Source organism: Pipistrellus kuhlii, unplaced genomic scaffold (genome assembly GCF_014108245.1).
Source record: "Pipistrellus kuhlii isolate mPipKuh1 unplaced genomic scaffold, mPipKuh1.p scaffold_m20_p_1, whole genome shotgun sequence".
Classification (NCBI taxonomy): Eukaryota; Metazoa; Chordata; class Mammalia; order Chiroptera; family Vespertilionidae; genus Pipistrellus; species Pipistrellus kuhlii.
In genome coordinates this window covers 194,390,953-194,463,041 of record NW_023425404.1, presented here as the reverse complement: position 1 = coordinate 194,463,041, position 72,089 = coordinate 194,390,953, and the positions used below count along the sequence as shown (strand labels likewise).

The 72,089-nt window shown below is 39.6% G+C and overlaps 1 long non-coding RNA gene across 1 annotated transcript; it reads left to right on the top strand.

Annotated features, from left to right (window-relative positions):
* Nucleotides 1-27,397: 27,397 nt before the first annotated feature.
* On the top strand, nucleotides 27,398-49,599 carry LOC118712491. Its single transcript, XR_004986059.2, has 3 exons — nucleotides 27,398-27,532; nucleotides 32,514-32,519; nucleotides 49,588-49,599. It is a non-coding gene; the product is annotated as an uncharacterized LOC118712491 (long non-coding RNA).
* Nucleotides 49,600-72,089: the final 22,490 nt, after the last annotated feature.

Here is a 72,089-nt window from a genome sequence, read left to right as displayed (position 1 = left end):
CAATTACTACTTTCCTCTCTGTCAGAGTCAATTATTCTCAGATCTGACACGGCCGGTGCCTGCCGAGGTGATGGGGGGACCTGCCTCCCTATTTTTCTCAGGCTGTTTTCTTTGCTGGTTGCTTTGGGTTGTGGGTCCTTCTGTATAGTGTTGTTGATGTTCCCACTGCCGCCAGTGCCGCAGAGTAGCTTTTACATGGCCATAAAATAAAATGAATGTACACAGGAAAGGGGGCCCTGCTCCCAGTCCAATGCTGGACAGCTTCACTTAATATGCACTCAGCTCCGCAAGCAGAGACCTGTGGACATGCATTGCTTTAAAGATACAGTCACCATTGGCTTTGTGGAACCCCCCTTTGCCAGCACTGGGCCCCAGCCAGACAAGGACTGACAGGTCACTTTTGCCTTGTAACTCTAGGAGAAACAATAGTCCCAGACTTCGATAGGCTAATTGCATCAGGATGCTGAGTTAAAGACACCATAGTCTGGAGCCTCTCGACACTTTCATGATGGTATCAGCTGTCTGGGGCTGTTGAGTCTTCATGATGTAGAAGTGAAGAGAAAGAGGTTATATATATACACACACACACACACACCTATTTCCTAATATGTGGCTGATAGATTGAATCTGACCTGTGTTCACGCAGGCACGTTGGATCCCTTTTTGTTCTGTCACTTTGGGTTGCCTTGTGTTATTCCTTGCCCCACCTTCTGAATTTCAAAATGATGGCCAGTAGGCACGCTTTCCGTGATCAGATTTTTTAAAAATTTAATCAGCTGCAGTTTAAAAACATTTCCTAAATCACACACTTTCCCGTTTATACCCTGATGAACTCCAAGAAATTTTATTGAAAGCTCTGTGGGGTGGTCTCCAGAAAGATGTCGGAAGAGTGGAAGTATGGGGTAAGGGCAGCCATCCTTTGTTATCATACTACAGCCAAACTGAATTTTGATTCCTGTTCTCTTCTTTTTTCCTATTATTGATCACATTCAAGCTTTTGCTCACAGATTTCTTGCACTTATCTGAGTCATGTCTAGATGCTATAGCATATCATACACTGAGAGGCTTAAATAACAAAAATTATCTCTCACAGTTCTGGAGGCTGGGAAATCCAAGATTGAGGTGCCAACAGATCCAGTGTCTAGGGAGAGCCCATTTCCTGGTTTGCAGACAGGAAGCCTCTTCCTTGTGTCCTTAAGAAGTAGACAACAGAGACTCTGGTCTCTTCATCCCCTTCTAAAGGCACTCATGGCATCTTTGAAGGCTCAGCCTCATGACCTAATTATTTCCAAAGGGCCCCAACTCCAAATACCATACATTGGGAATTAGGGCTTTAACATATAAATTCAGGAGAGCATAAATAGTTAATAGGATTCTGCTCAGTCACCCTGCTCAGTATGTTCTTTTCATATGCAGAGTACATTCATGTCATTTCAACAATCTCTGCTGGAGAGGAATTTTGTCCAGCTGTGAATCTCCTATATCTGTCCTAAAGCAATTCAGGACAGATATAGGAGACAGGTTCCATTCTACAATAAAAGGGAGAAGCTGGAAGTGAAAAGAGAGTCATGATGGGTCTCAAGCAATTCACATACCTGACAAAGCAAACTTCATGAAATGTTAAGATTTGAGAGTACTTCTCATTGGCTCAATGCTTTGTATTCTAGACCCACTGGGTGGGAGGGCCTGCAGCCACAGCTCTGTCAGGAGAAGGTCCCACTCCAATGCCCCAGGCAGCCCTCTGGCCAGTTGAAATCAAGGTGATGCCTTCCCCTTTTGAAACAGTGGAGGCTGCCCTGACAATCTCTGAACTGCCTTTTGGATCATTCTTCTCTTAGCTTGAAGAATAGTGTAGGTTCATAGTCAAGTAACTCAGTGGTGATGTCCCGTGAAATCCAAGAAGGGCACCAGCCTTTGATCCCCTTCCATGGAAACTGGTAGTATTAGGTCCCTAGTTCACACCAGCAACTAATGTGATAGATCCATCACATCTTTACTGTTCTCTTCCAAACATGCTTTCTCATATTTTGTAATATGGGAGGATTTTCCAAATCTTTGAATTCTGTTGTTTTTTGGATACCAGTTCTATCTTCAATTCATGTTTCCCTTTTTGAATTTTACCATAGCAGCCAGGAGGAACTGAGCCACTTCTTCAAAGCTTTCGTCAGAAATTGCCTCAGATTCTAATTTTATCACTCTCAAGTTCTACCTTCCATAAAACAGTAGGACAGAAACACAATTCAGCAAAAATATTTGCCACTTTACAACAAGGGACATCTTTTCACCATTACCCAATAACAGGTTCCTTATTCACATCTCAGACCTCATCTGAATGGCTTTTTCCATCCACATTTCTATCATCATTTTGTACATGATAATTTATTTTTAAAGAATAAATCAATAGTAAATACATAAATGTTTTAGGAAGACAAATTCTTTCTCTATAGCAGTGGTGGGGAACATTTTCTCTGCCAAGGGCCATTTGGATATTTACATCAATCGCTTAATATCATTCACTTAATATAAATTTATGTTGCTATGAATAAAAGCTCTACTAAGAGCAGTTTTCAAGGCCCAGAAAACCTCTGTGTAAGCATGACTATTAGTTCCTTCTGAGACACCCACTGAGACACCCAGAAGCTAAAGGTAGTCTGATCCCAGGAAGCAAACCTTCTCCCTCACATGTGTTTATTTTTCTTTTAATCAATTAGTGAAGCAACACAGGCATACAGACATGATGAGGTTCCTCTCTCAATGCACCAAAAAAGCACAGTTATACAAGTTGGGAGGGTCCCCTGGTGAGTCTTTACAAAGTTTGAGACAGTCCTGGGTTTTCTCAACTCTGAGCTCAACACTCAACAGCTTACCATAAGGCCTTTCCAGTGAACTCTGTCTTGTTGATATTGGACATTACAGGAAAACATAATAACCAGTATAACTGGCCCCTGTGGCCTGGGAAGAATGAATAAGGGTGTGAGCTGCTGTCTACCCAAGTTACAAGGACAATGAGCCCTGCACTAGATGGTCTCAGAATAGATTCACAGAATCAGAGATTGAATGGAATGAACCATCTCCATGTTTCCTTTCACTGGTAGTTCTGTACTCACTGGTGAATGAGTCCTATAACGGGACCTTGCCACTTTCCAAGGCTGCCACTCACTTCTTCAGTAATTTTAATTGCTAGACATATGACCTTGCATTGTTCATTGTTTTGTACTGTGAAGGCAAAATGGATGGATTTATCTCTAGTTGCCCTAAGATATCTCCAAATATTTGAAGATATGGAGTCCTAAAGCCATAATTATTATTTTCTGTGTGCTAACTAACTCCATTCCTCACCCTATTCCAGCCTGGTTTCCACCTCACTGAACCTACTCAATGTGGCCACTGCTGAACTTCCAGACAATGGATCAGCTTTTAGTTCCAATACCCCTGAACTCCTCAGAGACATCTGAGAGGCATCACTTCACCCTTATTGGAATATCATTTTTTTATGTTATATTATTGATTTTTTACAGAGAGGAAGAGAAAGGAATAGAGAGTTAGGAACATTGATGAGAGAGAATCATCGATCAGCTGCCTCTTGCACACACTTTACTGGGGATGTGCCTGCAACCAGAATCGAACCTGGGACCCTTCAGTCCACAGACTGATGCTCTATCTACTGAGCCAAACCGGTTTTAGCTGGAATATCTCTCTTGACACAAATCTGTCCCAGGGCTCTACCCATCATGCTGTATAGAGTCACCTTCCTGTACTGTTCTTTCCAGCTTTAATAACCTGTTAAGTGTTGACATTTCTCTGGGTTCTAGCCTCAACCTTCTTTTCTTCTCATGTTATGAACTGGCCTTCAGTGAATGCATTCATGCCTGTGTGTCCACTCTCACCTACATATGGATGCTACCCAAACTTCGTTTCTGGTTTGAGTATCACATGACCACATAAAATATCACAAAAAATAACATCTCATGGTGATCTCAAACTCAGTAAAATGCAAAAGTGAAATAATTGCCTTCCTCACAAAAAATTAGTTTCTCCATTTGTGTCCCCATCTTGATAAATGTCCCTATCATCTTTGTGCTCCATGACAATGTGAACACACCTAGAAATTATCCTTGACCTAAGTCATTTACTAGTAGCCACATTTTTCCAGCAAATCAGAAGGAGAAGGTGGATTTTAAATCCAAGCCTCCTGATTCCCAACAAAGTGGCTGTATATTTATTTACGTATATTAATGTTTGTGTGCTCAGGTAAATATATGCAAAAAGAACTTTTCAAGGACTTTGAGAAAATATTTACTAATATGTATTGAGATTAACTGCAATGACAGATACAATATGTCTTTTTATTTTGTTCCATCTACTATCATCTTTACATAAGAATAGAGATTTGAAGCAGACTACAATTGGTCTTGAAGTCTATTTCTGTCAAGGAGAGGTGAGGCAACAAGGCAAAGTTCACAGCCGAGGCCAGGCACTCATTGCCAACAGTTAGCTTAAACAAGGAGAACTCTGACACTTGCCATAAGGGGAAACCTTTCCATGAATCACTGCTTTATTGAAACCTTGCCCAGCAGATGCAGTTTAAGTGGAAAGGGAATTTCTGCTGCTGTTTATAGGACTGCGGAGGTCAGATGTCAACCAGGGCCACCTTAAAAGGGAGTGGAAGAGTTTGCCTCTTCGATGGCAGCCTCCACATTTTCACTTATGACACCGATTGAGGGATTAAGTAATTCTGTGAAGGAAGGCATGGTGTCTTTTCCAGCCATGAGGGGTTGCCATGGATGTGAACATCAGAGTTTCCACCGCATTTCTAAATATTTGCAGATAACCGTTTCCTGCTGCAAGAATGACAAAAGTCTAACTCGGAGATTGGACATTTTAGTGCTGGTCAATTATTTCAGAAGAGTTGTACTTTGTTGAAAACCACAGGCAAATATGCTACAACAACATTCTGGGCTTGGCAAGCTTGCCCAATCTAGGGAGTTCAAAATAAAGGTTAAATACTTCATCTTTCGAGCTCTTGGCGAGGGTCGGGCAGCACAGTGGGCTGGTCACATAAGAGGCTATTCTCTGGAAGCAAGTGGTGGAAATCGGGCATGAAATCCTCTATTCAGGAGAATACAACCCGGTATTATCCTACAGTGAGCATGATTAGGTGAACGCGTTCAGATAGAATAACATTTCCTCCCCCACTCAGCCTCTTAACCTTCAGCCGCCTCTCAAATGATTTCATTATTCAGATTTATAAAATTTAATTTATTTGCCTCCTCTTGCTGCCAAAAGTTTGCAAACCGTTGCTAGGATCTGCTAGATGTTCTGAGAATGAATCCTCCAGTGTCTCACTTTTACATGGGATATCAAATGCACTCACTCTGCAGAAAGGTAATAGTAGCCACCATTTATTAAATGTCTTCCATGTGTCATACTCAATATGACGCATTTTGCAGACCTTATCTCTTTTGGCTTTCATAAGAACTCCATGAGGCAGAATTTACTTTAAATATTAGGCTACTCTGTTCTATAGGCCAAAAAAAAGATTCAAAACACAGATGAAGATGCAATTCAACTTGTTCTCTGAATGAGTTAAAACTCAGAGTAGTTAAATCACTTTCTCTAGTAGGGGTGTCGAACTCAATCAGAGAAGGGGCCAAAATCTAAAATCCAGCCTAAATCGCGGGCCGAATGGTTTACTGAACAGTCATAAACTGTCATTGTGATGGAAACGCAGCAGAGTGCAGTGATGACAGCGCAGTGCGGGCCACATTGCAAGGCCTGGCGGGACGGATTTGGCCCGCGGGCCTTGTGTTTGACACATGTGCTAGGGCATTCAACTAAGGAGCAGCAAGCTTGAGGGTTTTACTCCAGTAGACCCAACTCCAAAGGCCATTCCATTGCCACCAAACCGTAATCCTCAGCAAAGTGACCAGTCACCCACAGAAGATCTGAGCACAGTGGTGGGTAGAGGCAGAGACACAGGGAAGTAACTACCAGATAGAAAATGCTGACTCGGGAATGAGAAAAACCTCCTTTGCCTTTATATCACATGTTTTGACCCATAATGGGAATACTATTGGCTCTTTGGTATGGGATACTTCTTCATTGGGCAGGACAGTCCCCACACTGCAGGATGTTGCTTAATATTATCTATGGACACTTACTGCAAGTAGCATCCCCTGCCATTGATACAAACCAAAACACCTTATACATTTATAAATGGGATGGTACCAGCTGCAGTTGAGAATCACTGCTTAGAGGAAAAGGAAATATAATCCTAATAATTCATTCTTCTCCTTATGGATAATCAAATAATTTGCCTAACTTGATTTTCTAAGTAATTAATTAAAGACAAGATCCTAATAAAAGCAAACCAACCTTTTGCCCATTTCTATTTGGGAGTCTGAAAAGGAAAGGTTTCATGAAATAGGTGAGCTGGTGAATATAAATTTTATATTGAATATTGATTTTAATATTTGAGATCTAATTTAAGAGGGGAGGGTGACAGATTGGAAAAGGCATTGTAATGGGGAGCAAAGCAAAGTCTTTGACATTAAAGAGCCTCATCAAGCGATCACACTTAGCTCATGCTTAGCTGGACCAAAGGGTTTGGGTCATTTTCAAGGAAGAGAGTCTCTAATAGTCTCTGCAGAGCCCACGGGTCCCACTGATCTATTGCAGACATGTGTCTCCAGCCAGTGTGGTCCCATCTTTATTCATTTTTGCCCTTGCACAGACCCACGTCACTTCTCCAAAGCTTCCACTGTGGCACATTTCTGGTGAGCAGCCAAGAAACCATGCACTCCCAGTGAACATATCACAAAGACAATCAAAATGTAGATTTCAAAATAAGATTTAGATTTATTTAAGGCAAGAAGGAGAATGCTCATACCCTCTCTAGGACATTTAATACCAACTACAAAGCAACTTAACTGTCTTCCAACTTCAATTCAGTCCTTCATTATCACCCAGACCGTAACTCCCAGACCTCTGTGCATCTCCTCTCTCACAAAGTCCAACTCCTTTTTCTTCTCAATGGCCAGTCTATATTTGCCCACCACCACTACCCTGAACATGATTTTCCCTTCTCTGGCCCACTTTTTCCCTAGAATGAAGTTTCTATGTATGGCAACCTCCAGGCTCCCCTGCCCATTGACTTCCTGTTGGGTCAGCAATTGGGAGGGCCAACCAGAAAATCAAGACAAGTGAAGAGTGGAGAGAGCATTTTTTCTTTATTGCAGTGGCTTGATTCCTTCTAGCCTACAATTCTCATAGATATTTTTTTCCCTTCATGATCAGGCTTTCACTGGGCTCATTAGTACTACTTTCTCCTCTTGTTCCTTCAACCAAGTAGTGCTAATGACTGCCCTCTATTCCTAGTCTATTGTGCCTTAACTTCCCTTATTGGGTCCTTCAATCTTACCTATACCTTAATAAGTGGTTTCTTTTCATTTAAGCCTCCAGAATTGAACCATCTGAGTGGAATTTGTTTTTCTCTAAGGACTCAAACCAGCATATTCTCCCTTCATGACTATCCACCATGCCTTGGCACTCCTTATCTGTATTCAGAACTATCCTTTTGTTCCCCAGCATCTTCACAGGTGTCCACTCTATCACCTTGTCTAGCAACCTAGCTGACTCTTTCCTAGTTCACTTTCCTTGTAGCCTTCTCAAGTGGAGGATTTTTTATCTCACACTTCATGTGGCTTAATAGCAGGACCATCTGACATTACAGCCTACACACACACACACACACACACACACACACACACACACACAAAGAACTCCTATAGCTTATAAAGGTCATGCCATCCTGTTTAATCTCCATCTTTACCAATTTGTTGCTATCGTCTACTAACCTCCTATTTGTCATTTATTTATGCCTTTAGTTGTTAACTCAATCTTTCTCCATAACTATACTCTTGTCCTCATTTTCAATGATATCAGCATTCATCATTCATCCAACAAATAATCATTGAGAGCTTTTCACCACCCTACTGCTTTTCTAGTTGCTAGGAATAGTGTGTTAGACAGGAGAAAGCTCCTACTATTTATATTAATTTGAGTGAGGGAGAGGGAATCTATGTGGATTAATCACTCAAACCTTAGCTTAACCACTGTCACAGATAACTATGTAAATGGGGTCCCTAAAAATGTAATAGAGTGACCCACTTAGCCTTTATATTCTTCACTTTCCTAGCCTCCAATGACTTTTCTTTCCACTTAACTGTACCTACTACATTATCATCACCATAACCTGTATTGCCTTCAATATCTCAAATTTAAATAAAAATTATCTGAGTCCCATCTTCAATTCTAGGACTCACTTGCTCGAGTGACCGTCCTATTAGTTGTTTAGCCCCATAGATCTCCAATCTATTGATCTCACTATTTTCTCACTATCCCTTAGTTTTTCCTATCTTCAGGACAAACAGGAGAACTGTACCTGAGATGCCACATTAAGCCAGTGATTGTCCAGGGGACTAAAGTGGTCCCAGGTCATTGAGAATGTAAGACTTCTTCCCTTTGTCTACCAGCCCAGGGGATAGTGCTTTGTGATGTCGGCCTGTTCAGTGCTTGGCAACACAGTGACCTGTGTAAACAAAGCCCTGCAATAAGCTTCTTTTGTTTAAACTTGAAGTTGTTGTTTTTGTGTCTTCTTTAGACCCTGACTAACATACAAAAGGCCATTAAGATTTAAAAAGATATCCTGCATCAATAGTAGGAGCAAGAAATGAAATTAACACAATATACCAACCAAACTGACAATAAATAAAAAGCAGTCAACATGGCTGTAGAATTTTTAAAAGAAAGCCCTTATACACTCCCAGTGGGAATGCAAATTGAAGTTGAAAACAATGTAGCATTATCTTACATTTGTGAACATTTGGGTACCCAGCACCTCTAATTCCTAATAATTATAAAAACCCTTACACTTCAGCAATAAATTCTTGACCAAGAATTGTCTTATTAGTAAAAAAGAATGTTAGCAATATCAAGGAGAACGTAAGAAAGAAAAAAAGAAGGAAGAAGAAAGAAAAGAAGGGAGAGGGGGGAGGAGGAAGGGGAAAGGAAAAGGAATATTCCTAAGTGACCATTAACAGTAGTATGGATGATAAATTATTATTTATTTTTCCCTAAGTGGAATATTATATGGCAGAGAAAATGACTAAAATGCTCTATCAAAAAACATGGATTAATATTGAAAATATAATTCTTTAAATAGTCACAAAGGAATATGTAAACTATATATCATTTATATAGAGCTCAACAGACAAAAGTAAACAACATATTATATATAACACATAAATAAAATTATTTATTTATTTATTTATTTTTAAATATATTTTTGTATTGATTTCAGAGAGGAAGGAAGAGGGAGAGAGAAATGGAAACATCAATATAAGAGAGAATCATTGATTGACTTTCTCCTGCATGTCCCCTACTGGGGATCAAGCCTGCAACCCGGGCATGTGCCCTTGACCAGAATCGAACCTGGGACCTTTCAGTCTACAGGCCTACACTCAATCCACTGAGCCAAACCAAACAGGGCTAATTAATTATTTTTTTAAAAAAGAAAAGGAAGAATAAACATAGTAATTGCCTGGAAGAAAATTTTTAATGCATGAGGTCTTAAATTAGATGATACATTAATGGGTATTTATTTATGTATATTAATACATATGTATATTACATATATGTATATATTATGTATATTATATATACATGTATACATATTCTTTGTTTTATTTATAGGTGTCCCCCAAAAATGTTTATAAAACTTACAGCTGATAGCTCAATTAATGTTTCTTCAATTGATGTTTCTTTCTTTTCAGATTTAATCCTTTATAATGAATACTTATTCAAAGTGTGTACAGATTTTTTGGGACACCCTGTATATACCAATGATAGATGATAGATAGATGATAGATAGATAGATAGATAGATAGATATCACATTGTTTTGATACTGTAAGTTCTTCATTTTGGGAAATATTGGCTCTATCAATAGGTCTTTTCCATCCCAGATATCTCAGCATTCTTACTGATCATCCTTATCATTAGTTCATTTCTCAAATCCAACACCACTGAATGTGAGAAACTGTTATCTCTTAATGGTTAATATTTAATTGCTCCATGCTTCAGTTTCTTTATCTAGAAAATGAGACACTGCATAACTCATGGGGCTTTTGTGAGGGTAAAATGAGGTAATTTAAGGAAAGCATTTAGCAGTGTCCAGCATAAAGAAAGATGTAAAACATGGTAGCTCTTCCTATATTATCAATATAAGTAGTGATATTCTCATACATAGTGTGGAGCTAGTCATGTGCCATGTGAAAATGACAGAGTTCTCCCAAGAAAGCCTGATTACATGAGAAGGAACATCCTGAGTGGTCATGGAGCTGACATCTAGGTAAGTTACCTAAAAAGGCATTAGCTAAACTTTTTGTTCCATAATCATGATCTTTGATAAAGAATGTCCCAAAGGCAAGCAAAGGAGCCAGAAGGAAATAGATCTTGGTCAGAACTGAAGTTTAACCAGAAATAAATTGTATGCCATTAGCGATGTTCCAACAAGCTGGACATTAGCTTAGCCTCACTGTATCTTAACTGCCAAGTCTACATACTAGTAGTAGCTTAAAAGATGGAGCTCTGCAATCAAATTGTCAGAGATTGTCTCCTGGATCCACTGCCAAACAACCTCAGTACTTGACTTAGTAAACTTTGTAAGCCTCAGCTTTTCTATATGGTTAGGATGACAACACATACAGTGGTTAAAAAGTTTGCATGAGATCATATTTATGGAAGGCTTTACCCAATAGCAGACACATTCAAAGTGCTCAAAAAATATTTTGGCTGTCTCCATTATCCATCTCCACCATGACAACTCTTTGAAACCTGGAGGCCACTTCTCATTTATCTTTATAAGTCTAGATCCCAAAACATTTAATGTATAATGAAGGTCCAGGGCATCCTTGCTGATCACAGAGAACCCAATAAAGTCTTTAGTGTCCATGTAAAGTTCAGAAAAAAAAACTTTGGCGTTAATGGGGGCTGTACTCTTGGTAAAACATGGCTTCCTTGGTAGCAAGAGGGGAAAAGTCCATATTTTTAAAGGTTTCATAGACTGCCAAGAACTGTTATAAAACAATATTTTGATGAGTTATACAGCAAATGAATCAGAAACATATGAGCTTAATTTCCCTGAAAATACATGCGGGTTTAAAAATGAAAGGAAAGGAACCTTGGCACACTTTGCTATGCCAAACCCCAAATGTTAGAAAAACATTTTAAGATGGTAGGATGCACAAATCCTAAATGTACCTCAATTTGATCATCCTTTGGTGGCCTGCTCCCAATGTACCTGTTAAGTCTGGTCTGCCATAGTCCTAATGAGGAAAACCAAAAAAATGAAAAAGCATGTTGGCATAGGTCAAGGAGCCAGAAGTTCTAAATCTAGGCCTGGCTCTGCCACTGATTAACTGTGGAACTCTATATTAATCACTTAGCTTTCCTGAACTTCAACTCGGGAAGACAGTCCATGACTGGCAGGCCTCATGGGGTTGTTGAGAGCTGTTAAAATGGGAGGTTAGAAAACTGATAAGTCTAGGAGAATAGGGACCAGAGTGATAAGTCTAGGAGAATAAGGACTAGACCAAAAAGTGAGATGGATAACGTCAGGGTAGGGACAAGTGTCCAGTTGAGCCAACATGCACTATCACAGTGAAACAGGTATGCACAAGATAAGCACATGGCCAGCTGCAGAGAAATCTTTAGCAAGGCATCCATGGTGAATTATCTGAACTATCCTTGCTCACAGGTATCATCAATTCTTTAATATCTCTTGCCTTCTACCATGCTGGCAGAGCAAAACCCCACCACCCAGGTAACTGAACACATCAGATAGACGGTCTCCAACCTTAAACAGACCCCCAAGGTTTGTTTGCTTGTGTGAATGGGGTTTTAGTTGTTGTTTATTGTTGTTGTTTCACTGGTCTTTTCCATTGCACTAACTCAAAAGTCATCAATGAACTGAAACCCTTCTTCTAAAACCTGTTCCTTGCAGTAAATTTGGGACAGTATTAGCTAATCAATATGATTTCCATCTCTATATTTATTTTTGTCTGTACCCACCTGTATTAGTTAACTATTAGTATGCAACAATATACCCCACAACTTAGCAGCTTAAAAGAACATGCATTAGCCACAGTTTTAAAGGACTGGGCACTCACGAACTTCGGCACTGGGTGATACTGACCCAGGATCAGGCACAATATTGCAGTCACGTTGTCAACTCTGACTTTATTCAGGTGAAATCTGGGGGGAATCTATTTCCAAGCTCTTTTACACAGTCACTGGGAAGTCTCAGTTCTTTGTCAGGCCAGAGGCCGCTGTTTCCATACCATAGGCCTCTCTATAGGCCTCCTAGCTGTTCTCAGGACATGGCAGCTGACTTTCTCCAAATAAGTAATCACACAGAGAGAAAGGGAGCACACCTGGGCAAGGAGTCTTTTTTTTTTTTTATAAAGTAATCGTTGAAATGACATGCCAGCATTTCTTCCATATGCTACTGGCCACTATATCAACATTGTTGTCATATATGTAGAAGGGGACAACATTAGGGTACAAATATCAGGTGGTAGGATCACAGGGGCATCCTTGGAGTGGCTTCCACACTATCTGCACCTTCATCCAGATGTGTGCTCCCACCACTCTACTCATCTGAAGACCTTGGCCTCATCACTTTCTGCCCCTTCCTCCTCTTGTTCATCGCCCAACTTTCTAAAGTATTCTCTCCATCTTTATTGACTGTCCATTTTTAGAGTATTCCTATACTTGACCAGTCACAGGACAATCCTATGGGGCTCAAGAGATTCCCACACCCTTGGCTCCCATTTTTTAAGAGACTAGACTTAACTAATTCACACGTTTTAAGGCTTGTGTCATTTGTTGAGGAAAACAGCTGGGCCACCATGTCCACAAGTGACGGAAGCATGGCTTTTTGTCAATGATCATGTATCTACAGTGGTTCATTCATTTTAACAAATATATCATATTAATGTCATATACTCATAACAGGGAAAATGTTCTATGAGAACTCTCTAATATCTTCACAATTTTTCTGTAAATCTAAAATTGTTCAAAATTAAAAACAAAACATGAAGATTTTTTTTACTTCTCCATTATAATTTCTCATTTTTTAAAAATTAACTTTTTATTGATTAAGGGATCACGTATTTGTCCTCAACCCCCCATTCCAATCTCCTACTTATGCCCCCACCCCCTATTGTCCTTGACCACTAGTTAGGCTCATATGTGTGCAAATAAGTCCTTTGGTTGATATCTCCCTTTTATAAAGTGGATTATATATATATATATATATATATATATATATATATATATATATTACTGGAAAATGTCTTTTAAAAGTAAAGAAATTCAATGTTGCTTTAAAAATTGATGTTCATATTCTGGAAGTGTAAACTCAGACAACTTTCCTAGAGAGCAGTGTACATTATTTAATAGTTAAAAGAGGAACACTCTTGACTTGGCAATCTCATTTCTAGATTTTATTCCTATTATGCTTATCACATAAGTGAGATGACCACCCAACATTGCTCTGGAAACAGAAATTGCGCAGTTCAGTACTCTGCTGTGTACTACCTATGTGGGTATCCAGTGACTTAAGAATCCTTTCAGATCTTCACTTTTATCATCTGTAAAACTGAGGTGACTACACCCAGTTTGCAAAATTGTGTGACATAAAGATGCAACTGCCAAAGAGCATGAGTCAACTGTCAGAGTAGATATTTAGTAAACATTTCTTCAATATGAACGCAGGAACAATATATGTTAGCTAAACAGAGTATGATGACCAGTTCTGTCAACATATCAGTGGCACAAGAGATTCCTAATTATGAAATATCCTTTACAGGACTTTTTCATCATAAGACACAGGACAGAACTGTGTATATTTTACTCACCACTAAGTGGTCTTTTCTTTATCAGTTTTATCACCCTCAAAAATCTTCATTCTTTCTCAAATGCATATTGTAAACTATTTTTAAAGCTGTTTATTTTTTCTTGGGAAAAAAGTATTACTTCTATACTTGCTAACACAATGAATATAATATATAGGTAGTTAAAACTAATTTTAAGTATTTTACTGATCTTATAACCAAAATATAATACATTAGCAATAAGAAAGTTTTATTATTAGGAGTCTGTCAATATAAGATCTAGAAAAATGTCTAAGCCTAAGCTAAAATACCTGGGAAATAAATTTAAAAATCTAAAAAATTTTGAAAGCAAAACAACAGCCCAGCACTGATGCCTCTCATCAGATTATTGAAATTGATATAATTTAAGAAAATACCTAAAATAAAAATTATTCTGTCATTTTATGCCCTTGATTGTTGATTACATAGATACAGCATAGAATAAAGGTGAATCCTCATGAACTTTAAAAAGCATGAGAAAATGTAGCTTTTAATTTAATAATTGCCTCTAGAGATTAACTTCTCACAAGTGAATATAATCCTCTTTTGAGAAGAAACACAGAGCTGAGATACAAAATTTAAAAAAGTGAATTAAAATTCCTCAGCATGTACACTCTCCTGTGTGAAAACTTTCCACAGGCTGGGTAGGATGAGCTGGAGTTTAGTGGTGGGAACCGGTGCTGTGGCTTTATCTGCAATGGTGATGGTTAAAATCCAGGACCTTTATGACCTGTTCGGTGGTAGGTTTACATTGAAACTGTTATAAATTATTACAGAGGTGAAGCCAAGCCAAACAGTCCAACATAAATATATCTTTAGACACACTGGCTACTATATATTCTAAACACTGTCGGTAAATGAATAAACAGAGCTTACTAAATCATTTAAGAAAAATATATTTATTCATAAAATCAATTTTTATTTTTCAGTGTGAGCCCTTCTATTCTAAAAGGCCTACTTATTATAGTTAATTTTCTGGATTCTGTAAATTTCATGGATTCCCCCCTCCTGAGATAATGGGCAGAAGGTCATCCTTCTCTGAGTGAGATGTGAATGTCTTTTAATTTGGATACTGGATGACCTCTATCTGTTGAACTTGTTCCACTGCATTACACAAATTAAATATCGGCACCCCAAAATTTCAGCAGAGTGACTCTGCATCTGTATAAAGGGACAAAGAAGTATAATTTAACAGTCTGATTTTCCTAGGGTTTGGGGGAAAAAGCGAGACTGCTGGCTTGCCCATATGGGTGAATCATAGCCAACCAGAGTAGACCAAATTTTGTGGTCTGGTTTTATTTGCCTAGTCATATAACTCAGGGCTTTAAGTCTGCACATTGTTGACCAAAACATTAATTGTGGCAAAACAGTTTGTGTCTGTACTGAAAGAGTAAAACCAGAGTAACCCACATGCAATGACCATGAATTAGTTCAACAAGGAAGGGAGCTCAATTCTCTGAAGGTGAAATCATTGGAGGTCTGGTGCTAAAACCGGAGCTGCTTTGGGTAAAATGAGACCGGACACTAGGAGGGATGCCTGTTATAGCAGCAGGGGTTGGAAGACAAAGCTATTCTTGCTCCTATTTCTTTCTCTTTGTGCTCCTGTATTAGTCAACATAATTGTCTGTCTTTGTCATCTGAATTTTCTTATCTACTAAGCAAAGCCAACTCCTGTTTATTTGCAGCCTACCTTGTCTAAGACTAATCTGCTTTCACCTTTCCCAGGAATGATAGGTGTCTCTATGAAAGTTTGATATAATCAACAAATGTTGGACATTGGAGAAAACCAAAATCAAAAATGTAAAACTGGATGTCATGGGGAAGCTTTTAAGGAGAATATGAACTGAGACCTCCTAAGAACCTAAGACAAACACATCTGAATCAAAATGAAGGTCTCAGTGCAAGGATGAAGTTTAATGTTATTATTATTTTTTTTCTTTTCTACACTATGCATGATTCAGGAAGTCCACTTTCAAACAAAATATGTCCTGGTCCCAATGCCATATTATCCAGAGAAGCATCAGAACATCAATGCACTCTTTAAGCAAGAGAAGTTTTTTGTCTTTTTATAAACATCCCCAGTAGCCAAAACCAGTTTGGCTCAGTGGATAGAGTGTCGGCCTGCGAACTGAAAGGTCCCAGGTTTGATTCTGGTTAAGGGCATGTACCTTGGTTGTGGGCACATCCCCCGTGGGGTGTGTGTGTGTGTGTGTGTGTGTGTGTGTGTGTGTGCAGGAGGCAGCTGGTCAATGTTTCTCTCTTATTGATGTTTCTAACTCTCTATTCGTCTCTCTTCCTCTCTGTAAAAAATCAATAAAATATATATATTTTTTAAAAGCCCCAGTATTCTCAAGGGTGAACCAACAAACAGGGCCCTTGGTATTGTAACATCTGATAGTCAGAATATGAAGAAGAGCTCCTAATTGGTGGGAATAAATATCTAGACCTCAAAACGGAACCATCCAGAGATTGGGTTTTAGTTTTTGTTTTAGCCAAAAGTTTTCTTTTATTGTAGGAGAACTACCTTTCCTGGATTTAAAATAGAAATGAACATCTCTCTCACTTATGACTCTTTAGAACAAGCTGTTTAGCTGTCTGAACCATGTATCCTCTGTTTATATTTTGTTCATCAATTAAATTTGCTCATTACATTCCACATATATGTGAGATCATGTGGTATTTATCTTTCTCTGACTGGATTATTTTGCTTAGCATAATACTTTCCAGATCCCTCCATGCTATCAGCAAAAGATACGAGTCCCTTTTATGGCTGCATAATATTCCATTGTGTAAATGTCACACAGCTTTTTTATTCACTTATCTACTGATAGGCACTTGGACTGCTTCCAGATCTTGGCTATTGTAAATTGTGCTGCTATCCACATAGGGGTGCATATATTCTTTTGAATTTGTGGTTTGAGATTCTTAGGATATAGTCCCAGAAGTAGGATTGTTGGGTCAAAAGGCAGTTTGATTTTTAATTTTTTTGAGGCAACTACACAGTTTTCTACAGTGGTTGTACCAATCTGCATTCTTATCAGCAATGCACTAAGGTTCCTTTTTCTCCACTAATCTATTCACATAATCTGTTTCTTCCAGTCTATAAAAACTTTTCAGCCTTAAATGCTCCTAACCAGCAATTCTGAAAGTGTGATTCCACAATCAGCAAGACCGTTTCAAGGACTTATAAAGTAAAAGCTATTTCCATAAGAATATTGACCTTTTTGCCCCCTTTGCTTATTTTTTTCATGACTGTACAGTGGATTTTCCAGATTTTTATATGTAACTAGAGGCTCAGTGCATGACATTCGTGTAGTGGAAGGGGTCCCTCAGCCTGGCCTGCACCCTTTTGAAGTCTGGACCCTCAGCAGACATCCCCCAATGAATCCTTAGCGCTGCTGCAGAGACAGGAGAGGCTCCCACCACTGTTGCTGTGCTTGCCAGCCATGAAATCAGCTTCTGGCTGAGCAGGGAGTGGGCCTAAGCTAGTAGGCAAACATCCTCCGAGGGGCCCCAGATGGAGATGGGGCAGGTCAGGCTCAGAGCCCCCCCAGGTTCTCCAGTGCATGAATGTCAGGCACCAGGCCTCTAGTATATAATAAATAAATATATGTAAACATAAATAAATAACATCTCTTTGGGGTCCTCAATATTTTTAATACTAAAAGATCCTGAGGTCAAAAAATTTGAGAATTGCTGATCTAAACAATAATGAACAATCTTTCTTTATTATTTTCCTTGCTCTTTGAATCTAAGCTTCTGCTAATTCAGTTTCACATTCTTTATTTCAAAATCATAACTCTAAGCCTTGCTTGTATAGTCCATCTGTGGAAGAGTCACTCTCACTGTTTGGAATGCTGAATTAGAAGGAATGGGGAGGTGAGGAAAGGGCAGAGAAGAAAGAAGATGAGATGGGAAGAGAGAGGGAGGGAGTGATATGACTGTTCTTCCCTTTAAACTTCCCCATAATCCGAAAACTAAAGGGTTAATATTTGGGTAAGCAAGAAGCTTTCAGAACCTCGAACCAGCATTAAAGCAATATCTGTTCTCGCCTAACTTGCTGTTAAATATTTTTCACCATTCTTTCTCATAATATTGCTGGAAAGATTACATAATTCAACATATGTAAAGGGCTAGCACAGTGCCTGGTGCATCGGTATGCTCAGTGAGTGTTATATCATTATAATTATGATTTCCCCATCCTGCTCCTAACAGTCACTGTATTCCTTCTCTTAAGCAATGATTACATTCTTCCCTATCATTTCTCAAGAAGGTATCATCGATCTTAAACTATGCTATGAGGACTGATGACAACTCCAGAACATTCCAAATCAAGGAGCCTGAGCCAAGTGGTCAGGGTCTATGCATTTCTTCTAAGCAATGGCTTCTATTGCCCTCTGCCAGTGGGAAAAGGAAAAGGAGCAACTTGCGAAACTATCCCAGAGAGACTTCTCAGTATTTGAGCCTAGTGAAAGGCAGAAAATATAAAAAGGCCTGTGTGAAACCCGTCTCTGGTCAGAGATCCCTGGCCAGCAAAGACTGACCCCAGTACTCTTCATAAAGCAAACAAGCCTCAGAAAACCTGGCCACTCGCCCCCCAGGCAACTCAAATTCCAACACTAGGAATGTGACGTATTACTAAAGACAATTTCCTTCATGAAGATGCTGGACACAGAGACTATCCCAACCAGGGGAATTCAGATCCCCAAACCTTCTTATTTTACTTAAGCTGTAGGTGTATTTACACAAAAGTTTGGGCAGCACTGAACCACAGCTAGTCAGAGAGGTCCTGCACACTCCGGGCTAGCTCACCCTTCCCCACTTGAAAAGCATCTTTTGGCCCAAGAATTAGCCAAAAGAGTTTCCGATTCATTTGGAATCCAGGTCCCTAACACAACATGGCTTTTTGCTTTTTTCCATTCCCTACCTGTTCAACCAACAAGCAGGCTAAGACATTAAGTATTTTTCCATGGCTCTCAATAAATGCAAAATGATGCTTCTGCTCACATATAAATAAGGCCTTAACAGTTTACAGAATGTTCTCTTACCAGTTTCCTCATTTCATCTTCACAGGAGCCCTGAAATGAAGTAGATGGAGGTTCCAGTTATAAAATAAAAACTACTGAATTTGTAGTTAAAAGAACTGAGCTTAAAACCTCAGCTGTGCTAGTAACACTTTTATATAAGTCAGATTCATGTCAACTCTGAGAGACAATATCTAGTTATTTTTTAAGTAAGCTGTCCAAGACTGGTAAGGTGACACCTTCTATTTTATTGCTCCAACATCCTTAATATGTAGCTTTCACCTCATGCTTCAAGATGGTTGCTTGGACTTAATCCATATTGTCCACATTCCAACCACTAGAAAGAAAGAGAGAATGAAGAAGAAAGGGAGCAGTGGGTACAAAACATCTCTCTTTCATGCTGCCATGTCTGCCTTCCACTTATATCTTATTGGTTAGGAAATATAGTCTTTCTTCAGGCCATGTTTCCAACTAAAAATTACATTATATTGAAAAAATTATATTTTTTGCAATATGTTTTTTTATTGATTTTAGAGAGAAAGGAAGGGGATGGAGGGGGAGAAATAAAAAGATCAATGTGAGAAAAATCAATCAGCTGCCTTCTGCAGATCCCCCACTGGGGATTAAGCCTACAACCGGGGCATGCGCTTTGACTGGGAATCGACTGGAAACCTTTTTGTGCATGGGCTAATGCTCAACCATCTGAGTCATACCAACCAGGGCAATAAAAAATATTTTTTTAAAAAATGGATTTTGAGGGACAACCAGAAGTCTCTGCTACAACCTTAGCAAGTTTCATGGATTCTCTAAGCCTGCTTCTTCATCTGAGAAATACATAAACTCAGGCTGATTCTTGAGTAAGGCTGAAGCCCCTGACTGCTCACTGATCACCAACTTTGAGACAGATAATGCTAGACCAGGGACTTTATTCTTATAATATGTGAGCTTCCAAGACACAAAGTATGAATTAATCAAGAACAATGCCAAGCACAGAGATTTAAAAAAAAAGGCATTTTTGGATGGGATGGAAATGAAGATAAAAGTAGTTACTAAGAAGGTGAAATAAAACCAAAGATGATATGATAAAGTGTGAAGGAGGAGGATAGACCTACTTGATTGCCTGGAACTCTAGCTGTTTAGTAGCATTAGATGGTTGTTTATGGGAGTATGTTTCTTTTTTTTTCTCTATTGATTAAGGTATTACATATATGTTCTCATCTTCTCATTGCCCTCAAACAATGTCCTTATGCCCCTGATTGTGTGTCCATTGGTTATGCTTATATGCATGCATACAAGTTTTTTGGTTGATCTCTCCCCCTTACTCCCATCCTCCCCTGTCTTCCCTATTCATCAGTTTATGTTGTTTCTGAGAGAATCTACCCAGTTTCAAAGTCTAGGTTCAGTGCAGGCCATGATAAAAATTATAAGCTGTGGTGCATTTACAACATGGAATACTATGCAGCTGTAAAAAAGAAGGATCTCTTAACTTTTGAGTCAACATGAGGGACCTGGAGAGTAATTATGCTAAGTGAAATAAGCTTGTCATACATAGAAGGACAAGTATCATATGATCTCACTCATATGTGGACTCTAAGAAATAAAATAAACTGATGAATAAGATAAATCCAGAGACATAGAAACATGGAACAGACTGTTGAATTTCAGAGGAAGACAAGGGTGGATGGGTAGGTGGATAGAGATCAACCAAAGAACTTGTACACATTACATATAACCCATGGACACAAACAATAGAGTGGTTAAGGCATGGGGTTGGGGGAAGGAGGTGGCCTAGAAAGGGTGAATGGGGGAAAAATAGAGGACACATGTAATACTTTCAATAAAAATTTAAAACAAAAAAAAGAAGAAGAATCTAGCCTTAGCTGGTTTGGCTCAGTGGACAGAGCGTTGGCTCAAAAGATGAAAAATCCTGGATTTGATTCTGGTCAAGAGCATGTACTTTGGTTGCAGGTTTCCTGGCTGTGGTTGGGTGCATGCAAGAGGCAACCAAAAAAATGTGTCACTCTCACTTTGATGTTTCTCTCTGTCTCTCCCACTCCGTTTCACTCTCTCTAAAAATCAATGAAAAATATCCTCGGGTAAGGATTAACAAAAAATAAAAAAGAATTACATGAGCATGTTTGTTAAAAGGTTTTGTGAACTATACAGTGCCACTCCAATGTAATAAATAGTAGTAGCAGTAGTAGTAGTAGTATGAAAAATTAATGCTACATTATCACTTTTTTGAGATTATAAGTGGAGATGATCTGAAAAAAGATACCTGAAAAATCTCAAGTATTTAAAATGAATGTTTCTGCTGAGGCTGGTTTGGTTCAGTGGATAGAGTGTCGGCTTGTGGACTGAAAGGTCCCTGGTTCAATTCTGGTCAAGGGCATGTACCTTGGTTGCGGGTACATCCCCAGTAGGAGGTGTGCAAGAGGCAGCTGGTCAATGTTTCTCTCTCATCGACGTTTCTAACTTTCTATCCCTCTCAATTCCTCTCTGTATAAAATCAATAAAATATATAATAAATAAATAAATAATAAAATAAAATGAATGTTTCTGATGATGAGAATTAGAAATCAATATAGGTCTGAAACCAAAGAAGTGTACCCCTTTAAGAGCATGGTAACTCAGCTGCCCTCCAATCCTAGGCAAGAGAATTGGAGTTCTAAATCAAACTTGCAAAGACCTGGTTTCCTGGCCTGGCTCCACTACTTACTAGCTTGGTGGCCTTTGGATTTCATTTAGCCAAACTTGGTGTCAGTGTGCCCAACCATAAAATGAAGTAATGTGTGCTTATCCAAGAGATAAATTCAATTGAGATCCTACATCCTTATAGCAAATAAATATTAACAGTATAATTTCTACATGTCACATGCTTTACTAGAAGCTGAATAACTACAATGCTCTATAGGAAGCAGAATAGGGCTACAATGAGGAGTGTAAGTATAGAGGAAGATTGCCTAGAATCCTGGAGCTGCCACTTGTTTGGTGTGTGATTCTGGCCAAGTCCCTGAACCACTCTCTCTGCTGCATTTTTCTCATTTCCTAGAGAAGGATGATAGTAATCATCCCTGCGACTATTGATGCATGCAAAGTACCTCTAAAATAGTTTTTGCATATACCAAGAATTCATTACATATTTACAAGTATTATTATTGATGTTATTGTTGTTCTTTTCCCATGAAAGCAACTGCCTAGTCTGCTCACCTGTAGTTCTTTTCCTTAGCATCACCATCTAGATCCTTTGATAAATGCCATTTTACCCAACTACAATATTCCAAGACATAGACAAGAACTTGGGAGTCCACTGCCTGTTTCTCACAAATAGCCTTGGAAGTATCATCATGTTATCAAAAGAAACTGATATTTTATCCAAGCTCACACTGTCGAAAAGTAGTAGACCTGAGATCTGAATGAAGCTTCTCTGGCTTTAACAACCATGTTCTTTCAACCTTAATCTATTTCTTTTGTACATCTTACCTGATCTTTGCTAATTATTTTTTTTTCCACTTCTCTGCTTAGAAGAAAAATTCCATGCAAAGGAACTCTGCCTAGTTCACCACTAGATAATACCTACAAGGGTAAGACCCTTGTTCTTTGGCATAACATTCAAGGCCTCCATGTTCTGATCCTCGTCTACCTCTCCAACTTGGTCCCTTCCCACTTGCCTTCAATGTTCTCTCATTGATCTACTTCTTTCCATATTAAATTCTTCACAGCTATTTAAAGGAGGCATCTTCTCCTATAATCATGTCTCTGAACTTGCCACCTATATTTCTCCTCATGCTCACCATGCCTCTGTTCATGCTATGCAATAACTCAGGCATCTCCTTTAAGACTCAAGAAAGTGCACATCATGATTTAGAGAAGGGAAGTACAGTAAGGAAGGCTTCATTGAGACCCATTCCAATTGGGTCTTTATTTATAGCATCTTTTTACTTCTGTGGAATGGGGATAAGGTATGAAATCCCACCCTTTCCTACAATGTGGAAACCACCCAGATTTCTAACTGAAGTCTCATTCTTCAAAAATTTATTAAACTCAGACTCTGTGCTAAACTTAATAAGAGAGACTGACCCTCCGAAGGTTCAGTGTACACTGACCACATCTATAAATGTGTGTGATTATCCCTGTTCCCCAAATGTAGCTTGGTATAATTTGTATTTGGAACCAGAACTGTGGATATGATTGAATATAGCCATTTGAGGCATACTAAATAGCAGCCAAAGACCTATGTGTATTCTGATTCCTAGCTTGGTTCAGTTTTCTCCAACAACCCTTTAAAAAAAATTATATATATATATATATATATATATATATATATATATATATATATATATATATATATATTGCTTTTTTACAGAGAGGAAGGGAGAGGGATAGAGAGTTGGAAACATTGATGAGAGAGAAAAATCAATCAGTTGCCTCCTGCATACCCCCTACTGGGAATGTGCCACAACCAAGGTTCATGCTTTTGACTGGAATTGAACCTGGTACCATTCAGTCTGCCGGTAGACACTATATCCACTGAGCAAAACTGGTCAGGGCTCCAGAAGCTCCTGAAAACATAGGTTCAGCTTCAGTGACTCTCCTGGGGCCGAGCTGTATACGTGTGCACATAACTATTATGTTCTAGTTTATGACATGTTCACTCCAAATAGCCACAAGTACCTGACCTCATGCCCCTTTGGGGAATGTGGGATGACTGGGCTGTGTGTTTGCATTATGTGTCCTGGAAGTGAAATAGATGAGAACAGGCAATTTTGCTAGTCCTTCAAAAGGATGACTCTTTAAACACCAGAAGAACAACAATTTTAAAGATCCCACATTAAAGTAATATCTTATCAGAGCTGTGGGAAGGATTCTGTGAAAGAAGATTTGTGTTTAGTTTAAAGAATATTTGCACCAGCTAGTCACATAAATGGATGCTTGGTCAAATGTAAGCTTTGTCCGTGTTGCAGAAAGAGCAGGAACATGAAGTTCGGCCAAAAAAATCGATTCCAGCTCTGTTTTATGCTGTGAAACTTTGAACAAATACCTTAAACACCACTAAACCTCAGTTATTTTAGCTGTAAAATGAGAATAGTAATAATTTTTAATGTGTGGAGGAGTCATAATCATTAAAAGACAGTATCTATACACTTGCCCTGGAAACCAGAGCCTCAGCGATGGCAGAAGATATAAATATACAGAACTGTAACAGAGAAGAATGCCTGCACTGTGACTGGCAGACAGTCCAGCTAAAGCTGAGCAGCACCTCAGCTCTTGGGTCTGGATCCTGGCTCCAAAAGCCCAATGACCTAGTCATGACAGTCCCAGAGGCAATCAGTTTCAGACAAACTAACCAAAATGCAAAGAAAGTAGAGGTTGGTAACAGAATGCTACTGTAGCTGGAAATCTGAACTTGAACTCTATCTCAAAACTGAGTTTGGAAAGAACAGAGCAACTTATCTAAAAATGTAAGTAGGTACTCTCTGGCAGTTATTTTAAAACCTCAATTGAATTTTGTATAGGAAAGACGGGGGGAAAGTGTGTGTATGTGTGTGTGTGTGTGTGTGTGTGTGTGTCCAGGTAGGTAATAGTTCTGAGAGGATGAAAGATGGGGTAGTGAGGTAGCATAAAATGTAATGCCTAGGATGGCACAAAAAGACAAGAATGTGTTGTATGCAATTTACACTTATTTGCACTGACCTAAGTGTCATTGTCTCAAAACTCCAGGAAATGTTTCCATGCCTACTCTATCCTTGTGTGTTTTTTACATTTTTGTTGTTATAAACAAAAATGGTTGATTTTCTTGGATTAAGCCTAAAAAGATAAAGAAACAGTGACAAAATATAGCAAATTAGAGCCCAAGGTGAACCTGAGACTATAAGCATGACTCCTTCAACCCACAATGAAGAACTGTCAGAAATATTAGAGAGCATTGAATTTTTCCACAAGGTATGAAATAGGGAATTGAGATAATAGTATGCACAATTAAAGTGTAGATGTAACATTTTTAATAAGGGGAAGAAATGTTTCTCAGGGATGAGATTATTTGAAATCCTCATAAGGAGTGGATTCCCTCTCTGCTGCCATTCCCCTTCAGAATCCAAATCTTCATTAGAAGATGACTTAGATGAGTTGACAGTCAAAGTATAGGAATTTAACAATCTTGAAGACAGGTCTCCTTTAAGATAACTTATGGATGTTTACAATATAAGGATAAACCTGACAGGTTAAGAATGTCCTACCCAACTTCTGTTGACCAAGATGTCCTCCCCTCCAGGCCATGCTGGAATATGTTGACCTTGTCTTGATTGGCTTCCTTCTCTTGGATGTACTATTTTCATTAATATGGAACCTTCTCCATTTCTTCATTTTGTTAGGACTGCTGTCTGTCACTCAACCTTACTGTGCATGTGTAACCTGGACTTTGCTAGCTACCTCCAGATTGAAATCATTACCTGAGTCATTTCCACTCTTACATTTTAGGCTGCTTCTTTTAGCCTTGGTTAGTTTCTTCCACCATGTGCAGGCTCTATAGTTTAGCCTTCAGAGGATAATCTTATTTTTTTGTTCCCAAGTCCTTAAGAAGACAACTTGCTGTAGCTCTGAGTATGGAACACTAGTATAATGAACATGGCACCTCATTGATTTTTAATAAATAATAATCTCCCCTTTTTCTTTGGGGGCTAGAAATCCATTGTAATCTATCAATGAAGAAGTATTTAATAAGTGCTGGAAGGGAGCAGTGAGTTAATATCCATGTAAAATAAGTTGACAAAGTAAGTTAAGAATTCATATGTTTTTTGTAAAAGATTAGTAAGGTGTATTAGAACCTGGTTCCAATGGTATTGTTGATATTGAATGAAAATATTGTTAACTATGATTGCAATGCATGGGTCACAAGTCTTTGATTCTAAAATTGTTTGGAAGATAAACCCATGGAAATAAAGACTTGTTAAAACTGTTTATGCCACTAATATATGTTTCTATTATATGTGTCTCCTCTACTAGTTTGTGATATCTTCAAAGGCAGGATCTATGTCTAATAATCTCGTATTGCTAACATTTAGAAATTGATACATTCACAGTTACATGACTAGTCAAGTGGCTAAGATGCTTACTTAGGTCTCTCTGGCTCAAAATTTCTATATCTTTCTACTAACCCTGTATTTTTTTATGTATTACTGAGTCCAAGAATCACAGGGAAGAGTTAATAGAAATATTCAATTCCATGCCTCTGCCTGGAAATGTTGACTGGTTAAGTTTGGGGTAGAGGTTAAGCATGTGAAAGTTTAACAATCATATCATGTGGATTTTATAAACCAAGCACGGTTTGAATCCTCTACTTGCAAGGAATATCTAAAGTGTTAAAATATCCCAGGATATCAGCATAGGCCAAGACAGTCAAGGTGTTCATTTAATGAATATATAATCCTATATATGAAGAGCCAGGGGCCATTACAACCAAAACAACTGGATAGATGACTAGACACCATGAGGTGGCATTGACTGGTGAGCAGGCTGACCTGCTGACCTCTCAGTCCCTCCCCCTTAGTTCCCACAGGCAGCAAAGGTGGCTCACTCCTGCCTCTTGCTCCCACTTCCTGTAGGCGCCAGAGGCTCCCACCAGCCTCCTGTGAACCACTGCCACCACCCAATGTACCCAGCAAGCCAGCCTGATCAGGGGATGGGGCTGGCCAACCTCACCAGCCTGCCAATCTAGAGTGGGCTGCACAGAGCCTGGACCATTCCAGCAGCCCTGAGTCCCTGGGGTTGAAAATTCTAATGACCCTGTCCAGAGAGTAGAGGTGCCTGATGGGCAGGGACAAGGACCACAGGCTTCCAGGGAACAACGCAAAGTTGGCAAGGAGAGGAGAGGGCCTGTGAAGGAGGAGGAGGTGAAGCCAGTGGTCCCTCAACCCAGAACCCCAGCCCAAATTGAAAGAGCCCAAGGGAGGCTTCAGGAAGCTCCATGTAGAGGTGCACATTGAGAACAAGAGACTTTGTGAGGCCCTGACTGAGTCCACACTGCTGGCTGGAGCAGCTCAAGGTGGAGGTGGAGCATGCCATGCAGAGGAAGAAGCATTTTGCAGAGAGGTCGGCCATTTTGGAACTGAAGAGATTTGAGTGCAAGGACCTGCAACACAAAGCCACTGAGCTGGAAGAGGAGCTGAAGGGCCTGTCTAACCTCCGGGCTGACAACCAGTGCCTCAAGGATGAGAATGTGGCCCTCATCATCAGCAAACTGTCCAAGTGACCCCTGAGGACTTGCCCCTGCTCCCACATTAATACAACTGCTTCTGCCACACACACCCGTTTCCCTGTGTGAACACAAGTGACAGGTCTGCTGGGGAGTCTCTGAGAAGCCATAACCTCTTCTCAGTATCTCCAGGCTAGGAGGGGAGGACAGAGCTCCCAGGAGCCAAAGGGGCCATCTGAGGCCAGGATGGAATGGGGAGGCTGAGCCAGATAGGGGGACCAGGGCTGCAGGCAGGACTAGGAAGAAACTGAGGACCAGGAAGTGCCAGGACCAGTAGCCAGGACCAGAGTGGCCACCCCGAGGTCCTCTCTCATGTGTGTTGCCACTAGTCATCCTTCCTGCCCCTAAGCAGGGATCTGAGAATGTTCCAAGAATCCCACTGATCTGGGCTGGATAGGCCTGTATATAGGATCCATGTGCAATAGGAAGAAATGTCTTCTATTTTTTTCTGCCCCCTCCCTGACGCTGGGGGAGAAGGTATTTTTGAGCAGTTGAGGGCAATCAAGCAGGCAGGGGAGGGCAGTTGGGGATAATCAGGCTGGCAGGGGAGCTGTTTAGGCATCAACCAGGCTGGCAGGGGAGCAGTTAGGGGCAATCAGGCAGGCAGGCAGGCAAGCGGTTAGGAGCCAGTGGTCCTGAGTTATGAGAGGGATGTCTGACTTCAGTGGGACATCCACAGAGGGGTCACAGATTAGAGAGAGTGCAGGCCGGGCTGTGGGAACTCACCCCCCCCCCCCACCTGCCGTGCACGAATTTCATGCACTGGGCCTCAAGTAAAAGTATATTCATGTTATATCAACTCAGCTTAAAGCACCCCTTTTAATAGACTAACCCTGTAAGATGCCCCTATTCAAAACTTCTGATGTCCACTCTAGAGAGTACTTGGGTTGTCAATCTCGATTGTCTAGAAGTCTAAGCAAAAAAGAGGGAGTCAAATGATTGTCCACATTAGAGTAATGTAAAGGGACCCAAAAGTTCTCTTTCCTGACTCTTCCTCCTCATGTCTGTCCTTTTTGTCTCTCTGTTTCTCTGTGATGTGTGTGGATAATCCATGAATACCTATATCTTGCCACTGAGCTTTGAAGTGCTTCTAAGTTCTTCTTATTAAGGTGAGGCTTCCAGAACCCTCTCTATAAATAGATTACTTTGAAGCCACTGTTTGTGAAACATTTCCCTTGATGATCCCTACTGACAGAGGCAAGTTATTTATGCCCCGGGAGTTGTGGAAATTAAACCTTAGGATCCCACAAAAAAGTATGAAATTCACTTAAAGTTTCCTATTTGTCTTAAAAGTTCATCTGGCCAGGCTGGTGTTGCTCAGTGATTGAATGTCCACCTATGAACCAAGAGGTCATGGTTCAATTCCTGGACAGGGCACATGCCCTAGTTGCAGGACCCACTGGGGGTCCTGTAGGAGGCAGCCAATCAATGATTCACTCTCATCATTGATGTTCTCTCTCTCTTTCTCTCTTTCTCTCTCTCTCTCTCTCTCTCTCTCTCTCTCTCTCTCTCTCTCTCTCTCTCTCTCTCTCTCTCTCCCTCCCTCTCTCCCTCCCTCTCCTTTCTGAAATCAATAAAATTATATATATATATATTTTTAAGTTCATTTGGACTTGGCTTTCTAATTTAAAATCTATCCACATTTGCTTTAATATAAAAATTTAATGTTTCTCAGTATCTTTGAATAATATTAAATCTCCACATATATTATATAGTATATTAAATATATCTGTCTATTTATTATACTTATTATATAAAAATAATATGTTTGGGATTTTTTTATCCAAAGACTTTGCCATCCCCATATGCAGATAAGAATGTGTGGCATTCATCCATCACTATGCATTAACACCTCAGCCTAAATAAACTTACTAGATTAGTTAATTTCCCCAAGACAATGTGACCTAAGGTGGGAATTCCTTAAGTAGAACATGAGAAAGAAAAGTCCCAAGCAATGGTATGAACAAGCACATCCCCAGAGGCTGAGTATTAAATGAAAGGTAGCCAATCTGTTGACCAGTCAATTGAAGTAGAGGCAACACTTGGGGTCAGACTCTGCCTCCCATATCTCTTTCTTTCAACTTTAGTCATTTCAAATGATCTTCCAGATTAAATGTTGTTTCTACATACCCAGTCACATCAGATCGTCACATTAAGAACTCAAAAAGCAGAAATTGTTGCTCCCATTTACCCGAAAAAAAAAGGAACAGCCAAATTACAAGACTTTCCCAGTACCACACAGATCACTCTAATATCTTTCTACTCTCCCAGATTTCTTCTACATCTAGCAGTATCTTAGAGACATTTGCATAAGCATAAAACATAATTTGTAAATGACAGCTGAACTGAATTTGTTACTCCAGTTTGACAAGATTGTGAGTGCAAAGCTTAGATTTGCAGCTCAAGTCTTTCTCCCACCCTGCTTAGTCTGGTGTTACTATAAAAGCATATGCTGTATTACAAAAATGCTAATGATAACTCGACTAATAATATTTGCACACCTCCCCACAAGCCAGCTTTTGGAGCATAAATATTGAACTGCGCACTGTCCAACCGAAACAGTCCTCCTGACTTATCGCTGAAAAATCAAGAGACTAATTTTTCAAGTTCCAGAGGGCTAGACTGAAGTCAATATTTGTAAATATTAACTACTGTATTTTTATTCTGAGTAGTCCAATCTGATAACAAAGAATCCAAATGGGATAGGGATCTATGTTACATAAAACATTCATTTACATGAAGTGGGCTTTTTAGCAAGAGCCGGTGGGGGGTAATCCAAGAGGTGCACTTTAGGGAGCGGCCTTGACTCTTTATCGTCCATCAGTCAAGGCAAAAAGCTCACCAAAATGCCAGTGAGATTGGATTTAACATAAACTTCCTGAGCTGAATTCTATTATTGCTAAAATAACTGCAAAGAAATCATTTAAATATTTTCCAGAATTGGGGCTTATTCAGCTTTGACTAATAGAATTTTTTAGAAAAGTTCAATCCTCCCTCAAAGTGTCAAGAATTGCTGAAGTTTTATTTCTAGAAAGAATACTCAAGGGGCATTATTTTAACCTTTCCGCTAGTAAAAGACACACTGATAGAATTTAACCAAATCCTGCTTCGAATGTCAGGAATGGATATCATTACTTCCCAAGGTACATCCTCCCATTGTTAGACATAAAATTATGGAGGGAGATACAAACCAATGTGAGGCAAGACAACCATGAGGACCCACTAAAGCACCTTCTCCAGAGAAAACAAATGGTGATACATATCTTAATCATGTTTGACATAGTCATATGAGAGACAATTAATGGTTCAACTATATGTTAGAAATCTCGTTCAGGTAAGAGACACATGCATTAAGTTCTTAATTTGTTAAGGTGGAGATTATCATTTCAGGATACAGAATAAAAGAGATATATGGTATGGACAGCATTTGTAAGGAGTAATTGCAGGCTATGTGAACAAGATTATAACTCGGAGAAAGGATTAGTGTATTATATTAAACTAGAGGCCCAGTGCATGAAATTCGTGCTTGGGGGGGAGTCCCTCAGCCCAGCCTGCACCCTCTCCTGGGACCCCTCGAGGGATGTCCAACTGGCCATTAGGCCCGATCCCAGTAGGGTCGGGCCTAAACGGGGAGTCAGACATCCCTCTCACAATCCAAGACTGCTGGCTCCCAACTGCTCACCTGCCTGCCTTCCTGATTGCCCCTAACTGCTTCTGCCTGCCAGCCTGATCACTAACAACTCCCCTGCCATTCTGATTGATGCCTAACTGCTCTCCTTCCAGCCCGATTGCCCCCAACTGTCCTCCCCTGCTGGCCCAGTCACCTCTAACTGCCAGCCTGATTCCCCCCAAATGCCATCTCCTGCAGGATTGATCACCACCAACTGCCCTCCCTTACAGGCCTGGTCCCTTCTAACTGCCCTCCCCTGCTGACCATCTTGTGGCAGCCATATATGTCCATATGGGGCATCCATCTTTGACCACATAGGGGCAGCCATCTTGTTTGTTGAGGTGACAGTCAATTTGCATATCACTCTCTTATTAGATAGGATTTCACATAATTGAGAAAATCAACATGGTACAGAATTAGACATGAGGCAACTGTCAAAAAGCCAAAAGTGAAAATGTGTGTAATATCATGATACTCATTCACTTGTTTGCCTTTTCACTATTTGATATTTATTAAGCACCTACTGTGTGCCAGACTCTGCGAGGCACCAGAGAACAAAGATCAATAATGTAGTTTTTTGACCACAGGTGTTTGCATTCTAGCAGATTAGATTAAAAATGAGGGTTTCAGGTCTTTGATGATAATTTTAATAGAAAATATTGTGCATGTATTCCATTTTCCTGTATGTATTATAGGATTTGGGCAAGGACTTTATTTTTTTTAGTCCCCTTATAGTTCTAAACCAATAATTCCTAAAGATTTGTGGGCAACTATATCATTAATGTGAGGGTTTGTTCATTTCAACTCAACACAAACAGCTATAAAACACCTCTAATTAGCATTCCAGGGATGAGTGAGAGTGGAAAGGAGAAAGCTGTGAAAACAAATACTCTTAAGCACTTACTAGGATTAGTCTATATTATGCTGGGTATCTTACATTCAATATCTAATTCACCAAAAGAAAAATCACACTGAGCTATGTATTTTTATAACATTTTAAGGCTGAGGAAACAAAAAGTGAGTGGATTGCACCACATGCCTGAAATCACATATTAGCAGGCACCTGAGTAAGAATTAGACCTTCTAAATTCTTAACGAAACTTCACATTGGGAGGCAAAGGCCAATTCATTCCAGGCTTTGAAAATTACATTCTGCTTTTTCTTATTTCATCTATGAGCACATTGCCAGTCAGTGTCAATTTAATTCAATAAAGCCTTCAACTCACATTCTAAAAACATATCTCTCAGATTTTGAAGATACAAATATGAATGAGACATAATTCCTTCCTTCAAAAAATTTAAGTCTAGCCCTAGCCCATTTGGCTCAGTGAATAGAATGTCAGCCCGTAGACTGAAGAGTCACGGGTTCAATTCCAGTCAAGGGCACATATCGGGTTGTGGGCTCAATCCCCCATAGGGGTTACGCAGGAAGCAACTGATCAATGATTCTCTCTCATCATTGATGTTTCTATCCCTCTCCCCCTCTCTTCCTCTCTGAAATCAATAAAAAAAATACATATTTTTTAAAAAAGGAGTTTTACATCTAGTTAAGGAGAGAAAATGTTAACAGAGGAGGGTGTTATACGTCATGTTAGATGTTTAAACTGAGTGCTGTTGTTCAATGAGCCACAGTAACTCCATCTGTGAATGGACCTCACTGACCTCTATCCTCTGCCCCTCTCTCTCCCAGGAACCCCACTCCCAGCCATAGTGACACTTTCTCGATTCCTGAACATCACATGTGGCCTTTCTTTTGAGCCTGCACACACTTTGTTTTCTCTACTTGTCCCAGGTCCTCTGCCCTCATCATTCTTCCCCATCCAACTGACATCCCTCACCTGGGTCACAGCTACTCTCAACCTCTGGCCCCACCAATTTGAAATAGGTGCCCTGTTTATTTTAACCATGCTACCTTGGACTAGGTATGGTGAGGCCACATGCATATAAAGAGAGAGAAACTGGAATGAGTTTTAGTTTCATGACTCTCAGCTCCCAGCATTCCCTGCAGGGCATAGGGATAGCACCAAGGTCAGGCACCAGGCAGAGGAGAAGGTAAAGTGCACTTGCACTGTGGTTCCTGTGGGAAGGATCCTGCACTGTGGTTCCTGTGGGAAGTAAGCAGGTTAGGGTTGGCTAATTTGAACAACTCCAGCAGACTCTGGGCCAGAGGGTTTGCCCTTTGTTCTCTGGTACCCAGCCCTGAGTAGATTAGGGCAGGTGAATCCTCGCCCAGAGTGTGATAGCCCACTAACTGAGATGGTTGGGGTATGGACTTCATCAGCTTCTCAAGAAGGGGAACTGACTGACCTCTGGCCAGGGTCTCAGAACTGGGTCAAGACGACATTTCTTAAAAACTCTATTACACTTATAGACAATCTGTACAACTCCTATGATAAAATGCATGCTCCATATTGAGTTTCTTGTATTTTGTACTTAGGTAAACTAGCTCTAAGGAAGTAAAAAATAACCCCAGGATTCAGCATTTAGGAAATTCCTGATAAATTTAAAGAAATAATATTTAAGTTGTGTTTTGAAGGGTCAATAGGAGTCCCTTAGGAGCAGGAAGTTGGATGGGAACCCTAGACAAAGGGAAGAGTAGGCCAAAGCTATAAGATATGCAAAAGTGTTTATTTACTTGGGAATGACAAATAGTTTTAGGCTTTAAATGTGAGCATTCTTAGAGAAATATCAAGGTGCAATGAGACTAGAAGAGATAACTTGAGTTCTGACTAAAAAGAAACTTTATATGTTAGGCTGAGGAACTCAGATTTTTATCCTATATTCAATGTCATCATTTATCCTCTAAATTATGTTATCAGCATAAAGATGGTCAGATCAGTGAATACCATGTGTTACTTCTCAATATGGAAAAGAAGTTTTTAAAAAATAAAAAATAAAAAAGATGTTTAGTGTTCAACTAGCATAGGTCCAAGTACAAATACATTTACTTCTCTAGCCAGTTTCCATCTGCAGTTCAGGGCAGGGCCCATGATGAAGTACAGTGGTATATGTAGATGTACCCCAAAATGAGCTACAAAGAAATCTCTCATTTCTTTTTACCAGTAGATTCCTGCTTGTTTTTCACTCCTTTTCCCAGTGTAGCATGAGTAGGTGAGAAAGAAACCTCTGGAAACATAGATAGCGCATATTTCTAAGTAATATGTAATGCGTAATGCATAATTGTTAAAGTCGTAAAAGATCTGGTCTCTAGGCAAGTTATATTTACCTAATGCCTATTCCACTATCTTTAAATTGCTCTTTAATAGCTGTCCTGCTTTCATATTAGGGGGAAACCATACATGGTATGACACTGTACTATGGTTTATTATTTTTCTTCACACGCAGACATGACACCATAACATTAAGAAGCCATGTCTTTGGCCATATTCAAATAAATAAAGTACACTAAAAGCCACAATCTGTGAAGGATCGCAGGGTTTCCATAAGAAAATGAAAATGTAGATGCAGACGTTAGATTTGCTCAGTCCCTTCATGAACACTTTGCAGCCTGCTCCGTGTGAGACACAAAGGGCTTTTTGACGCACATGCTGTGCATCACAAATGGAGAGCCCAGCCAAAGAAAATATACAGTTACCAGAAGAATAAACCCAGGATGAAAATCACAGAGGTAGCATCAATAGACGTCGAATATGCCATTGGCCCCATCTGGTTAGAATCACATCATCAAAATTAGAGCTGGAGTAGACCTTCCAGGTCATCCTATCCATCCCCTTGCCAACACAACAATCATCTTTTGGAGGACCAGGTCCAAGTCAATTTCATATGTCTCAGGAGACAAGAATTCCTTAGATTTTGTGGGCGAGATATTTACCATATTGAAAGAGGCAAATTGTAGTCATTGTACAGATTTCAGTCAGTAAATTAACTGCCTTGAGAATTTGAAACATAGGGGTTGGCTTTTGTATGGAGATATTTTTCCAGTAGAAGACAAAGAGCTTGGGAGAATCACAATTGAGATAGAAATAAGAATTGTTGTGAGCAGCACAGAGATTTAAGGGATACTCAGAAGCATATTGAAGGACCTTCTAGAATCAATCCAGAGAAATCCTATGTCCGTGTCCAAACTCTTTTTCCACATTTGATAGGTAACTTCTGGGAAGCATTTTCCTGATCCTACAATGGTGTAGTTGGAGTAAGATGGTACTTCTTTTTTTCCTAGATATCATGTCTGAAAAACTGAAACTAGAGCAGTCATGTGTTGTTGTTCCTTTGTTTTTATTGATTTTTTTTCCAGAGAGGAAGAGAGAGAGATAGAGAGTTAGAAACGTCTATGAGAGAGAATCATCCATCAGCTGCCTCTTGCACACTCGCTACTGGGGATGTGCCCATAACCAAGGTACATGCCCTTGACCAGGATCGAATCTGGGACCTTTCAGTCCACAGGCCAATGCTCTATCCATAGATCCAAATCAGTTTCAGCAAGAACAGTCATGTTTTACCTGTAAGGGAACATACTGTGAAACAGTGTTGACACCGATAATTCCTGAGTTCTGATGTCAACCTTGGAACTGCTCCAGCTCTGGACTTCTTTTTTTAAATATTTTTTATTGATTTTAGAGAAGAAGGTAGAGGGAAAGAGAGAGATAGAAACATCAATGATGAGAGAGAATTATCAATCAGCTTCCTGCCTTCATGCCCTCACAACCTCGGCATGTGCCCTCACTGGAATTGAACCCTGACCTCCTGGTTCATAGATCAAGGGTCAATCACTGAGCCATGGTGGCTGGGCTAGGTTTCTCTTTATAGGAAATATTAGCTTTCTTATTGCTTAAGTTAATTGAGACACAATCTCTATTATAACTGATACCAAAGAGTGGAAAGAAACTTTATAATCCAACTCAGAATTGTTATTTCCTTTGGTTTTCTTTTTTTTTCTTCTTTTTTTTTTGTGAAAATGTACTTTATTTATTTATTTTTTTGCATTTATTTATTTTATTTTATTTTATTTATTTATTTATTTATTTTAATTTTAATTTAATTTTATTTTCCCCCCTCCCTCCCTCTCACCCATCCCCTCCCTCCCCAGAGCTTTATGTCCATTGGTTGTACTTATATGCATGTATACAAGTCCTTCAGTTGATCTATTATCTCCCCCAGATCCTCCTTCCCTCCCCACTGAAATTTGACAATCTGCTTGTTGCTTTACTGTCTCTGTATCTATCTTTTGGTTCATCAGTTTATAATGATCTTTATTATCCACAAATGAGTGAGGTCATGTGGTGTTTCTCTTTCATTGATTGGCTTATTTCACTCAGCATGATGTTCTCCAATTCCATCCAGGTTGCTGCAAATGATGAGAATTCCTTCTTTTTTATGGCAGCATAGTATTCCATTGTGTAGATGTACCATAGTTTTTGGATCCAATCATCTGCTGACGGGCACCTAGGCTGTTTCCAAATTCTGGCTATTGTAGATTGTGCTGCTATGAACATAGGGGTGCATATATCCTTTCTGATTGGTGTTTCTAGTTTCTTGGGATATATTCCTAGGAGTGGGATTACTGGATCAAATGGGAGTTCCATTTTCAGTTTTTTGAGGAAATTCCACACTGTTCTCCACAGTGGTTGCACCAGTCTGCATTCCCACCAGCAGTGCACAAGGGTTCCTTTTTCTCCGCAACCTCGCCAACACTTGTCGTTTGTTGATTTGTTGATGTTGGCCATTCTGACAGGTGTGAGATGGTACCACATTGTTGTTTGTATACACTATTTAGTACATGTTACTAAAGTGAAACTTTTCTGAAGGCGGCAGACAGATATTTACTGAGTAGGGAAGGGCCAAAAATATAAAAGAGAATCAGGCTGATATTGTGATATAAAGCCCAAATTCCATCAGAGTTTATGTGAACCGTTTAAATATTCATGCATATTGGACTGATATAGACCAAGTAGAAGAAATAAAAATCTTTGGAGAAACCATGGGAAAGCTATACTAATAAAGGGTAATATGCTAATTAGTCTGGGAGACCTTCCAGACATCTTTCTGGTCAAAGCCATGGTGGCAGGACCAAGGCAGAGGAGGTTAGGGTGATCAGGCCAGGAAGGGGGAGCAGTTGGGGTTGATCATGCCAGTAAGGTGGGGCAGTTGGGGGTGAGAAGGCTGGGGAGGACAGTTGGTGGCAAACAGGCCAGCAAACAGAATAGCTAGGGGTCATCAAGCAGGCAGGCAGGTGAGTGGTTAGGAGTTAGTGGTCCTGGATTGTGAGAGGGATGTCTGACTGCTAATTAGGCTTGATCCCACAGAAATTGACTAAACCAGCAGTTGGACATCCCCCACGGAGTCCTGTATTGGAGAGGGTGCAGGCCAGGATGAGGGACACCCCCCATGCATGAATTTTGTGCACTGGGCCACTAGTAAATCAATGTTTCTGAGCTCCATGATGGCTGGCAGTTCATAATGCTTTAACATAAACTAGGTTATATGGTCCTCCCTACAACTCCATAAGATGGGCACAGTAGATATTTTTGTCCTCATTTCAGTGGTGAGAAAATTATCAAGAAGGTTAGAGAAATCATCTAAACCTGTTAAGTGCTAGATATAAGAACAAAAGCATAAATCTTCTTATTCCAAATCCTTTGTTTAGCTCCTTATGAATATGCTGAATGTCTGCCTCTGTTGAAAACATTTTCTTGATTGATAGCTTTATTGCAGAAATTCTTCCAAGGGATTAGGGATCCTTTTAGAAATTTTAATTCACTTAAATTCTAAACATAAAAGCTAATTATGAAAAAGTTTATAATATCAGAATTTATCAGTGAGGTTGGTTCCACCATAGATTATCTCAGTGTCCCAGACTTGGGTGGCTCCAACCGAAGTTATGGAGCCCATACTCCTTTCCCTCAAAAAAAAAAAAAAAAAAAACTTTCTCACAGGTCCCTGAAAATTGGTCAGGCAGTCTGTACTTCATTCCCTCTAATAATGGCACACTCATTCCTTCAAAACTTCCTCAATCTGCCATTATGGTGACTAATTCCTCCTGATTTCCCCAGAACTTTTCTGGTTTTATAACTGAAAGTTCCACATCCTAGGACTCCCTCAGCCTTGACCAAACTGGAATGGTTGGTCAACCTTACCATTGTTAAACAGTGGAAATTATTTAAACCACGTTGAGTTTAACTAAAACCTGCCTTGCTAAGTTCTACCTACTTTCCTTGTTTGTTTGTGTTTTTTGTTTGTTTGTTTGTTTGTTTGTTTTTAGTACCTATTACTCAACCAAAATGTGTTTCCTGGTGCTATCTGGATTGTCTTTGTTTGTTTGTTCTTTTTAGTTTTACCAAAACCTGTGGTAAAACTGTACTTTCCAGCACTGTCCTACCATAAACCATAAGATAAATAGATCTTACATCTAAACTTTTAACCTTTAACCTGTGTGATAACCTGATGACACACAAGCAACCATTTATATCACCTAAATAAATTATTCTTCCTATAAGACTATAGTGTAATTCTTGTGAAATCATTTTCTTGGTTCCCCAATTGAGTTTTATGATAGTTTAATGAAAACATAAATAAATCTACTATTGTTATATATCATGGGTGAAAATAATTTATTAATAATAATTGATTTTTAAACAGAAATTAGTTACTTTCTAACTGCAAACCTTTGAGGGGAAAAAAAATATATATGTCTTCTAAGGTTTCAGCATTGAACTTAACATGCCTCTAAAAGTTGAACTCCTTTTTTTCTTTTTCTTTTGTCTTTTTTCTTTTTTAAATATGAGTGCATTACTTACTCTTTGGTGGGGAAAACAGTCTTTATATTACTGAGTACTTAGGGACTGCCAAAACCAGGAAATTCATGTTTTATGAGTTTTCCCCCAAATGAAAGCAATAGGGTCTGTAAGGTCAACATCATCCTTTCACTCCCACTGGGTACTTATAGAGAGGTGCTTCTGGGGGCAAAATAAATATTTCTCAGTGAAAAGCACATCTCATTTCACAACTTTCTTCCCTGCTAACATTCAAGATTGGGGTCCTAGTAGCCCATAAGCCTTCTACACCAAGCCTGACCGGTCTCTTTAAGCTGTTTAGACTTTCTTGCCACTTGTGATATCTGTTATCTGGTAGAACACTTCATAAACCTAGTTCTTGAAGGTATATTTCATGTGTGTAGCAAAAACAAGTGAAATCATGGGCACCATAATAAGTCTGAGAGTTTGGAAAGCAAATGTTTCTGGAGAAGATTTAGGTTGGTAGTGCCTTTGGGCAGGTTGATCATAGTCTTATAAGTGAAGTATGACTTTTAAGGGCTCAAATTTTAAATTATAGAATATTAGAGTAAAATGGAACTTTAGAGGTCATATAGTTCAACCACATTTATTTTACAGATAGGAAAATTGAAGTCCTGGGAACAGAGATCTGAAGACAACTAGACTGACCACTCCTAACTTAACAAGGCAAAGTGATTCTTTTGCTTGCAGGGAGGGAGGGAGAAAGCCCTTTGAGAACTGAATTAATATTATGGAACCTGGGAAAATGCACACACTCAAGATTTCTAGGTAATTCCTGGAGGTATATACACCTTGTGAGGTTCACCCTCAAACCCCTTGTTCTATGATCTCAGGCCATGTGTGGCTTACCAAGTGAACAACCTGGACAATTTCTGAGGGGGCTCTACAGTTAAGGGATAAGCCAAATTAGACTTAACTTATTTTAAATTCAATATTTTTAAAAGAATCAATTATTTGTTGTTTTATTCTCATATTAAGGCTTTGAGCAAGTTTTATATAAACAAATTCTTTGGATATAAGGGTTAATAATAAAAAAAATTACCTCAAGCATTAGGACTTTGGCAATGTCATTCAAATGATCGCCCTCGTATATATAAATCTGATCTTTCTATATCTAACTGTGATTCAAACCTCCTATGCAAATTGAAGGAAAACAAACTTTTTATTTCTAGTTTTTCAATTTTAGCATGGCCTGCATACTCTAACTATGCTTCATATCTTTGATAGGTAAACAATGATAAATAGCTGATATTAGTAAGTAGTATTCATTGTGTTTTGCTCTATACCAAGTTATACTAATAAGTTTGTGTTACTTGTCTTCACAACAGGATAAGTTGGGTTTTATTGCACACATTTTACAATTAAAAATAATTAAGTCCCAGAGAGGTTAAACATTTTCCAAGGTCAGCACCCAGATCAATCCTGCCTTTTCCCACCCTACCTAACTCCCAGGCCAGGAGACAGATGGCAATGTCTGAAAGCATTTTTAAATTGTCAGAATTGGGAAGGTGCTATTCACATCCAGTAGGTAGAGTCAAAGAATGCCACTAAAAATCCTACAGTGTATAGTACAAACCCTCCCCTCCCATACAACAAATAATTATATGGCCCAAAATGTCAGCAATGTTAAAATTGAGAAACCCTAAACTAGGCAGTGGCAAATTGAGAATTAAATCAGACCCAAAGAACATGCTTCCAGGATGCACACTCAATATCTACTCTCCATATACATGTTTAGTGTTATATGTTTTATCATAATACTAGTGATAGTAATAATCCATCATTTTTGCACAATATCATTATGTGTGCCTAATAGGCTGTAAGTCACAGTTTTGAGGTCTAAGTCATTGGACTGAGTACTTTTGGGTGGGACTATGGCAAAGTCCTCTGCATGTAGGCACCACAAGAGCTAGTGAGAAGGATGAGCCTGCCTGAGAATCCCAGGGGTCAGGTTCCTCATAAAAGGGTATCAATATCTAAAAGAGTATTTTGAAGGTCATAGTTGGGTCACATTTTACTGAAGGAGGTGCTTTGCAGAGATTGATAGAACTAAAATCAAGTAAACCTGTATGCTTCATATGAAAATATTTTTCCCAAGCATCTTTTGTGCAATGAGCTGAGACTGGTAAGGTGATTGAAGTTATAACATGAGGTCTACACCCAGAAAGCTGTCACCCAGGACAGCATGAGCTTTAATTAAATCCCAGTCATCAGCTCCATGCTGTGTCCAAGGAAGAGAGCAAACTACAGCCTTCTGTCCTGGTCAAATCTCTCCTGGCAGGTGCCAGTCATGTGCTACCAGGCCCATGGAGAGATCATGCCTGTCTGGAGCCAGAACAGAATGAGGACAGAGCAATCCTTTAATGTGTTCCAAGGCCATCTTTGGGCTGGGACTGACTTTTATAACTGCAGTCTTAGCCTTTAAGCGGGATAGGAAATCATGAAGGTCTGGACAATTGCCCACACTCAGCCAGTCATGGATGCCAAATGCCCCTCAGCATTTGCATCAAATCAGTAGAGCCTCAAGATAAGACTCCAGTGTAGGTGTGGAAACTAATGTCCTTTTGCCAGATAGTCAATTTGCATTCATTTCCAAGTATTTCATGAGCACTTGGTGTTAACTATACAGTTTTGCACAATGAACACGCCAGTAACACCAAGAAGGAGTAAGACCATTATATGATTTGGGAACTTTCACTCTATTAGCAAAGTAGGCAATGAGACTGTTAAGAAAACAAAATGAAGAATTCATTTATTCACTAGACATCTGAAAAACATCTACTATGTGAAAAACATTGAGCTAGATATAAAAAGAAAACATAGCTGAATATATGAGCCATCTCCTCAAAAAGCTTGGAACTTAGTGCAAGACGCAGACAGATGATATGGCAAGAAGTAAAAAGAAAGGCAAAGGGCAAGGGGAGAAAAAGAAATTCAGATACAATATGACTTTTCCTTATTGGTTTACCTTAGGAAAGTTTTTGAATTATGAGACTAAGTTTCTCATATGAGAAAAAGAAACAATTATACCTATTTTAATTTTTAGAAAATAAGTGTTTTTAAAGTGCTTTGATTGAAGTACTAGTGTAATCATGGGTATTCACTTGCTCTCAAGTCCAGTGATACCCAAAAGAGACACCTCTGGCTCCTGTGCCAACTCTAAAAACTCCCATGATGAGCAAATTCCTCTCACCTTTCCCACTACAGATGCTTCAACACAAGAACCCCAAGGATCCAGACCTTGAGACTGGGAACTAGAAGCAAAGTGATTTGACCCAGACACCAGCTGTTCAAAAGGCCCATGCGAACAAGTGCAAAATATGGGGCATCAGCTCTCTCAGAGTGCTCCACTGAGTCTTTTAGATGACAGGCTGAGAAACATGTCTTGAGTGGATAGAAGGTTGACAGTGAACAGGGTCTTCCTCTTTTGTAATCCTCAGTTCTGGCTGTTCATTATCACCTCCGGAGTTCACCTATGAATGAAGGTGCCAAAGCCTCCTACCCCAGACCAATGAATTAGAATCTCTGGAAGCTATATATTGAAAAAGTACTGCAGGTCATTCTGATGCAAAGCCAAGTTGAAATCACAGCAGTAGAGCCTCATGGACTTTGGAGAAGAAAAACAAACTTTTCCATTTCTGGTGTAGGCTCCATGATTTGCAGAAATCACTCTAAGAGGAGTCATTTCTTAACCCCCTGAGAATGTTATTAACCTACTGATCTACCTAGAGAGTGCAATACACCATGCCTTTCTTCAGTGTGTTCCATCTTGGGGTAATCACTGTCTTTTCTTCTCTCTTCACTTCCACATCCATTCTCACACCAAATCTAGTCCATCAGACTTTCCTTAATACTATCAATCCTTCTCATCCTTTCTCCATTTAAGCTGCCTTAGTTTAAGCCTTCATCATTCCTTATTTTCTAATTTTGGGAGATTATTTTACTTATTTGAATAAATAAAAATGATTAAATATTAAGGTGAAGAAAGAAAAGATGAGAGTTAGCATGCAAAGCAACTATTATGTATAAACTCTGTGCTGGAGTCTTTATGCATCACATAATATTTATTCTCCCCATAGCCTCATGAGCTCAGTTGTCACCTCAGAGTACTCAGAGTACTCCACAGAGGATCAGGTGAAAGGGTCAGTGGTTATTTCCAATGTCACATAGGTAAGAATAGCCAAGAAGGTTCTTGAAGCCAATGTCCTTCCTTCAGCCAAAAGCATTTCAATGAGTTTCACAACCATTGTCAGTTCATCCTTCCTAATGAATAATGTACATTCCAACAGCTTTACATGCATTTCTTTTTCTCATTCTCTTTGTCTGGTGGACACAGGGACCAACTGTTCCTTGTCACTCATCAATTACACTTTCATACAAGTGAAGCCTGAAGACCTCTGTTAATTTCCTAATTAATCCATCACTCTTTCAAACACTGAATTTCATTTCCATTGATGGAATGGCCACAGATTTCTGGCACCATCCTTGGCACCAGGGGCATCAGGGGGGGGAGGGAGATGACAAGTTCACTACCACTGGGATACTTGAGTCCAATAGAAGCATGACAAATGACAACCAGGCAAATTAGTTAAGTGCATTCTCTGAAGTCAAGTCCTGAACTAAATAGGAAGGCTGTGTGTGAAATGAGGCAATAGTCCAAGAGCCCTCTTAACCAACTGGGCAACCTCTTAGAGAAATAAACAGCACCCTTTTAACCATCCAGACAGGCTCATGGTTGAGCCGATTTATCTGTATCATCTACAAACAATATTTAACTTAATCTAACGCAGAACAGGAGCACAAACATTAAGGTCTGGGTCTGTAACCATTCCTCCAGCACAGCAATGTTTATGGGAACACTCAAGGCAAAGACTGTGTGTTCTCTGCAGACATGGCCATTCTCACGGCATGCCAGGCTCTCACTTATTCACAAAGTGTGTGCTCCCGAAGACCTACATTACCCAGCTGTCCTTCAGGGGGGTGTCAAGTCCAGGTCTGCAGCTGGGACCTGGGCTGTGCGTCTCACATTTGTATCATCTTGGGAAATCCAGTTAGGCTACTCAGTTTCAATATGGCCAAAACGGGAGTTAGGCTAGATTTCTCTAAAGGGCTCTTTCAGCTTCACAGCTCCTCTGAGAGAGTTTCCTGAAGAGAGACTATGGATCTATACTTCTAGCATGGGAGATGTAGAAGTGGTCCCAGTGAATAGAGGGTCTACTTTCCCTCAGTCTCTATGTCACCTGTGTGTGGTTGCCATTGTCCACCAATGCCAGTAAGAGCATATTGGTGCTTAGTGTCTCCACTCATTACACATGTCTGTCATGTGCTCCTGCCCAGTTAGCTACCTGCATGGGATCTCTCTTATTCTTGGCACACCAACATTCCCAGATATCATACTGAGTATGAGGGGGAGGTATCACAAAGCACTATGCCAAAACAGGAGCCATAAAGCCTACCTCTGACATGCCAAGGGAGAATATGAAGATAGAGACCAGCAAAGAAGCAACTTAAAATGACTTCTCCAAATAGATTTGGATTTTTTTAGGCATGAGGGATAGCTCTTGGTTTTGCCTTCCCACAGTCATACCCTTATCCTCTGCTAATAGCAACTGATGTCTTTTTCAGGAACAATTTCTCCCCTATGTTTTAGTATGCATCCTTTTGGAGTAGATGTGTGTGAGCCAGGCCTCAACCAAACACATGGTCTATCCCCTGAATAAAGTATCTGTTTAAGTGATGGACTGCATGAGGATTCAGGGATGGAGTTGTCTGAAGATTGGAAGAATCAGATTAAGATGGAAGAAAGAATTCTTCTCCTGGAACTACACATGGCAAGGATGATGTAAGTGAAGAGCTGTCATGAGCATTTCCTAAAACTTTTTAAAAATAAAAAGTTAGAACAAAGGAGCACAGATCTCAGAGGTGAATAAAATGAGTCATGATGTTATTGCCTGATTTCTTTGGTTCAGCCCTACTTTCAAATATATGCAAGCCAGTGAAGTCCCTTTCCTATTCAAGCAACTTCCAGTTGGGTGTTTACTACTTGATGAGAAGATCCATGATTTAGACATAGATTGTCAACATCATACCTTGTTGGAAGATTTTAGTAGGTAATTTGACAGATTTGATGATCTCCAAAACAGCCTCCAGTTCTATCATTCAGCAGTAATTTTAAGCTAATATATCTAATAAAAGCAACATGGTAGAAGGAGCAGAAGCTGTAAAATCAGAATGACCTGAGTTTTACTCAACTCATCTACTGCCTCATTCTAAAAAACCCCAGTTACTCAGCCTCTATGAGATGGTGTGTTACTATAAAATGAAAATGAATAATATGAGATTGCACATTTCTATAAAATAAAGAGTAATAATGTGTACCTTGAAGAGTTTCTTTCCAGGATTAAATGAAAACACTGAGTACTGAACACACTGCTTACCACATAATGTGCAGTCATGGATGACGGCTGTCATTACTTTATTAGTTCATAAACCAGAAGCCACACCTCACAGTGTCTACTACACATATAATAATGTACTTCCTTGCAACATCAAAGCTCAATAGAGTTACCAAATATTTTCTTACCCACCAGCTCATTCCTCCTACTCCCCAGTGCTCATAAATAGAATAAATTGGTAATATCACCCCACTTTAAAGAAGAAGAAACCAAGATCTCACAGCCAGTACCAAGCCGAGACAGGACCACAGTCACAGCCTTTTGACCTCAAGCTCAGAGCTCTAACTTCTCCACCATGTCTCCCACGGGCTTCATGCCAAGAATGTGTGTCATCTCTCAGAGTCTCCACTGATACTCCCTGAGCTGTGTATGTTACAGAGTAGTAGAATGATAAAGCTATAAATGTTATTGGAAATCCCAACCTCCTCCCCCACCCCCTCTCTGAAAACTTTCACTAATATTGTAGTTAAAAGTGTAGGATGAAGGTAAGAAAGATCAGGGTTGCAATCCCACAATTTTGGACTTTGTTACCGTAAGTGAATAAGCAAAGTCATGAGGAGCTTGCAGTTTTCTTATCTGTAATGTGGGTGACAGATGACTCCCTGCCTTTTCTGCTTCTAAAGAGAATTCCATGGGCCTATGTTGTAAAGCAATTACCACAGTGACCAGCACATTAAAACCTCTTGGTGAAAGCCATAAATTACCAGATCATCACCTTGATGATGATTATTACAAACCCACCAGTGCTTTCTTCACTCCTTCCCATCTCCCCAAACTCTTGACTTTAAAGAATATATATGCCACTGAGACTAGAAACCGTGTCTCTGTTGACTTTGTTTTCCCAAATCAATTCCTATTTCTGGAATGTCACAATGAATGAGTGATTGCAATGCTCAGGCTTCTATTTGAAGTATTAGCCTCAGGGAATAATGACCTTTGAGTTCTTATGTGGGCTCTTCTCACTTCCCTCCAGAATGGTGGTTCTATAGTCACTAAGTCTCTACACATTTCCTACAATAACATAGAGAGCACACCAGCATAGCAGAACCCACAGAGGCAATATCTCCAACACACTAAATGATAAGATGTTATAATCAACACCAAGTAGGAGAATAGTGCGAAATAGCCTACAGCAAACTATTGAAAGAGAGAAAAGTTGAATCCCACAGGCCTGTTCCTTCCAGCATTATTTCTCTTTGTGTGTGTGTGTATGTGTGTGTGTGTGTGTGTGTGTGTGTGTGTTTCCTGTGTTTCATCCCTTGTTCCATCACATATCTGCTTCAGATACAGCTGAGTCAAGGGTGGGGGCCACGGGCATTGGCCTGTGAAGGAGGATTGGGCTTTCTCCCTCATTCTGTTCTCCACTTGTAATTTGCATAAATTTTTTTTGGGACACATGCTACAAGGCAGACGAGACCTTTTTGATTGAACAGTGAAAGGAGCCAATTAGAAATGTGAAATCATAATTTCAGGACTTTAAAAAAATGTGTACAGCTGTTGGCTAAAGAACTGAGCAATGTCTAAGTCAGAAAAATATCCTAGGTAATGGTGCCAGAGAAACTAAATCAGTGGTAAATACTGCTAAGCCATCATTACACACTAAATAGTTATTGGCCATTTAGCTTTTTTTTTTTTTTTTTCAAAGAAAGCTAAAGAGTCTGAATTCCAAAGCTTATTCTCCATTCTCTTACAAATCAGAAATCCTGTTTCCTCCAATAATATGAATCTTCCAGAGAACATTAAAGGTCAAGCTAAAACCACAAAAACAAAGCAATGAAGATTTCAAAGTCCCAGAGTGGAAAAATGAAATTAAAAGTCATTGGTTGAAAACTGTTAATAGAAACACCAATCAGAAAGGATATATGCACCTCTATGTTCTTAACTGTACAATTTACCATAGCTAAGATTTGGAAACAACCTAAATGCCCATCAGCAGATGAGTGAATTAAAAAATTGTGGTACATATACATAATGGAATACTACGCTGCAGAAAAAAAAAAAAGAAAAGGAATTCTTACCATTTGCAACAGCATGGACAGAACTCTGGAGAACATTATGCTAAACAAAATAAGCCAGTCAGAGAAAGATAAATATCACATGATCTCACTCATTTGTGTAATATAATGAACAACATAAACTGATGAAGAAAAATAGATTCTGAGGCAGAGAAGCATTGATCAGACTGTCAAACTTCATAGGGAAGATAGGGGAGGGTGAAGGTAAGAGGGAGCAATCAACTAAAGGACTTGTATGCATGCATATAAGCCTAACCAATGGACACAGACACCAGGGGGGGGGTAAGGGCATGAGTGGACAATGGGTGGATAAGGACATATATGTAATACCTTAATCAATAAAGAAAAAATAAAAATATCAAAATAAATTCCTACAGGAAAAAAAAAGTCTTTGGTCCTTTCTAAACAGGGGAAAAGCTGAACTCTTTTTTTTTTTTAAATAAATCTTTATTGTTCATATTATTACAAATGTTTCTCTTCTCACCCCGCCCCTCCATTGCTCTCCTCCACCAGGTTCCCACCAACCCTCTGCCCTTTCCCCACCCCCTCAGTGTCCTCATCCGTAGGTGCACAGTTTATGTTCAGTCTCTTCCCACATTCTCCTCTCCCCTTTTCCCCAAGAATCGTCAGTTCACTCCCCTTCCATACCTCTGATTCTATTATATTCAACAGATAATATTGTTTATCAGTTGTTGTTTTTTTAATTTCCTTGGTTTTTAGATTCACTTGTTGATAGTTACATATTTGTTGTTCATAATTTTTATCTTTATTTACTTTCTCTTCCGAAAGAACCCCCTTCAGCAATTCATATAATTCTGGTTTGGTGGTGATGAACTCCTTTAGCTTTTTTTATTAGTGAAGCTCTTTATCTGGCCTTTGATTCTGAGTGATAGCTTTGCTGGGTAGATTATTTTTGGCTGTAAGTTCTTACTATTCATCACCTTGAATATTTCTTGCCATTCCCATCTGGCCTGCATGGTTTCTGTTGAGAAATCAGCTGACAATCTTATAGGTGCTCCTTTATAGGTAACTACCTGCTTTGCTCTTGCTGCTTTTAATATTCTCTCTTTGTCATTTGCTCTTGGAATTTTAATTATGATTTGTCTTGGTGTGGTCTTCTTTGAATTCCTTTTGTTTGGAGTTCTGTGAGCTTTCTGGACTTGTAAGTCTAATTCTTTCACCAGGTGGGGGAAGTTTTCTGTCACTATTTCTTTCAGTATGTTTTCAATATCTTGCTCTCTCTCATCTTCTGGGACCCCCATAATTCTGATGTTGGTTTGCTTGAAGTTGTCCCAGAGGTTTCTTACATTATCTTCAATTTTCTGGATTCTCTTGCCTTCTTGCTTCTGTGGAGGAGTGTCTTTTGGCTATTTATGTTACAAATCTTTGACTTTAACTCTTAACTTAAGACCAGGAGTCCATGGGGCAATGACGAAGGGAAGCAGGAACCCCAAGCCAAACCATAGGTAAAGTGGCCTGGAAACTCTCAACTTGGCAGAGCCTTTCCCTTTCCGGCCCCTTTGTGCCAGCAGATCACAATGCAGCTGGAACGTAGAGAGGCCCCCAGGGGGCTTATATTGGGAATAGAATGTGAGGACCTAGCCTCCAATGGATAGGCTGTAGCTGAGGACCTGGCTCTCTCCCAACTCCACAGGATTTTCCTGTATTACCCTATACAAGTCACTCTCCCTGCCCTGCCCTAGTTTCATTTAATTTCTTCTAATGAGACTCCCTCTTTCTTCTTCTCATTCTATAGTGTGAGGGATGCCAAGAAGGCACTCTTGGGACTGGAGGCCCAACTCTATAACATTTACATTTCCTATTACACCTTTTCACCAATGCCTGAAATATCACCATTCGTTACATATTTAATCTAAAAGCATTGTGTGCATGCCTACTTTAAGCCAGATACTGTACTAGGCCATAGGAATGCAGTAGTGAGTAAAATAAGCACAGACCCTCCACACAGTCCCATTGAAATAAATGCTGAATTAAACAGGTGAATACTCATAAACATCCATGCCAACTGAGAGTCCCCCATTGAGTGAGTGGACAAAGTACTCTGGGGAAGAGGTAAGTCTGAATCTCAGTCATCAGCAAAGCCATTGTCAATGTGATGTGAACTGCAACTTGAGATGAGCTGTAAAGATCCAGGAGCACAAGTACTGCTACAGGTTGGAGATGAGCATATATAGAAGTGAATAAAATAAACAGGGATCCTACACACAGCCTCAAAGCTGGAGAGAAGCTGGGGGTGGTCTAGAATTAGAAAGGAAAGAAGAAATGCCTTTTCATGTCCTCTTCCCATTTTTTGATCAGATTGTTTTTTCATTATTGAGTTGTGTGAATTTCCAAAAATAAGCTCGTAGAAACAGAGGTAAAGCGATAGTTGCCAGAAGAGAGAGTGTGGGAGATGGGTGAAAAGCGTGAAGGGAAATATAGAGGATGATAATGTTGATAAGTTAGCACAGTGACAAATGATTACTAAAACTTGTGGGGTGATTACTGTTCTAAAATATAAAATTGTCAAATCATATATTGTACACCTGAAGTTAATGTAACTAATATGAGATTGTATATCAACTATACTTAAATATACTGTGGCTATTGCTGGGTGAGGTAATTATCATGAGATGCAAGAGAAAATCATGAATTCAAAGTTGAAATGTCTAAATGGCATTGTTTGGGGGATTTTATTGAGGTCTCTGTAGAGTAGGCATGGTTGATTAAATCATTGACTACTGGTGACTGAACTCAATTTCCAGCTCCCCGCCCCTTCCTGAAGTGGGGCTGAAAGTTCTAACACTTTATAGTCCCTTGGTTGCTTACCCTGGCAGTCAGCCTTCATTCTGAAGTTAGGTAGCACCCCTGACCTTTCCCGCCACCAATGTATCATCTCATATGCAACCAAAAGACGGACACAGGACAAAGACAGATATATATATTTATTCTCTAAATATCTCTCTTATGAATAGCACTATAGGGTGCTCCCCAAAAATGTATACACACACTTTAAGTAATTATAAAGACAATGCTTATTAAAAAGATTTCAGTTTTTAAATTGAACTATCAGCTGTTAAAGTATGTATACATTTTGGGGGGATACCCTATATATGAGAGGCATTTGATAAACCAGAGAAACAAACTTAAACTATAAAAAAAATTATTTTTAGATACTTAGTTTAAATAACTAAGAGTGTTCAAACATGTGTGGGAGAAAGAGAGCACAAAATAGAAAAAATCAAAATGAATAAAAAATAATGGGATAAACAGAGATAATCCACAAAATATGAGAACTTTCAAAATGATTCTAATAAAGATTCTCAAAGATTTTTTGAGAAAATATTACATCAACAAGATAACCATAGGTTGATATAAAGTGGTTAACCAGAAAACAGGGAAGCATTCATGGAATTAAAAATACAATGACTGGGAACTTTAAAAAAAATAATAATAATAGTATTGTCTGAGGAAAATACCCCAGAACACAAAAAATAATGTAAGATAAAATTGAAATCTTAAAGGATAAACCCAGAAGTGCCATCCTCCATCCAAAAGAATTCTACAAGAGAAGAAAGAATATTATAGAAGCCCTAACTGGTTTGGCTCAGTGGATAGAGCATCAGCCTGTGGACTGAAAGGTCCCAGGTTTGATTCTGGTCAAGGGCATGTACGTTGGTTGCAGGCACATCCCCAGTAGAGGATATGCAGGAGGTAGCTGATTCTCTTTCATTGATGTTTCTTACTCTCTCTCCTTTTTTCTTCCTCTCTATAAAAAAAAAAAATCAATAAAATATATTTTTAAAAGAATATGACAGAAAATAAAATATTAAAAAAATGCTACAAAACAGCAGAGCTGTGACCATAAAGTTTTAAGCAAGAAATGGTAGTTTAAACCCAGAATTCCTTATCTAGTCACAACACAAAGTGTGAGGAAAAAAATAAAGAAATTTTAGACATAAAAAGACTAAGAATATATATGTTCATGTAGTCTTCTGGGATGAAAATAATCTTTATTATGGCCCAGCTGGTCTTGCTCAGTGGTTAATTCCTGGTCAGGAAGACATTCCAGACAAAGCCAGGGCTAAAAGGGTCAGCTGGGGCAGGGAGGGCCAGCCAAAGCAGCTGAGGCTGCCAGGGCCAAGCCCCTGGCATGAATTTTTTGCATCAGGCCTCTAGGCCTGTATAATAAAAGCCTAATATGCTAAGTGTCTGGTCAACCAGTTGGTCATTCAACCAATCAAAGCATAATATGCTATTGATATACTAAGGTAGCTCAATCACTTGCTATGATGTGTACTGACCACCAGGGAGGAAATCCTCCAACTTGTAGGTTAGCTTACTGCTAGGGTCTGGCCAGTCCGGACTAAGGGAGATGGGCTGGATATGCCTTTGAGCCCTCCCATGGTCCCACTCCAGCTGGCCAACCTTCCATGTCCCTCCCTGGCCCTAATCATACATCAGTGGGGTCCGTTGACCTGTCCTGCACCTTCTTGCAATCCAGGATCCATTGGGGGATGTTAGAAAGGCAGTTTTGGCCTAAACCCTGAGGCCAGGCCGAGGGACCCAACTGGTGCATGAATTCATGTACCAGGCCTCTAGTGTAATAATAAATTGTTTATTATTTTAATAACAATTAGAAGAAATAAAAATAAATAATTCTATTAAAGAGTGGAGGAGGATAAGAATGGAGAATAAGGAAATCTTCATTTTTTTACTTAATACTGACATCCAATTTTTCAAGGAATGTGCATATTTTACTTTTATGGTGCCATCAACCAAGACTGTGAAAAAAAAGGAGAAAGAACAGGTGTGTATGAGGATGGGATGGATCAAGATTTCAGTTTAAACTTGTTGAGTCATTTATTTGAAATCTTCAGATCAAACATGAGCATTTACTGTAAGCTCTCTGATAGCAGGATTATAGAAATACACTTGATACACAATGGGGGGCTTTAGTGTACTCACTTTGAAATTTGCATTTTTATTTTGGAGGGGATTTTCTGTTCAAAGTTTTTGTTTGTTCTCAAACAGGGGCAAGTGTATGGTTTGTCAAAAAAAAAAAATCTTATTTTAATCCAGTGTCTTCTCAAGTGCTTACATTAATGAAATATTGCATTCAAAAACTCCAGACCTCTTTGATTAGTAAGTTTCCTAAGATTCCTTAAGACATATGTCATGAACTTGTTTATCATCCAATTAATAGGCTCCTTCCTAAGCCCCTCTTCCTAAGCAGAGCAGCATGCGGTCATTTGTTGGTCTTAACCAAGGAAAACTGCATAGCAGAGGGATGGAAATACAGGGCCCAACCTTGGCAGAGACAGAGAGGTCAGGATTAAAGGGTTGCATTTGGTGGTGATTCAAGAGCTGATAAAGCAAGCCATGGAAGAGGAATTAAATTGCTTAGACAAAAAGCAAAGGAAATGAGATGAAAGATAATGACAGAAAGTTAGGGGATGCTCACACATGAAGAGGAAGACTTAAGAAGATTAAAGTACAAAGACTTAAATGTCTTCTGAAGGAAAAAGATGCAAACCCATTAAACTATGAATTACTTAAAAGCAGAAACTGTCATTATTGACTTGAAATTCTCTAATCCACTGCTCTCTGGTCCCATTACATACACTTGATGGATAGTTATTCAATGAAATAAAAAAGGAAAGAATGCAGAATGGATGGAGATGTAGAGAAAACTTTTAGTAGATCCAAGAGAAAACAAGTGGACTGAATCAAACTGTCTTTATAAGGTTGGACTTGGTCCCTAGCATCTAGCAGTTTAGAGCTCCTTCTATGTGAGAGTAAATGAATGAATAAATGAAGTACAGGTTGGGATGGGCACAGATGGGGAAGAGAAGTGGACAGATAGAAGGGAACTGTGAACTAAGATTAATATAGGAGCTTAACATTTAGATTTCTGTTGCTGGCCTCAAATCCAAAAATCGTAATCATTTGCATTGCATAAAGTAGCATATGCAACCAAACAGCTCTAATATGATAAGAAGGCCCAGTATGGACATGCCCAAACCCTTTTAGTTTCTTGGGTCATTCTTTCTTTGAAAGAGTCATATGGCACTCTAGAGTCTGTATCAGATAGTATAGTCCCTAGACAGAAATTGCTAGAGGTTTCCCAATGTCTTAAAAAAACAACTCTACATTGTGATGTTGAGCAGAAACAAGAAAGAGTTCTGTTCCTTAGTGTAAGTGAAGGGATACAGAAGGAACATAAAGTCAGTGTTTTCCTTAGGTCATCCCATTGGAAGTGATGAATTATTAGCATGAATACAATCATTTTACTCCTAGATGCCAAAGCCAGGTTCAAGTATGCAAGCAAAACCCACTTTCATTTCCCCCAATTCTTTAAGACATCCTGAGTGTGGATCCACACACATGAATAGCAGAGAAACAGCAGAACATCAGGTCTGCCAAACCACAAATCGGCTTGGTGCATCAGCCCATTTCTCCTCGAGACACCTTATTTAATATAGAGTGTTGATTGCCTGGCTGGCATGGCTCAGTGGTTGAGCATTGACCTATGAACCAGGAGGTCATAGTTCAATTCTGATCAGGACATATGCCCAGGTTGTGGGCTGGATCCTCAGTGTAAGGCATGCAGGAGGCAGCAGATCTATGGATATCTCTCATCATTGATGTTTCTATGTCTCTATTCCTTTCCCTTATTCTCTAAATTTAATAAAAATATATTATTTATATATCTATAATAATAAAAGGGTAAATATGCTAATTAGATCAGACATCTTCCCGGAGTCCTTCCTGATGAAGCCAGGGCTGGAGGGAAGCCAGCCTGGGTCCCAGGTGGAAGGAAAGCCTACTCTTGCACAAATTTTTGTGCATCAGGTCTCCAGTATAGATATTGGTGGCCCATTACAGGAAGATTCCTGCAAGTGGCCATCATGAACACACAGGCCACTGCTGCTGCCACTACCACCCACCTTGCCCCGCCTGCCCTGCCCCACCATGCCCTGCCCACACTTTTCCTCTGGCAGCCACCTTGCTTTCCACTTTTCCTCTCTCTTTCTTCTATGCTGTCTTCAGTCTTCACTCCTTCCTCCCTCAATGTATTCAAATTAACCACCATCTTTGTTGGGTTAATTAGCATACTCACTCTGATTGGCTGTGGGTGTAGCAAAGGTATGGTCAATTAACATTTTTCTCTTTTACTAGTGTAGATATATGGAGCTGAAAGAAACCAATGCTGGTCAGAATTCCCCAATCTCTGTCTCACCAAGGTAAAGATACCTTCCTTCAGATCTGAGCCTTTCCTAGCCAGGCAAAGAGAGTTTTTATAGTCTGCAAAATTTTGGTGGGGTTTTGTGGCCTCCCATCAGATTTTGGGATCTATGTCTATCTCTGTTGAGAGAGAAGAGATGAGAGAAAGAAACAGCGAGAAATCACTCACATCTTCCTGGTTCTTCAAAACCCCAATCACACAATTTCCTTCTTGAAAGAATGAATGTCAAACTAGATTCACATTATTTGCATTAGCTATATTTATAAAGTTACCACAATACTGAGATATTGCTCCTAGGGGAAATAACAAGGTTAAGTTCCTCTGAGCCTCTGATCACATATTTTTATCAGCCAATCACTACATAACCAAGTTTTATTTGTGTGTCTGTTTAAAGACACCTTCTTTAACATATAGTGTTGATTTACTAGCAGTAAACTCATAGCCAACAGCACTGTAATTATAACTGAGGCCTGAATGAAGCATACCTAATTCATGCATTTTCTCTATAAACCACAGCAATTTCTTTAGAAAATCTAGACAACACATCAGCACTATGCTTGGTTGGGGCTGCTGAGCAGCTAAAACAGCACAAACAAAAGGCACAAAAATGCAAACTAAATAAACCATAAAAATAACCCTTGTTTATAGTCAGAAGCTGAGACAAGAAGGCAGAGCCCTGCTTTATCTCACCCCAGATGGAAACACGCATGGTGACTTCAATTTTTCACCACTCAGTATATTCTCACCAATGATTGGGAAGGCACCATGAGTACTGTTTTGGATGTTATAGTAAAGTTTAGCATGCAGGATGAATTGACATTATGGAATCTGTAAATAATGAAGATTAATTGCAATTACAAGAAAAAGGACTTGTATCCAGTGTCCAACCACTGAGTGATCCTCCAGAACCTACCAAGGTAGGCATGCCCCCTCACCCACCTGCATAGCACAGAGAAGAACAGTACAGACTGAGGAACTGAAGCACTGTGCTACTCAGGGATGGTGCCAGCATTCAGTCCCATGTGGTACTCACCTTCCACCCAGTCAGTCACATGTGACACGGGTCCATGCTCTTAGCCATGTCCCTGGATACAGAGCAAGTCCACAGGTCTGTCTCTCAACCTGACCCACCCGTCAATGTGTCTTCCTAAGTAAAATAGTCACAGTCCTGAGCTGGAATTAATATTAGCATTCCCTGAGAGGGCAAAATGAGGCAGAATCAGTTTTTGTTTTCAATGGCAATTATTCTTTTCTCTTGCTAAATGTAGATGGCAGTTACTATGTGCAAGGCACTGCTATGCAGGGGGTGGTCACCTGCATATGATAACCAGCAGCTGCAAAAGTGATGAAACCCAAGGACTCTGAACCCTCCTCAGCCTTCGTATTCCCTATTGATGAGATTCAAGTTTAAGTGCATTCACCCATTCCACATCTATGAACACATGGGGATCTCTTTACCATGTGGTCATGTCAGTCCAATGATAGAGGGGGTCACATGGAGCTGGGTGGAAATAGTATGATAACTTTTGCCAATGGGGACCATGTACATCCTCACTACCATCTTCCATTGGCCCCACACCCTTTCCCAAACACCATAGCTCTGGCTGTGAGACAGATAAGATATTCCATATCTTTAAATAGGAAAGGAATATTCAAGGAAATTATGGTGGGACTGGTAAGGAACAAAGGTTAGACTAAAGGTGAGGCTGAGCTTATATTTGTGAATATACGATGGTTATGAAGGGATTTTGCATTTAATCCTCGCAACATCCCTGCAAGAGAGGCATCAGTACCCATACGTTATAGAACACGAGACCAAGGCTCAGAGAGGGGCGGGGATTTCCCTCCATTCTCATAGCTGATAGTCAGGAGAGCCATCACAATTTCTGTACCCTTGTCCAGTGTCTTCTTGCTGCCTCTGGACAGGTCAAGAAAAGAAGCAGAGCATTGCCAGCCAGTGTGGCCCAGTGGTTGAGTATTGACCTATAAACCAGGAGGTCATGATTCCATTCCCACTTAGGGCATATGCCTGGGTTGCAGGCTTGATCCCCAGTATGGGGTGTGCAGGAGGCAGCAGATCAAAGATTCTCTCTCATCATTGATCTCTCTCTCTCTCTTTCTCTCTCTCTCTCTTTCACTCTTTCTCTCTCTCCATTCCTCTCTGAAATCAATATATATATATATATATATATATATATTTTTTTTTTTAAAGAAACAGATGGCATAGGACAAGCAGAGGCACACAGACCTGCCACACTGCCACCATGCACAATTGCTGGGTGCTCTTCATTACCTTGGCAGAGTTTTACTGACCCCTGCAATGTGCCAGGGACAAGATACACACAGCTTCTGGTACCACAGAGACACATTAGGCAAGCCACATGAGCTGAGATGAAAAGAGCAAAAAGATACACGGGAGTCAGGACAATAGGTAACAGGAGGCCTTCAAGCTGCCAGAGTACTAAAAGAATGCTCAATGACAAAGTGACATTGTGGCTGATACAGAACTGTGGTGGCAGGAAGCCGCAGTCAGGCAGAAGGAGGTAGAGGTACAGAAGCCCAAAGGTAGGAAAGACTTTGGAAAATCTGAGGAGCTAAAAGGCCAGAGAGGGGAAAGACTCAAAGAGGAGGGGACAGAAGACAAGAGATGCAACTGAAATGAAAAAAGCCAGATATTTAAGGGCCTCCTAATTCAAAGACCCAAAGGCCAAAGTACAGAGGGCCACCAGGGGGCCTCCCAGCTGTCAGGGGTCCGCTGCTGGGGGAGGAGGCAAGGCCATTAAGTTCTTTAATCTCTCCCCCAGGCCATTTCCTCCAGCCAGGAATGAATCAGAGGGCTTCCTTCTCCCCCATGCACCTGGCCTGGGTACTGAGCTTTGGAGCAGGGGCCTGGCTCCCAGGTGCAGTCCCACCAGTGTTGTATAAAGGGATTATTCCCCTTCCTGAAGCCCGACTCCACACAGGCCAGCCCCAGCAGAGTCACTTTCCTCCCAGCCAGATCACATTACAGGATCATATCTGATTTGGAAACTCTGTTTCACACCTTGGCTTCAAGGCATTGTGGCTTCCAAGCCACAGTCCCTTCTTCCTCTTTCGAAATGAGCTGAGTGCCCTCAGGTGAGAGGGAGAGCTTGGAAGGTCCCACTGGTTCCACAAAGTCCAGAGGCCTGAGTTGCTCTCTGACCCCAAGGATGTAACTCTGTCCCTTAGCTAATCTGTAAAGTGAGGTCTTCATTTCTTTCTGCCATTACAGAGCTGCATGCAGTTCAAAGAAAAGTGGGAAGTACAATGGACTGAGACTCCCATGCTAATCCCAGCTCTCTCATTCACCTTCACTACTTTGTTCAGTTTCTCCACCTCTAACACCAACATATGGAAACCAGTCTGTGCTCAGGTCCCCTTTCAATGTAATGTTCTGTACTTTGCTGTGTGATGAGTGGCCTATGATTATTCTGAGAATTTTCAAATCCTAAGAGTTAATATCACTGTAGTTACATTGCTGTGTTTTATTAAAGTTTTTTTTTTAAATGTCTTTATTGATTTCAGAGAGAAGAAGGGAAAGGGAGTTAGAAATATCAGTGATGAGAGAGAATCACCCACTGGCTGCCTCCTGCACATCACATCACCTACGAGGGCTGAAGCCCACAACCTGGGCATGTGCCCTGACCAGGAATCAAACCGTGAACTCCTGTTTCATGGGTTGATGCTCAACCATTGAGTAACACCAGCCAGGAAACATTGCTATATTTCTAAGAATCATAATTACTAAGGCTTTTTGGAGATTGGGCAGAGGGTAGGTAGGAGTAAACAATCTTTTTTCATAGGTAGCATAGGGATCCCAAGTCTCTCCACCCCAGATTCATGCTCTGTAACATCATCATGTTCATGTTCACCCCAGATTCATGCTCTGTAACATCATCATGCCCCAACATGACCTTGCTTTGGGGCAACGTTATGTTGGTGAGTATAATACAAGCTGACTCAAAAAGCATTTGAATTGTTGGGCTTCTCTTGCCTTCTATTCTAGCCATGCAAAAGACGTATGCCCAGGCTAGCCCACTGGCCCCAGAAAAGAGTAAGGAACAGAGCCGACCTACAGACAGAGCAAGCCTAGCCCAGCTGCAGACATGTGAGTGAGCGCAGCCTAGCCTGCCAAGCTCTTCCTAGGTGATCTGATTCGTGTTGACGAGCTAGATATATTGTTGTTTGCTACTGAGTTGGAGGGCAATTTGTTTCACAGCAAAGGGAAGGACACATTTGGAGTAGAAGCAGTGCTCTCACTCATCAGGCCTGGTCCTGGGAGGAGTGGGGAAGGGCACCCAATCAAGCAACCAGAGGGTCACTTCCCACTTCTGAGGAAAGGTGAGCTCCAACACATGGGTCCATGAGCAGATGATCCAAAAGCAAAACCAACAGTGAGTTAGTTGACAAGAAGGCTCACAACAAGTCCGGCATTCCAACACTGCCCAGATTTTCTGCTGCTCCAGGGCCCTCTCTTCTGCTCTCCCTTTCTCACCCTTGAACCCTGTTTTTACTGTCAGAGCACTCGAACATAGTCAGTCCTCTATTCCTTCCACAACCCATTTCATATCCCTGTGGAGTCTGGCCAAGCCTTTTGGTTTTAAGTGGCAGTATCGCCTTCCTTCTTTTTTTTGGATATGCATGCATCGGGTACAGGCTCAGTTTTCATGGACATTCATGAGTGCATAATTTACTGCTCAGCCATGCAGTGAGGAAAGGAGCATAGATCTTCCTGCAGAGTCAAATACTGCCAGGACCTAGGAAAGAAATAAGGTATCAGGCACTTCCACGCCTCCATTTCCAAAGCAGCAGGTTGACATTGATTAAAATGCCACACATTGTAAAAGGTGTGAGGGAAGGCAACCTGGGGCCAGAAAAAATATTGTGTTCCCTCCGGTGATTAGAACCTTAGATTGCATGATTTTCATGTGCACTAGACCTAGCTGGGGGTTGCTAATTTGAACAAGGCATCATCTTTTCACACTGAAAATTGGCACTTAATTGTGAAGCTTGTGTCAGAACTACCAAGAATAGTAATTCTATAATGTAGGTTTTTCCCTTCACTCAGCATGGGGCCTTCCAGGTTATTTGTTCAGGAAGTCACCTGCTTAAACTGTGTATATATTATATTAAATTAATGATATGGAATTACACAGTATATTTAATTAAATTATATATACATATGGTATGTTTTCTGTTGTATATTATACATTATATATCACCAAATATATTTAATATATATTGGTTCTGTTTCTGTAAAGAACCCTATTGAATACACCAATAAAATAACACATGGGAGTACCTATGGCTTAGGATATAAATACTTTCTCCCTTATCTTTTTTCTTAGCATTTTTATTGAGATGTTATTCCTCCACTATAAAATTTGCCCTTTTAACATGTACAATTCATTGATTTTTTTTTTGTATATTCTCTGATTTGTGCAACCACTGACATAGATAGAACCCTTGTGTCACACCTTTAGCAGTCAACCTCCGCCTCCCACTCCCTACCACCACCCCCTGGAAAACACAAATTTGTCTCCACAGATTTGTCTATTCTAGACATTTCACATAAGTGGAAGCATCCAATGTGGGCTTATATGGCTGGCTTCCTTCCCTTAGGAAAATCCTTCCAAGATTCATCCATGTTTTAGCATTTACCAGTATCTTATTACATTTTATGGCTGGATAATATCATGTTATATGAATATAAAGCATTTTATGTATCCACTCATCAATGGATGTACGGTTAGGTTGTTACCACATCTTGATTGTTATAAATAAAGTTATAAATATTTGTGGGCAATTTTGTGTGTAGACATAGATTTTCATGTCTTTTCCCCATATGCCTAGGAGTGAAATCTCTAGGTAATTCTCCTTTATCTTTATGCAAGAGAAAAAGAACAAAACAAAACATGGGCATGGAGGGTAAGAAGGAGAATCCATATGGTTAGCACAAAACCCACTGGGAGTGTCATATGGTAGTATATTAGTTTCCTTTTGCTGCTGTAACAAATTACCAAAAATGTAGGAGTTTAAAGCAACATTTTTTTTTCTTTTTTACATATAGTTCTGAAGTCAAATGGATCACCAGGACTGCCTTCTTTCCAAGGTTCCAGGGAAGACTGTTTCCTTGCCTTTTCCAGTTCTTAAGAAGGCAACATGTCTGACCAAGGACCCCTCTTTCATCCTCAAAGCTAGTGTCTTCTATCCCAAACTCCCTCCTTCCCCTCTCTCTCTTACTCTCTTACTCTCCTTCCCTCTGTTTCTGTCCTAGAATAACCCCCTGCCCTTATCATAATCCCATGATTACACTGAGGACACCCATATAATTCAGAATTATCTCCCCATCTCAAGATCTTTAACTTAATCCCATTTGCAAAGTCCCTTTTGCCATATAAAGTAAGATATTCACAGACTCTTGGTATTAGGACATAGATTATCTTTGGAGGAGCCCTTATTCTGCCTACAACAGAGAGACCACCATAAATTGTGATTTTTTTTCAATTTAATACCAGATACGTTGGGGCAGCCTGTCCAGTCCAGTGATATTATAAACTTGAATTATCCAAGCATAGAAAGTAGAATTAAATTTTATTTTATAAAATGAAACATGTTTTGCTATTTTCATTTAGCCAAATATGAATCTTAGTGCTACAGGAGTGATTAATCAGAGTGGTTACATCAATGAGGTCTTGGGTTGTATATCTAGGGGTCAAATCCTAGCTCTCCCTTTTACCAACTAAGTGCCTTTGGCACGTTAAGTCTTCTGTGCCTTAGCTTGATCCATATGATGAAGAATGTAAGAATATTATTTCATAGATTTGCTTTCAGAAATAAATAAGATAATACATGAAAGGTGATTAGAACAGTTCTTAGTATGTAGTTAATAGTAATGCATGTTTATGATTGCAAAATTATCAGAGATATTTTTTACCGAGAATCAGTCAATCTAAAACCCTGTAGAGCACTAGAAGTATGTTTCTACAGGAGAGCTTAATGGTTTACCAGGAAAGTCTCAAGTTCTGTCTCTTTATAAATATATTTTTATCAGAGAGGAAGGGAGAGGGAGAGATGGAAACATCAATAATGAGAGAGAATCATCAATAGGCTGACTCGTGCACGCCCCACATTAGGGATAAAGGCCAAAACCTGAGTATGTGCCCTGACCAGAATCAAACTGTGATCTCCTGGTTCGTAGGTCTATGCTCAACCACTGAGCAAAACCAACCAGGCCTGTCTCTTGATGGAAGATTCATTTTCAGGTTAATAATTTCTAAGACTGAGTCCAGCCAGCTGTCCTGGTGCTAAAATGTACTATTTTTAGAGATCCTGAGCCTTAGTCTGGATGCCTTTTCCTGAAGTCACACTATGACTTTGATCCTGTCAAATAGCACAATAGTCCCAATCACCGTATGACCATTAACTTTTATTAATAACTTACTATGCTACAGGGACTATTCTAAGTGTTTAATAGGAATGAACTCATTTAAATCCTCACTGCAGCCCAATGAAGTACATAGTAAACTCCAATTTACACAGCAGAAATTTGGAGGCCTGAGTTGAAGCATCTTGTTGAATAGGAAGCAACCTAAGATCCTAAGCCTTGTCTCTTGTTGTCAGCTGTATGGAACTTTCCGTGAGGGAGGCTGCAAATGTTGTACCTGAGAGCCATCTCTAGGGTCAGCCTGCCCAGGGTCATAGTCTGGCTCTGTGACCTGTGAAAGGTGGGTAACCTTAGGCAAACTGCTTAACTTCTCTGTTTCCCATCTGTAAATTGATGGTGGATATAATGTTTACTTCCTGGGTCCCTGTGAGGAGTAAGTAACACTCCATGCATGATGTTGAGCACATGGCCTCACCCAAAGGAATGATCAATAGATGCTTCCAAATTGGAATTGGTCTCTTCTGGAATTGATTCTTCCTTTTATAGCTCTGTAATACAATTCTAGTAGCTCTGCTCAATCCTATTTCCTGATATTTTATTATAACTTGGGTTTAGTCCTCACATTTTGATGCATCTTCTCACCCATTTATTCATTTGCTCACTGTCTTATTTCTTTAACAAATCATCTGAGTCTCCAGCACCAGCTAAATCCTGCATCATAGGTTTTCACATCTAATCCTTATAAATCCCCCTCTCCCCCCATGTAAATGGTATTATGGTCTCCATTTATATGATGAGGACATTGAGGTTCAAGGATGCTTGATGACAGTGGCAGAGAGTGCCATCCCAGGAAAGAAGGAGGCCTTCTTTCCCACCATCCTTTTTCCTATTGACCTATGGAACCAGCACAGACTGAGCAAACTACTGAATCTGAGGTCTGCTTTAGCCATTTCCCAACTAGTAACCTCCAATGGTAGATTTAATCTAAGTCTCAGTTTCCTCATCTATAAAAGAGAAATGATAATATTGATCTTCCTGGGTTACTGTACAAATAACAGCATATTGGCATACCTACATGGGAAAATTTGTCCAATAAAAGGTTATTTTTTGTTAACTATTTACAGATATTCATATCTATTAATAGATTTGGGAAACAGACTGCTCTTTCTAATGAAACACTAATATACTCTTTCTAAAGAATATATTAGGAGAAAAATTTTGCTAAGTTGTGTTTTATCCTATATAATAAAAGGTTAATAAGCAAATCAACCAAAAGTTGGAACTACCAGTCACTATGATGCATACTGACCACCATGGGATAGATGCTCAATGCAGGAGCTGTGCCCTGGTGGTCAGTGTGCTCCCACAGAGGGAGCTCTGCTCAGCCAGAAGCCAGGCTCATGGCTGGCAAGCACAGAGGCAGTGGCAGAGGCCTCTCCTTCCTCCACTACAGCGCTAGGGATGTCCAACTGATGGCTTAGGCCCACTCCCCACAGGCCTAAGCCACCAGTCGGACATTCCCCAAGGGCTCCTGGACTGCAAAAAGGTGCAGGCTGGGCTGAGGGACACCCTCCTCCCCCAAGTATACAAATGTCATGGGCTGGACCTCTAGTTTTAATATAAATGATGAAAAGATAAGCCTGGAACACTTCACACATCTGGTACAGAACCCCTGGGAGTCATCTGGAAGAAAAGATTTGTCTCCAAAGCAGGTGGCCGGACAAGACATGTTGGTTGGCGTGAAGGGCTGGACTTCCTCCAAATGTTCACAAACTAAGGGAAAAGTCCAAGGGAACCGTGAGAAAGCAATAATTAATGACAACAAACACTGCTTCTCATCCTTGTGATAAGGTTTCTGTACAGAGCCACAAAGAGATTAATTCCACATTATAACTCTCCCTCCAATGCCAAAGCATCATTGACAAACAGGGATGAAGCCCCACTGGCAAAGACTATCAACCAGGAGCAAATGGACTAGGCATTTCATGTACATTCTTTCATGTACATTCTTTCATTTCTATTCGCACAATGGCTGTTCCACGTTGAATTACTTTCCCCACCCCAAAATCCATATGTTAAAGTCCTAGCCCTCCGTCACTCCAAATGAGATCTTACTTGGGTATAAGGTCTTTTCAGATGTAATTAGTTAAGATGAGGTCATTCGGGTGGGCTCTAATCCAACATGAATTATGTTCTTCTAGAAAAAGAAAATTTGGACAGGCATGAAGGGAAAATATCTCGTGAAGATGAAGACAAAGATTGGGTGATGATTCTACAAGCCAGGGAACACCAAAGATAGCCAGCAACCACCAGAAGAGAGAAGAAAGGCATGGGACCGATTTTTCTCAGAGCTGTCAGAAGAACACCAGCCACTCAGCCAGCACCTTGATCTTGGATGTCTAGCTTTCAGAACTGTGAGACAGTAAATTACTGTTGTCTAACTCACCCAGTTGGTGGTACTTTGTTATGGCAGCCATAGCAAAGTAACACAACAACCCACACAGAGATATTATTATTCCCACATTTTGGAAACTGACGCTTAGAAATTTTGATTGTCTTGCCCAAGGAATCACAGCTAGCGACTGACAAAGTTGGTGGGACAGCCTTTATTCCAAATTCCAAATTCCATGCTGGAGGGCATCATGGGTTTCATTTCTACCTTCTTTATAATCTTTATGAAGGGAAAAGATACCCATCTTTATAATACTGCACTCGGTAGCTAACTTTTCTCATAAGTCAAGGATGTTTTGTACAATACTCACTCACATAAATAAAGATCACTGACCTAGCCCAGTGAGAAATACCCCAACTCTTCAATAATAAGAAACATTTAAATGGTACTTTATAACACTTACTGGTGTGGGCTTGGGTTTTCATGGGAGCCCCTGTGATGCAATGTTGGCATCCCAGAAGAGGAACACACACAGGAGGCTGTGGGATTGGATTTGCCACAATGAGGCAATGGGCATGTGGCCAAGCCAGCACTGGAACCTAGGTCTCCTAGTGCACCAGGCTGTCTCCCAGCCATGAACACAAGCCTTACCTGCTCCTTCCTCATCTAACATACCTGCTTCTTACTTGATTAGCAGGAAAGTACTGGGCTACTAGAAAAAAGCAAAGCCTGTTGAGTAAGACCCATGGGAGATCAATTATGTTACCCTGAGCAAAACCCTCACTCTCTTTAATTGTAAAGTGTACTGTTATAAAAATTAAAAAGATAAACCATAAAAAGTGTTCCATGATAATCCAGTTGCATTATACTATTTTAAAGAATACCTGGCTTACCTCTAGCCTCACCAGTCCATGTTAGGTTCATTCCTCCTTCCTTTGCTTACCTGTTAACTCATATTCAATAACCCTTTCTAGAGTTTCATTTCTATGCAAATGCAAGGAATTACTTATAAGGAATCTAAAGAGATATTAAAAGGCTCTAAACATAGAAGGAATTAAATAGTTGCTTAATAAGTAAAAACTGCTAGATCTAATCCCACCCCCCAGATTCAAAAGAAACTGTCATGATGAACATAAAAATGGTGATTTCACCCAGAGAGTACCTGCATTGGTGATAAAAGGAAGTGCAAGCCCATGTACTCCAGAAAATTTGAAACCAGAACCACTGCTTTAATTAATAAGAATATTTTATGTCTTAATTTTAATTTTAATGAAAATCCAAGCATTTTATTAAGAAAAACCCTCTGGGCAATTTCTTTTAAGTTAGCTGTGAATTTAATTTTAAATCCTCTCATCCTCTAGCTCAATGTTACTACAAATAAAACATACTTTAAACACATGTTCCTATGCAAATATTTTTCAGAGAAACATCCATAGATTCGTCATGAAGGAATTCTAATAAACCTGTTGAAGTCCATGTCTAATCTGAGTTTGATATCTGATCACTGGCGATGCTTGGAAGGCATATCTCATTGTTTTCCTTTGGAAACCAACCTCCAATGATCACGGAGTGTTCAAAGTCAATACCTATTAGTGCTTGTACATATGGTATTAATTCCACGTTAATTCTGTCAAAAGTGATATCATCGTTAGAAGTTCCAAATGATGACATCACTAAAACAACTTGGTTTTCATGAGTGTGGGACCAGTGAGTGCCAAAATCCAGTTCAATCTATTCATCCGTCTATTCTGACAAGTTCAGTTTAATTAGTTCATGGCCTCATAACGAACAAGAGACTGGCTTTCTGTCCTGTTGCCAGAGCCATTTCTATTCTCTTCAACTTAAGTGCCAAATGCTTACACTACTTTGCCCAATTTATACCTTTGCCTATAATTACTGGTCCCCAAGGTGTGATTGTCCTTTCTCATAAGAGTTTGTGCAGCTGCCAACATGAAGTTGTAAATAAATTGTAATACCGTTGCTATGAGGTGTAAAAATCCCACAGCTCATATCCAGAGCCTTGTATAATAAACTCGAGTAAACATTCCATTTCCTGCAAGTGATTGTAGCCTGTGACTAGATTTAGAAAACAGGGCAGTAAGTCATCTTTCTTTAATGAGTCGTTGAAAACAAAGTCATATCCCATGAAACCAAACCCTGTCCTTGACAAAAACAAATAGCTTATTTGTAAAAGACCATCCAAAGGGGGACAGATTTTTCTATAGCTCATGACCTGAGTTCCACTTTTGTTGTTGCAAAGTGCTTAAACAATAGCAACCCCATGCTCCCAATAGCACCCATTCCCAATGAAGGCAAGAGATTGGTTTTCTAACAAGAAACACAGTGTGCTATAGGAGAAAAAAATGAGAAAATCAGATGTAGAGGGACCCAGTTTAATGGTTTCTCTTCTACTTATTGGGTGACCTGCATTATTTAAACCTCTGCATCTCAGTTTCTTCAGCAGTAACTTGCCCACTGAAGCAAAAGATGCCCACTGAATGGGTTGGTGTAATCATGAAATGAGATCATTAAATACAAAGCATCCACCAAAAGTTCTATTCAATAGTAGATAACACAGAAATGGTAGTTTCTTCCTCCTTTTTCTTTGTTATGACAGAAAATCTTCATTTTTTAGTTTCCACTGGAGCAACCTTGAGCCCACTATGTGGAAGGTGCTATAACTAAAAAGAAAGCCATTTAGGTTCCTAGAACCCCTGATTGTACTTCCTTATTAAGTTGCCTCATCTGTGAAAGGTGATCAAGACTGCTGAAATTATACCTTAACTACAAAATCAAATCATTCCTAAAATTTGTTAAAATTATTAAAATTTATCTCCTTTCATTTTTATCATAAAAGGTTTATTATTAATTTTTCTTGTTTAATTATAATAGAATCTCATAAAAGTAAATGTTTCACATCAGAATTTTATCCTGCTAAACTCAGAGAGACTGTTGTTCAAATTGAACATTCAACAAAGTTTACATTTGAAATAATTAGGTCAAGAAGTAATTGCAGATTAAGGTCACTTTTATTGAATTTATTGGGGTGGCACTGGTTAATAAAATTATGTAGGTTTTGGTATACAATTCTACAATACATCATCTTGCATCCTTTACCACTCTAAATCAAGTCTCTTTCTATAACCTTTTATTCCCCCTTTACCCTTTCCAACCTCCCCCAAACCCCCTTCCCTCTGACAATCACCATACTATTGTCTGTGTCCATGAGTCGTCAAGCTTTCTTTCTTTCTTTCTTTCTTTCTTTCTTTCTTTCTTTCTTTCTTTCTTTCTTTCTTTCTTTTTTGTACTTGCTGGATTAAGGTTACTTTATGTTCAACAATAGCCCATATCTTATAGTGGAAATAAAGTTAATCAGTATTAACAATTCATTCTTATATGTGGCAGAGACCATTAATGCTACTAAATATACATGGTTTCTCTGACTCTCTAGTGCCCAGCCTCCATTGTAATTAGTTTGGGGCCACTAGACTAGTTCTGGTCTATAGATCATAATTAGAATTGACAGGTATTACTTTCAGTTAAAGGACGTTGAGAGTCAAAGTATCTCCATCTCTCTCTTCTCCAGCTCAGAAGACCCTAGAAGACATGCCAGACCATATTGTCAAAGATAAGAGTAAACCAGGTCACATAATCTTATGCCAGTGGGATACTGAACATTATAATATTAAGCATGTGGGTGTTGTTTGACACAGTCTTTTGTGTCAATTACCTGTGCCTTTCTATTAGATCACCAACTTTACCTTCTTTTGGGTTCAAGAGAGGTTCTTCATGGTTTCTCAGCCTTTACCAGTTGCTTCTCTCCTGGCCTCCTAGTGCTCATTTAGGAGTGCCATTGTCTGTTGAATCTGTCCTTAAAGTTAGTAATACCATAGTTTTATTTGTGAAAAATGACAAATAAAGAGAGTGATTCATCCTTCCTACTGCTGATGCTTGGCTCCTTTTCTGGCATACCTGCACCCACTTCTTCATCCATCTAATACAGATTTTATATTAAAAACATAATGCATATGGATTTGGGAGTTGTTTTTTTTAAACTAAAAATTGAAGTCTCAAAATTAAAACACATACACACACCTATAATGTAAAAACTTGACATTTAAAACACAATTTAATTCTTTTTATGATAATTCGGAAAAGATTAGTATTATTTGGTATTATCAATTTAGCCTGTGGAATACTGATGGTCTGTGGACATACTGATCGAAACCAATTAAATTCAACTACCCAAAACCACACAGAGAAAAAAAAATGGGTGAAATGTGGTCAACTTAACAAAAACTGGCAAATATGTTCTTATTACCACAACTCAGATATATGTTCTTATTACCACAACTCAGACCCAAGGCCCACTCACACCAAAAGGGGAATAAAGGGGAGAAAAGTACAATAGAAGCTACCATGTACTAGGACCTCCTAAGCTTCAATGTCTACAAATCTATTCCTTTTTTATTTTTTATTTTATTTGCACATTCAATATTATTTTGTTTTTGTTTCAGGAGTTCAGTATAGTAGTTAGAAAACCATATACTTCACAAGGCAATCCTCTCAATATTTCAAGGACATAAATCCACTCTTTCCAACCATCACAAAAGCTTTACAAGTTAGACATTATCATTCTTATTTTAGAAGTTAAAAAAAAAATAAAGTTTATAATGTTAAATAAATTACCCAATGATACAGAGATAGTGAGTGGGGGAGCTATAATTTAAACTCATATGCATTTGATGTAAACCCCATGTGCTTTCTTTACTACCTCATGTTCCAATAGTTTAGAGAGTAGAAAACTAACACAGAATTTGAAATAACTACTTGGACAACATCTGCACAGATAGTCAGAAGTTAAATGTTTGGCAAAAATATGCTTTGATAGACTAGATGATTAGAATGATGACATAGAGAATAGTTCAAGGAGACTGTGACACGGACATACAACCAAAGTCTAGAAACGTTATAGAGCTAATTCAAAATCACATTGCCCTCAATTTTTCACACATGCTTTTATTAGTGTGTTCATTCAATAACTAACCATCAAAAATTTCTGAGCAGGTATTTTTCTAGTCACTGAAAGCACATGAATAAATAAGAAATGATCCCAGCCTTCAGGAATTTTACAGTCTGTTAAAATAGACAGGCCCATAAATATATAATGATAATACCGTGTAATGTAATACTCATAGCAGGGCATTCCTTTGTATATTTCCCTCAGCTGCTTTTATTGCCTTTTAGCCCTCTATTCTCCCATACTTCATACCCCATACCTCAGAGCTCCAGAAATAATCAAAATAATATGTAGATTCGCCTAAAAGTTAGTTTCCTACATTTAATTATCCTAGTATTATTAGAGCATAACTTTATATTATTTACCCTCTTCCCCCACCTCCTCTTGGTAATTGCCCCTTTCCAAAAGCCAAATCACTCTCATAGAAGCCACCAGGTATTCCATGACTCTATCTACATCTATGATTATGTTGACCAAGTGTGGGCACCTGACTGAAACCAGACAAGAAGCTTCCCAGGACTTTTGGTCTTGGGACCAGGAACATCAAGATTAATTTCTCAGCTGGACAAATGATGTAAGATGTAAATTTCAGGGGCCATCAGTACTACGTGACCCACTTTTGGAAGAGAGCCAGTCTGCCTGTAGAGTCCCTTATGCTGAATTGTAGAACTGCCTAATTGCCATCACCTGTTAGATATTTCAAAACTATTACAACTCAATATATCCAAAGTCAGACTCATACTTTTTGCCCCACACCTAGCTATTTGCCTGTGCTCCTTGTTACAGAGGAATAATACTCTAACCCACTTAGTTATGCAAGCCAGAAATTTAAGATTTATCTTAATTCTCTTCCTCTCCATCACCCCTTATATTTCATCACTCCCTGCCTCTAATACAATCACTCCCAAATAGTTCTTCTCTCTGTCCACACTTCTCCATATATATCACCATGAAGGCCAAACTACAAAAGTTTCTAAATGACCTACCTGTAGCCTCTGTTTCTCTCCTATAATCCATTCTTTAGGAACTGGCCAACTTTAACTATTCCACTTTCATGGAGAAAACCCTTCAATCTTTTCTCATAATTATTTTTTTATATATATTTTTATTGATTTTTTTTACAGAGAGGAAGAGAGAGGGATAGAGAGTTAGAGACATCGACAAGAGAGAATCATCAATCAGCTGCCTCTTTCACCACCCCCACTGGGGATGTGCCTGCAACCAAGGTACATGCCCTTGACCAGAACTGAACCTGGGACCTTTCAGTCTGCAAGCCGACGCTCTATCCACTGAGCCAAACCGGTTTTGGCTCTCATAATTCTTTGAATAAAGTAAATGTTCTACAGTGCTCTGGGCTTTGTCTCATGTCATCATCTTCATCACACTCAAGAGCATCCCTTTAGTCACGACAGACACTTTGCAAACAATGCTCACTCCTACCCCTCAGCTTAGTCACCTCTACCTCAGAGGAATGGCTCTCACCTTCATGACCAGGTTAAATCTCTCATCATCTGCTCTTATAGCACCGTGTGTCTTTCAGAGGAGCAAAGCAATCTGAACTCTGCTTAGGGAACTTGCCACACTTTCAGTGTTCCATTTACTTGTGTGATCATCTCCTCCACTCACCTTCAAAAGTCAAGACCTGATGGGTAGGGGCCAAGTTTGTTTCCTCTCTCCATTATGTCCCCAGAGTCTATCATAGTAGCCCACATGATGCATTCTAAAATATCTGTTGTACCAATGAATCCAAAATTTTATGATGTGGCCCTTAATTTATTCTATGTAATTTGTTCTGATGATAGTAGGAAATTACAAGTATTGAAGAAAGATTGAAAATGAAAACAGAATTTTTTCAAACAAGACATTCTATAAAGAGACATCTCTAGTAATCTTTAAAAAATCTATGCAATTCTCCACCTCTAAATATCTGCTCCATGACATTCCTGCTAAATCATGAGCTATTCTACTAAACACTAACATCAGAGAATCTTCCAGAAATCTTTACTCCTCTGAATGCTAACCAACTGCCATTTATGGAGAATCTAGCATCCTAAGTGTGGAGGACTCATGATGAATAAGCCTTGGCCCTAGTCATCAGTCTGCTTATAATCAGTGTGCTCCAGATGACCATTCCACCAAGCTCTTCTCTCAGTACCTGCTCCCATTTCAGCTCTGTCACTCAGAAATATAAACTATAATTAAAAAGAAATATTGACAGGAATTCTGCTGGTGGGAATTCAGCCAACACTGGGAGATTCTTTGTACAACAAAACAAATATTATCTAGGAAATTTCTCTAAGTTATTCTTCAAAAATAATTAGGGTTCTTTAGTCATGGATGAGTTATGTGACAAATCCATACAAACTATTATTGAGATTCATAGACAAAATAAACAGTTCAAGTGACTTCTTACTTTTTACTGTCAGATAAAGTGTCTATGGCCCTAACACTACATCTGGCTCATAGTCATTATCAACTGTATCTCACTGCCCACATACCTGGATGGATGAGTGGGTGAATGTGTATAGATTTTATTCACAGTCACATCCACCGGAAGTGCACTGGCAGGAAGGGGGAGGGATTTGGCCACAGGGTGCTTGGTGTGAAAAGAAAAACAGTGTCTAGACAATTTCAGTTTAGTCCTGGCTTTGCTACTGATGTGATGTGTGTGACCTCAGGAAAGCATCATTCAGTTTTTTCATAATCAACATGTCACAATTCCTAACCTGGTTACCAGGTAGAAATATATATATGTACCTTGTAAATTTCAGATTATCCAAAGATTATTATAAACTGGTTTTGAAGTGGTTGGTCTTACTGATGCCACAAGAAACTTAAGGGGAAGAGCCAAAATCATG